Source organism: Mus musculus, chromosome X, assembly GCF_000001635.26.
Source record: "Mus musculus strain C57BL/6J chromosome X, GRCm38.p6 C57BL/6J".
In the NCBI taxonomy this organism is placed as follows: Eukaryota; Metazoa; Chordata; class Mammalia; order Rodentia; family Muridae; genus Mus; species Mus musculus.
In genome coordinates, this window is record NC_000086.7 from 26008987 (window position 1) to 26081075 (window position 72089).

At 37.7% G+C, this 72089-nt stretch overlaps 1 protein-coding gene and 1 long non-coding RNA gene across 2 annotated transcripts; one reads left to right on the top strand and one right to left on the bottom strand.

Annotated features, from left to right (window-relative positions):
• Positions 1–19211: 19211 nt before the first annotated feature.
• On the bottom strand, positions 19212–42055 carry Gm5168 (predicted gene 5168). The gene is made up of 9 exons (NM_001025607.4): positions 41997–42055; positions 40379–40498; positions 34708–34774; positions 34134–34168; positions 30931–31056; positions 30554–30617; positions 22258–22339; positions 19719–19817; positions 19212–19399 (listed from the first exon to the last, which is right to left on the bottom strand). Exons 2-9 carry the CDS (start codon positions 40470–40472, stop codon positions 19331–19333), a joined length of 636 nt encoding a protein of 211 aa, NP_001020778.1. The 5' UTR covers positions 40473–40498; positions 41997–42055; the 3' UTR covers positions 19212–19330.
• A 14757-nt stretch (positions 42056–56812) lies between these two features.
• Positions 56813–58395, top strand: Gm42170. The gene is made up of 3 exons (XR_880615.1): positions 56813–56893; positions 57077–57200; positions 58292–58395. It is a non-coding gene; the product is annotated as a predicted gene, 42170 (long non-coding RNA).
• Positions 58396–72089: the final 13694 nt, after the last annotated feature.

A 72089-nucleotide genomic window follows, 5' to 3' on the forward strand; every position in this document is an offset into this window, starting at 1 on the left:
CAGGCACGGTGATTCCAGGAGAGATTCTTTTATTGTTGAGAATAGTTTTTGTATCCTAGGTTTTGTTCTTATTCCAGATGAATTTGTAAATAGCCCTTTCTAACTCAGTTAAGAATTGTGTTGGAATTTTCATGGGGATTGCATTAAATCTGTAGATTGCTTTCGGCAAGATAGCCATTTTTACTACATTAATCCTGCCAATCCATGAGCATGGGAGATCTTTCCATCTTCTGAGATTTTCTTTGATTTTTCTTCAGAGACTTGACATTTTTATCATACAGATCCTTCTTTCACTTACTCAGTTAGAGTCACACCAACGTATTTTATATTATTTGTGACTATTGTGAAGGGTGTTGTTTCTAAGATTCATACAGATAAAAAACCCACGATAGCTAAAACAATCTTAACCAATAAAAGAACTTCCAGAGGTACCACCATACCTGTCCTTGATTTATAATACAGAGAAATAATATTAAAAGCTGCATTCTATTACTATAGGAACAAACTGGTGGATCAATTAAATTGAATGGATGATCCTGAGATGGCCCCACAAACGTATGGACATTTTATTTTTGACAAAGAAGATAAAACAATACATGGAAAAAGGAGGCATCTTCAACAAATATTGCTGGTCTAACTGGATGTTTGCATGTAGAAGAATGCAAATAGATCCACATCTATCATGCACAAAACTGAAGTCCAAATGGACCAAAGACCTCAACATAAATCAGATACACTAAATTTCATAGAAGAGATAGTAGGAAATAGGTTCAACACATTGGTACAGGAAACAAGTTCCTGAACAGAACACTAATACTTCATGCTCTAAGATCAAGAACTGATAAATGGGACCTCATGAAACTGGAAAGCTTCTGTAAACCAAAGGACATAGCCCATAGTACAAATCAGCAACCTACACATTATGAAAATTTTTCACTTAACGGACATCCCATAGAGGACTAATGTACAAAATTTACCAAAAACTCAAGAAGTTAACCTCCAAAACACCTAATAACCTAGGTGAAAAATTAGGTACAGATAATTCTCAGCAGAAGAATCTTGAATGGCCAAGAAGCACTTAAAGGAATGTTCAATGTGCTTTGTCATTAGGGAAATGCAAATCAAAACATCTCTGAAATTCTATCATACTATAGTCATATTGGCTAACATCACAAATTTAAGTGGTAATGCATGTTAGTTAGGATGTGGATCAGGGGGAACAAACCTCAATTGCTGGAGGAACTGCAAACTTCTGCATCAAATTTGGAAATCTATTTGGTGTTTCTTAGAAAACTGTAAATATTCTATTTAAGTTCTATTCAAGAACCAGCTATACCACTCCTGTGCATATACCCAAAAGATATTCCGCTGTCCCGAAAAGGACACTTGCTCAACCATGTCCATAGCTTTATTCATAATAGCCAGAAACGGGAAACAGCCTAGATGTCCCTCAACTGACAGATGGATAAAGAAAATGTGACACATGTACACAGTGGAGTACTATAGAGCTATTAAAAACAAACACATCATGGATTTTGTCGGAAAATAGATGGAATGGAGAATATCATCCTGAGCTAGTTAACCAAGACCCCAAAGGACATGTATGGCATGTAGTCACTTATAAGTTGCAATTAGTCTTAAAATACAGGATAAACTTGCTACACTCCACAGACCCAAGGAAGCTAAACAAGAAGAAAGGACAAAGTGAGGATGCTTGAATCTCACTTTAAAAAAATCATGGGCAGCAGATGGGCAAAATTAAGTGAGTGAGAGAAAGAATGGGTAATGACATGGCAGTGTTCAGAATCCAGTGTGGGTAGGGGCAGGGTAGATGTCTAGATGACCATGAGAATGAAGGAAAACTGAAATTTGCAGGGGTATAGAGTGTAGGGGTGTGGCATGTTGAGGATGAGACTGAGACCTGGGAAAGGGAAGGCACTCAAATATCAATGTTGATTATCTTAACTGTTACTTACAATATCGTGCTATGGAATCTGAATGGTCCAACTCTTGTGTCTATGTAGGAACTCCAGTGAAGCTATCGTCACACCAACACATCTTCAACCTTTGGACCTAAATTTTATTCTGTCTATGAGAAATACATTGACAAGGGATAGAAAAAACACTAATGTAATGGCAAATCAATAACTGGCCAAACTAGTGATCTATCCATGGGCAACAAACAATCCCTGACAGCATTAATGATACAGTGATAGGACTGCAGACAGAAGCATGTTGACCTCTAGGAGGCTCTACTCAGCAGCTGACTCAGACAGACACAGACAACTACAGCCAAATATTGAATGGAGCTTGGGTCTCTTATGGTAGTGTTGGGCAGAAAATTGAGAGCCCCAAGGGGGATAAGAGCTCCAAAGGAATACCAACACAATCAAACAACTTGGATCACTGAGGCTCTCAGATACTGAACTAGCAACCAAGGAGCATACACAGGCTGAAGCTGGTGCTCCTACACATTTTTTGCAGAGTGCAGGTCCAACATCAGCATAGATTTCATGATGTTTATTGCAAGAAAAATCAGTGATATTATCGTAGACTCAGAGGGAAGAAGAAATCATGCAAATAAATTTCTTCTCCAGTGGCAGGATGGATCATTGACATCAATTGCGAATGTGGTGTCAAAAAGGGTATTTAATTAATATGATCTGCATTGAGGGCTGCATACATGCATCAAGGAATTCACTATAGTTACTTGTGTCAGGTAGGATCTTAATAATACCTATGTATACCATCTTTTTTGCTGGTAAAATCAAGTATTATTAATATTAGTATAGCTTCCAATTGTAAGTAGGAACACACACATATCTGAGGTGGAAGTCAGAACACTCCACATGAAGTAGGTAGCAGTACTGTCCATGAACTTCAAGATAGATTCTTCTGGCAGTAGGGCTCACAGACATCACCAAGCTCTTGAGAGCAAAAACTGACTAGGGATATCAACATGGTTACCAAATGCAGCAGGATTAAGTGACATCAAGATATTTTCCTATGCAACTGAAATCAATGATATAATCAATAGGGTCCAAACTGACAGCAAGAATTCCTCATCTTCTTGTGGCTAATAGCAGCCATCATCTGAGATGAACCATGTTGTTTGTTGCCAGGAGGAATCATTGGCATGTACACAGTTTCAGAGGACATATAAGACCATAGACAGTAATGTCCATTCTAGTGGCAGGATAGACCTTTGACATCAAATTGGTTAGAGCTGGCAGTACACATCATATACCTAACATGGTGTCAGTTGGCAGAAGTGTGGATTGATGATATCAGTTTATATTTTGTTGGCATTTGGAGTAGCTTGTATTAATGTTCCAAGTGGCAGCAGAGAACATGGACATCCTGGATGATCCTGGATGATCCTGGTATCAAGGATTGTGGACATACAACAATGGTATCTTTTCCCACATTATATCAATGAAATCAATATAACATATCTTAGAACACTTCACAAGATGACCTCAAGCAGCAGTATTGACCTTAAAGTTCAGAATAGACTCTGGTGGCCACAGGGCTCCTTGATATAAACAATTCCATCAGAAGCAACACAGACCATACATTTCAATATAGATGCTTGTTCCATCATTGGTTATGGATATCAAAATACTTTCTGACAGCACTTTGAATTAATGATTATAATATGGTACTCATTTGCAACAGGGGTCACTGAAATCAAGGTTGCCTGTGGTAGCACAGATCTTGGGGGAAATAAGAAATGGTTACTGTTTCCAGGTGTATCTTTGACATTAGCATAGATTCAGTACCTGGGAATTGTATTGACATAAGTGTCTTCTCCATTGCCAGGATCGATCAATGATACTGTGATCAGTTCTTCTGGTTGCAGTAAAGAGCGTATAAATTATTAAAAAAACCAGGAGGGGCTATATGCATAAATCATGGACATTTCATAGATTCCTGCGCCCAATAATATCTTGAGAGGAACAATAATCACTGTCGTGATTACTGATGTCAGAAGGCAGTCAGGTCACAGGCATGAAAATTATAACTGATTGTAACACAGTACACTTAAGTAAACATGACTTAGGCAACAGTATTTACCAAGAATTTCAAGACAGAGTCTTCTAGCAGTAGGGATAATAGATTTTAGCAAGATCTTCAGAGGCAGCACTGTCTATAGATATGAACATAGTTACATGCAGCAATATGGATGGCTATCATCATAATTTTACTATAGGTAGTGGGGAATCACTGATATCATCATGGTCCAAAATGGCAGCACAAATCTCTAATATGATGTTTGCTATTGGGGGTAAGAATTGTAGATATAGTATGGTAACTGCTGACAAGTGTATCACTGATATTGAAAAGATTCAATTATGGACATAAATATTTTCTCTGGTGGCAGGAGGGATCAATTACATCAATTCTCTTCTTGCAGCAGCAAGATTATTACCCACAACAAGGTCTACAAAAGAAAATACATTCATGTATCAGATATATCAGCACAGTTTTCAGCAGCAGGTAAGCTCTCAGACATCAAGCTTGTCCCCAATGCCAGCTCAGAACATTCACCTCAATGTATAACTTTGTACATCAATATGAACCTTGGAATTCAGTCTGTTCTCATGCAGCAAAACAGATCATTGACATCAATAGGGTCTTCCAAGGAATAGAAACTATGGATACCATCATGTTTCCTGGGTTCAGCATTTAGCAGTGACAGCAACATAGGTTCAGGTTGTAAGTCACATCAGAGGCTTGAAACAAGTTTCCTATAGGAAAACACACTACTAACCTCATTGGGATCTTGGGCAGAAGTTCTGACCATGCATTTCATAATTGATGCTTTTGTCCACAGTGATCATAGACATTACCAAGATCTTCAGAGTCAGCACATGTGGTTACAAATGGTACAATGGGAGAGTAAAATCAACATATTTATCTTAGCAAATAGGACAATTGGTATTACAATCTGGTCCAAAGTGTCAGTAGGTATCATTAACATCCTGGTTGCCTCTGGCATCAAAGTTCTTGGATATAACATGGCGTCTATTGCCAGGAAGAATCAGAACATCGTGATTGTTTCAGAGAGCAGGGAGAACCATGAACAGAATTCACATCTATAGTGTCAGAATGGAGCATTGACTTCAAAATTATCACAGCTAAGAGTATATATATATCTCATAAAAGCCATTCCCACAGGTGAGAGAAGCATGTATCACTGACATCAGTATAGATTCCAATGAGAGTTGGAATCACTCATATTAATGTGGCCCTAAATGGGAGAAAGGATCAATGACAACATTGTTGCTTGTGGTGTCAAAGAGTATAGACATAGAACGATTTGTCTTCCCATGATGTATATATTAGTGAACTCATGGTCCAGAGCAGGGGCTATATGCATATATCAGGGATATCAACAGAATTTCCTGTGGCCAATAGGATCTTAGATATCAATGTGATCTCCAGTGCACCTCAGATCCTGTACCTCAATATGATATCCAGTGTCAGTATGGACCATAAAATATGGACTTACCTTAAACAGCAGCAGACATCATCCTTATGATCATGGTCTCCATCACCTTCAGTAATAGAAACAATAAAATCCATCATGATTGCTGGTCAAACCATTCATTACCCAAATCATCATAGTTTCAGGTTTCAAGTACCATTCCAGGTGTCAAAAGTATCTCCAGTAGCAGCACACAGCACTTACCTCATTATGACATTAGGCAGCAATAGTGATCATGAACTTTACAATCGACTCTTTGACTAAAGGATCATAAACAGGACAGTATTCAAAGTCAGACTCTTCAAAGTCAAGACTATCTATGAATCTCAACATGTTTACCAGATGCTTTATCGATAAGTAATGTCAATACTTTTAACTTGGCAATTGGGAAGTTGGGATCTCTGATGTCATTACCTGTTCCAAAGAGGCAGTAAGAATCCCTCAGGACCTGGTTGCCAGTGGCAGCTTAGAACTGGTATATACCACCTTGTTTGATGTCAGGAAGTAGCAAGGCCATCAAAATATTTAAGAGGGCATGAATAACTATGTACAGAATCTTCTTCTCTGATGGCAGGATGGATCTTTGATGTAAAAATTGTTGCAGCTGAAAGCATACTTCTCATAAATAACAGCAGAAAAATTTGGATAGCTGATATCAGTAGAGATTCTATAGGCAGTTGGAGACGCTCATATTTATGTTGCCCCATAAGTTAGCAGAGATTATTGTGATCACTGCTGCTTGAGGCCTGAAATGTCATGAATATAAAAATGGTATCTTTTGTCATTATGTGTCCTCAATGTAACAGAATATGAAACTGAACATGACATGGAGGAACAGTATGACCTAAATTTTCACCTTATGTTCAGATGGTCTCATAGATCCTGGACATTAACAATCTCATCAGAAGCATCATGGACTGTGGGTTTAAACAAGGCCACTGATGGCAGCATAATGGATATCATCATATTTTCTGTAGGCACTTTGAGTGAGTGTCATTAATATAGTTCTCAGTGGTAGCAGAGATCACTAATGACAAGGTGGCCAATGACAGCAAGTAACAAAGGCTATACCATGGAATCTATTGCCATTTATATGTCAATGGCATTAGCATAGATTAAAAGGGAAGAAAAATTATGATCATAAACCTCTTATCAGGTGGCACTATTTATCTTGACAGTGCAATTCCAGGGGCAGTAACAACCATGTACATTACATGGTTGATAGCAGGCAGGAACATCAACAGAATTTCTTATGGAAGATAGAATCTCAGACATCAATCTGATCTACTGTGTCACCTCAGAACACTTACCTCAATATGACCTCTACCATTAACATGAACCTTGTAAGTCAGAAGGTTCTCAAACAACAGGAGAGATCATGGCCATCACCAGGTTTTTCATCAGCAATGGAAAAATAAATGGACTCCATCATTATTGCTGGTCACAGTATGCAGCACTCACATCAAGGTATTTTCAGGTTTCAGTTAGGATTACAGGCATCAAAATAGTCTCCAGTAACTGCGAGCAGCACTTACCTCATTATGAACTTAGGCAGCAATAATTACCATGGAATTTACAACAGATTCTTATGGTTGATTTATCATAGACATCATGTAGCTATTCAATGACCACACAGACTATGGGTGTCAAAATCGTTACCTGTGACAGCATGAATCAGTAATGCCAATATATTTTCCTTGGTAGTCAGGATCACAGATATCATCAATATTGTCCAAAGTGGGAGTAGAAAACACTCCTAATCTGTTTGTCTATGGCAGCAGGGATCTCTGATATAACATAGTATCCATTGCCAGTAAGTACAAGGGACATAAAAATACTTTCAGAGGGTTTCATGTAAACAAATCTCTTTTCCAATTGCCAGGTGCATTGTTACATCAAATTGCTTATGGATGGCAAGATACTTCTGAGATTTTATACAGAAGAATAGATAACAGTCATCAGTAGTAATTCCATTTTCAGTTAATGAAAGTCATAATTTGGGCAGAAGAGTCATCAGGGATCACTGACATATTTTCTGCTAGAGGCCTGAAGTATCATGGACATACAGTGGTATCTGATGCCACTACACACACACACACACACACACACACACACACACACACACATATATATATATATATATATATATATATATATATATATATATATATATATATACCTCATCATAACATACCTCAGAACATGTAACTCCACATGACCTAAGATAGAATTATTGACTGAACTTCATTGAAGATTCTGATGGTCTCAGGGATTTTTCACATTTACAATCCCTTCAGGAGCAACACAGACAATGGATTTCAACATGGCTACTAGAGGCAGGATGCATGATTCACATCATCCACATTTCTGTGGCACCTGTGCATTAGTGAAGTCAACATGGTTCCAGTGTCAACTAGGATCACTGACAATAATTTTGCCATTGCCAACAATATTCTCAGACAATACCATGGGGTCTGTTGCCAGGTATATATTAGTGACATCAGCATTGATTCAGAGGGCATAACAAAATTAGTGTCATAAAACGCTTTTCCAGGAACAAGATAGATCACTGACATCACTACCTCTTTTGGTGGTAGTAAGAATATTGTCCATTTCATGCATGATAGCAGGTGCTCCATGAAAGTATCAGGGACATCAACAAAATTACCTGTGGCAGGTTGGATCTCAGGCGTCAATCTGATCTCCAGTGCTACATAAGAACACTTACCTCAACATGACACCAAGTGTCAGTATGAATTTTGGAATTCAGTATGTCCTCTAGAAAAAGCACAGATCATAGACATCACCAAGGTTTCCATAAGCAATAAGAATTAATTTCATCATGATTTCTGGTTGCAGAATACAACACTGACCTCAACATAGCTACAGGTTGCAAATATGTTCAGTGGAATCAAACATGTGTCCAGTAGCAGCACACAGCACTTATATCATTATGACCTTAGGCACCAGTACTGACAATGAACTTCAGAACACATTATTCTTGTTGATTTATCACAGACATCACGACATCTTCAAAGACACTGACTGAGGATCTCAACATGGTTACCAGTGGCAGCATGGATGGGTGACATCAATTTCCCAATTCCCTTGGCCAGTTTCCCTAGCATTTGGGATCACTGATATCAATTTGTTCCAAAGTGTTAGTAGTGATCACTCACTGCCTGGTTGCCTGTGTGAGTAGGAATCTGAAATATACCATTGTATCAGTTTCCAGGGATATCAAGAGAGTTTCAAATGTAGATATGAACATGTAAAGAAACTCCCCTAGTGGCACTTTGAATCATGATATCGAAATGTTTACAGGTAGCAGGATACTTGACATAAATTTGACAGAAGCATTGATAACAGACATCAACAATGATTCCATTGGCTGTAGGAGACAGTGATATTAATGTGGTCCCATAAGGCAGAAGGTATCACTGCCATGGCTGCTGGATGCTTGAAGTATATGTAACAAGCAACAGTGTCCATTGCCACACTATATGTGACCTCCACATAATATATCTCTGAACATGTAATTCAACATGATGTGACACAGCAGAATTTATCTAAAATTTCACCTAAGTCTCTGCTAGCCTCAGGGATCCTTGACATTAACAATAATCCAAGAAGCATCATGGACTTTGGGTTTAAACATGGCTACTTGAGGCAGAATGGATGATTGATATCACCATAGTTTCTACAGGAACTATGTAATAGTGATATTAACATGGTAACCAGGGACAGCAGGGATCACTGGCAACCAGGTTGCAAATGGTAGCATGGACCTAGGGCAATCCCATGGGGTGTGTAGACAGTTATATATTAATGATATCAACCTCAAATCACAGAGCAGAATAAATCATTGTCATAATTGCCTAATTTAGTTGCAGGATAAATCACTGATATCCACATTATTTCAGGTGGCAGTAAGGATCTTGCACATTACTTAGTCAACATCATGCAATGTATTCATGTATCAGTGACATCATCAGAATTTGTAGTGGCTGTTAGGATCTTAGATATCAATCTGATCTCCATTACTGAGAACACTTACCTCAATATAACCTATCATTTCACTATGGGCCTTTGAATTCATCAGGTTCTCAAGAAACAACACAGATCATAGCCATCACCAGGGTCTCAATTAGCAACAGGAATAAAAGACCCCATCATGATTGCTGGTCATAGCTGCATAACTGACTTCAAAATAGCTTCAGGTTTCCAGCATGATCACAAGTATCAATATTTATCACATGTTTGATATTGTGAACTACACATATACATGAGAAATACCAACTGATGATCCTGTTGCAGGTAGGTTTCCAGATTTTAATCTGATCTCCAGAACCAGATAAGAATACTTCCCTCAAAATAAACTTGGGCATTATTGTGGACCTTGAGGTTCATTATATTTTCAAGCAGTAGCACAGATCATAGCCACCACTAGGGTTTCCATTAGCAATAGGAATAAAATCAAACTTGGACTCCATCAAAATTGCTGATCACAGCATACATCACTGGCATCAACATAGTTTTCTTTTTTTTTTAAAGGTAGAATCATAATAATGAAAATACCATACATGTTTCACAACAGGAGCTACATGAATGCATCAGGGACATCAACAGAACTTCCTGTGGTGGGTAGGATCTCAGACATCAATTTTCTATCCAGTGTCAGATAACAACACTTACCTCAATATGGCATTGTGTATCAGCATTTACCTTGGAATTCAGCAGTTTCTCCAGAAACAACACTGCTCATAACCATTACCAGGGTCTCCATTAATAATAGGAAATTCATGTAATAGATACCATTATGCATGCTTATCACTTCAAACAGCAATGATATCAGCATAGCTTCAGCATTCAGATGTGATCACTGACATCAAAGGGAACTTCAATAACAGTACACAACTCTTTTGTCATTATAAACTTAGGCAGCAGTACTGACAATGATGTTCACAATAGATATTTATGATTGGGCATCTCAGGTGTCATGGACCCCTTCAAAGGTAACACTTGTTGAAACACCATGCCTGCTACAAACTCTGACTATAAATCTCAACATGGTTATCAGTGACATCATGGATGAATGACTATATGGTCTTTGGGACCTCTGATGTCATTAATTAGTCCAAACTAAGAGCAAGCTTCACTTTGATTTGGGGTCTCTGGTGTCATTAATTAGTCTAAAGTGGGAGTAAGATTCACCCCTAACCTGGATGCCTATGACATCAGGCATCTGGCATACAAAGTAAAGTCTGTTGCCAAGAAGAATAAGGGACATCAAGGTAATTCAAGAGGCAGGATCCATAGTGACATCAAAATTATTATAGATGGTAAGATTCTTCACACAAATTGAGCAGAAAAATGGATAACATACATCTGTCATAATTCCATTGACTGTCGGACACCATCATATCAATATTGTCCCAATTGGCATCAAGAATGCTTGAGGCCTGAAGTAACATGGACATATACCGGTGTCTGGTACCACAATTGATATGTTTTCAACATTGCACATGCCAGAATATGTAATTCAACATGAAAATAGGCAACACTATTGAACTTGAACTTCACATTATTCTGATGGTCTCAGGGACCCTTAGCATTAACAATACCTCCAGAAGCAACGTAGGTTATATGTTTCAAGAAAGCTACTGATGGCCTTGCTGGTCCACTCCAGCACCGGGGTTCCTTGCCCACAGAGTCTCCGGACACCTGCAAGGACCCCCACAGGATCCCCTATGGGATCTTAAGACCTCTGGTGAGTGGAACACACCATCTACTCCAATCCAATCACGGAGGACCTGAGACTGCCTTAATTAGGGAAGCAGATATACCAGCCTGATCAGGGTCACAATTCCCTTCCAGTCCATACCAGCACCGGAGTTCTTTGTGCGCAGAGTTTCTGGAGATCCCCAAGGTCCGCACAGGACCCTCCATGGGATCTTAAGACCTTTGGTGAGTAGAACACAACTTCTGTCAGGAGGCAGGTTCGAACACCTGATACCTGGGCACCTTCCCTGCAAGAAGAGAGCTGGCCTGCAGAGAATACTCTAACCACTGAAACTAAGGAGAGAACTAGCCTTCCATATCTGGTGATAGAGGCTAACAGAGTCACCTGAGGAACAAGCTCTAACCAGAGACAACTATCACAGCTAGCCTCAGAGGTTACCAGATGGCGAAAGGCAAACGTAAGAATCCTACTAACAGAAATCAAGACCACTCACCATCATCAGAACGCAGAACTCCCACCCCACCTAGTCCTGGGCACCCCAACCCAACAAAAAAGCTAGACCCAGATTTAAAAGCATATCTCATGAAAAAAGTATGGGAACCACGCCCTAGAAAAAACAAGAAGATAATCCCTCAACAAAACTAAAAGAAGACAGCCACAAGAACAGAATGCCAACTTTAACAACAAAAATAACAGGAAGCAACAAATACTTTTCCTTAATATCTCTTAATATCAATGGTCTCAACTCCCCAATAAAAAGACATAGACTAACAAACTGGCTACACAAACAAGACCCAACATTTTGCTGCTTACAGGAAACTCATCTCAGAGAAAAAGATAGACACTACCTCAGATTGAAAGGCTGGAAAACAATTTTCCAAGCAAATGGTATGAAGAAACAAGCTGGAGTAGCCATCCTAATATTTAATAAGATTGACTTCCAACCCAAAGTCATCAAAAAAAGACAAGGAGGGGCACTTTTGTGTTCCACTCAATGATACCTTGGTCAAGGAAGGAATAAAGAAAGAAATTAAGGACTTTTTGGAGTGTAATGAAAATGAAGCCACAACATACCCAAACTTGTGAGACACAATGAAAGCATTCCAAAGAGGAAAAATCATAGCTCTGAGTGCCTACAAAAAGAAACTAGACAGAGCACACATTAGCAGCTTGACAAAACACCTAAAAAGGTCTAGTAGAAAAGGAAGCACATTCACACAAGAGGAGTGGACGGCAGGAAATAATCAAACTCAGGGGTGAAATCACCCAAGTGGAAACAAGAAGAACTATTCAAAGAATTAACCAAACGAGGAGTTGGTTCTTTGAGAAAATCAACAAGATAGATAAACCCTTAGATATACTCGCTAGAGGGCACAGGGACAAAATCCTAATTAACAAAATCAGAAATGAAAAGGGAGACATAACAAAAGATCCTGAAGAAATCCAAAACACCATCAGATCCTTCTACAAAAGGCTATACTCAACAAAACTGGAAAACCTGGTCGAAATGGACAAATTTCTGGACAGATACCAGGTACCAAAGTTGAATCAGGATCAAGTTGACCATCTAAACAGTCCCATATCCCCTAAAGAAATAGAAGCAGTTATTAATAGTCTCCCAGCCAAAAAAAAGCCCAGGACCAGACGGGTTTAATGCAGACTTCTATCAGACCTTCAAAGAAGACCTAATTCCAGTTCTTCACAAACTATTCCACAAAATAGAAACGGAAGGTACTCTACCCAACTCATTTTAAGAAGCCACAATTACTCTGATACCTAAACCACAAAAAGACCCAACAAAGATAAAGAATTTCAGACCAATTTCCCTTATGAATATCGATGCAAAAATCCTCAATAAAGTTCTTGCTAACCGAATCCAAGAACACATCAAAACAATCATCCATCCTGACCAAGTAGGTTTCAACCCAGGGAAGCAGGGATGGTTTAATATACGGAAATCCATCAATGTAATCCAGTATATAAACAAACTCAAAGACAAGAACCATATGATCATCTCCTTAGATGCTGAGAAAGCATTTGACAAAATCCAACACCCATTCATGATAAAAGTCTTAGAAAGATCAGGAATTCAAGGACCATACCTAAACATGTTAAAAGCAATCTACAGCAAACCAATAACCAAAATCAAAGTAAATGGTGAAAAGCTGGAAGCAATCCCACTAAAATCATGGACTAGACAAGGCTGTCCACTCTCGCCCTACCTATTCAACACTGTACTTGAAGTCCTAGACAGAGCAATTAGACAACAAAAGGAGATCACAGGGATACAAAGTGGAAAGGAAGAAGTCAAAATATCACTTTTTGCAGATGATATGATAGTATATATAAGTGACCCTAAAAATTCCACCAGAGAACTCCTAAGCCTGAAAAACAGCTTCAATGAAGTAGCTGGATATAAAATTAACTCAATTATGTCAATGAACTTTCTGTACACAAAGGATAAACAGGCTGAGAAAGAAATTAGGGAAACAACACCCTTCTCAATACTCACAAATAATATAAAATACCTTGGCGTGACTCTAACTAATGAAGTGAAAATCTGTATGATAAGAACTTCAAGTCTCTAAAGAAAGAAATTAAAGAAGATCTCAGAAGATGGAAAGATCTCCCATGCTCATGGATTGGCAGGATCAACATTGTAAAAATGGCTATCTTGCCAAAAGCAATCTACAGATTCAATGCAATCCCCATCAAAATTCCAACTCAATTCTTCAACGAATTAGAAAGGGCAATCGGCAGATTCATCTGGAATAACAAAAAACCGAGGATAGCAAAAACTCTTCTCAAGGATAAAAGAACCTCTGGTGGAATCACCAGGCCTGACCTAAAACTGTACTACAGAGCAATTGTGATCAAAACTGCATGGTACTGGTATAGTGATAGACAAGTAGACCAATAAAACAGAATTGAAGACCCAAAAATGAACCCACACAGCTATGGTAACTTGATCTTTGACAAGGGAGCTAAAACCATCCAATGGAAAAAATACAACATTTTCAACAAATGGTGCTGGCACAACTGGCAGTTTTCATGTAGAAGAATGCGAATTGATCCATTTCTATCTCCTTGTACTAAGGTCAAATCTAAGTGGATTAAGGAACTCCACATAAAACTAGAGACACTGAAACTTATAGAGGAGAAAGTAGGGAAAAGCCTTGAAGATATGGGTACAGGGGAAAAATTCCTGAATAGAACAGCAATGGCTTGTGCTGTAAGATCAAGAATCGATAAATGGGACCTCATAAAATTGCAAAGCTTCTGCAAAGCAAAAGACACCATCAATAAGACAAAAAGGCCACCAACTGATTGGGAAATGATCTTTACCTATCCCAAATCTGATAGGGGACTAATATCCAATATATATAAAGAACTCAAGAAGGTGGACTCCAGAAAATCAAATAACCCCATTTAAAAATGGGGCTCAGAGTTGAACAAAGAATTCTCACCTGAGGAATACCGAATGGCAGAGAAGCACCTGAAAAAATGTTCAACAACCTTAATCATCCGGGAAATGCAAATCAAAACAACACTGAGATTCCACTTCACTCCAGTCAGAATGGCTAAGATCAAAAACTCAGGTGACAGCATATATGTCGAGGATGTGGAGAAAGGGGAACACTCCTCCATTGTTGGTGGGATTGCAAGCTTGTACAACCACTCTGGAAATCAATCTGGCGGTTCCTCAGAAAATTGGATATAGTACTACAGGAGGATCCCGCAATACCTCTCCTGGGCATATATCCAGAAGATGTCCCAACCGGTAAGAAGAACACATGCTCCACTATGTTCATAGCAGCCTTATTTATAATAGCCAGAAGCTGGAAAGAACCCAGATGCCCCTCAACAGAGGAATGGATACATAAAATGTGGTACATTTACACAATGAAATACTACTCAGCTATTTAAAAAATGAATTTATGAAATTCCTAGGCAAATGGATGGACCTGGAGGGTATCATCCTGAGTGAAGTAACCCAATCACAAAGGAACTTGCAAAATATGTACTCACTGATAAGTGGATATTAGCCCAGAAACTTAGGATACCCAAGATATAATATAAAATTTGCCAAATGCATGAAATTTAAGAAGAATGAAGACCAAAGTGTGGACACTTTACCCTTTCTTAGAAATGGGAACAAAACACCCATAGAAGGAGTTACAGAGGCAAAATTTGGAGCTGTGACGAAAGGATGGACCATCTAGTGATTACCATATGCAGGGATCCATCCCATAATCAGCTTCCAAATGCTGACACCATTGCATACACTATCAAGATTTCGCTGAAAGGACCCAGATATAGCTCTCTCTTGTGAGACTATGCCGGGGCCTAGCAAACACAGAAGTGGATGATCACAGTCAGCTATTGGATGGGTCAGATGGCCCCTAATTGAGGAGCTAAAGAAAATACCCAAGGAGCTAAAGGGAACTGCAAACCTATAGGTGGAACAACAATATGAACTAACCAGTACCCGGGAGCTCTTGTCTTTAGCTGCATATGTATCAAAAGATGGCCTAGTCGGCCATCACTGCAAAGAGAGGCCCATTGGACTTGCAAACTTTATATGCCCCTGTACAGGGGAACGCCAGGGCCAAAAAGGGGGAGTGGGTGGGTAGGGGATTGGGGTGGTGGGTATGGGGTAACTTTTGGATAGCATTGAAAATGTAAACGAGGAAAATACCTAATTTAAAAAAAAAAAAAGAATCCTACTAACAGAAATCAAGACCACTCACCATCATCAGAATGCAGCACTCCCACCCCACCTGGTCCTGGGCACCCAAACACAACCGAAAAGCTAGACCCAGATTTAAAAGCGTATCTCATGATGATGGTAGAGGAAATCAAGACGGACTTTAATAACTCACTTAAAGAAATACAGCAGAGCACTGCTAAAGAGTTACAAGTCCTTAAAGAAAAACAGGAAAACACAAACAAACAGGTAGAAGTCCTTATAGAAAAACAGGAAAACACATCCAAAAAGGTGATGGAAATGAACAAAACCATACTAGACCTAAAAAGGGAGGTAGACACAATAAAGAAAACCCAAAGTGAGGCAACGTTGGAGATAGAAACCCTAGGAAAGAAATCTGAAACCATAGATGTGAGCATCAGCAACAGAATACAAGAGATGGAAGAGAGAAACTCAGGTGCAGAAGATTCCTTAGAGAACATCGGCACAACAATCAAAGAAAATACAAAATGCAAAAGGATCCTAACTCAAAACACCCAGGAAATACAGGACAAAATGAGAAGACCAAACCTATGGATAATAGGAGTTGATGAGAACGAAGATTTTCAACTTAAAGGGCCAGCAAATATCTTCAACAAAATCATAGAAGAAAACTTCCCAAACCTATAGAAAGAGATGCCCATGATCATACAAGAAGCCTACAGAACTCCAAATAGACTGGACCAGAAAAGAAATTCCTTCCGACATATAATAATCAGAAAAACAAATGCACTAAATAAAGATAGAATATTAAAAGCAGTAAGGGAGAAAGGTCAAGTAACACATAAATTCAGGCCTATCAGAATTATTTCTTTTTTAAAATTAGGTATTTTCTTCATTTACATTTCTAATGCTATCCCTAAAACCCCCTAGACCCTCCCCCTACTCCCCTACCCACCTACTCCCACTTCTTGGCCCTAGCGTTCCCCCATACTGAAACATACAAAGTTTGCAAGATGTTGAATCTGCATGAATAAATAAAATACTAATACTAAAAAAAGAATGAATCTAAAAATCAAACTTCTATATGTTTGGTGAACATGAAAATAGAAGGCATTCTTGATTACTTATGTTTGAAGACATATGTGAAGCACTCTTAAGCATTAGGTAAGGTTAGGTGTCATTTATCTGAAGGCCAAGCACAATGAAATGATGTTTTGATGCCTTTATGAGAATACAAAAATCCATGTCTCAAACTAATATTTATAGATTTTGTCAGTTGCATTTAATGTGTTAGTGTTATGAAATATAACATGGCAAGGGAGTACCTTTGGTGGGCTCATGCAAGGTGTGCCCCTGAGAAATTATACCATGCAACAGACCTGGTATAAAATGGATTTATTGGGGGAGGGGAGAAGAGTGAGGAACTGGGGAAGTGATAGAGGCAGAGAGACAGAAGAAGCAAAGTCATTAGGTCAGAAAAAGTAGGGCAGAGAACAGATAGAGGGGAAGCTGAGAACAAAGACAGAGACAGAGAGCTCAGAAACAAGAACAATGGGAACAGAGAGAAGGGGCTGGGCCTGGAACACTGAGATGGGGCTAATCAGTTCTTTTATCCTGCCTCACAATTAGCAGTTTAGTTTGTTTCAAGAAATAAATATACTTTCTGTCAATGAATTTTGTAAGTGAACAGGAAATATTTTCATCTCTCAGAGCTGACAGTGTTAATTTTATAGTGTTTATAGGAGATTTTTTTGGGACTATTTTCTTAAGAACAGTGTAAGCCAGGTATCTTGTCACATTCCTGTATAGCACCTACATGGAATGCTGAACCAAAACATTCTAGACCTTACTAGACATACAAAAATACTAAGTGCCTATCTCAAAAATAAAATAAATGAAATAAAACCAAACCAATGTGCCTTCTATATTTGTATCTTGTACCTTCGGGAACTAATAAGATAATGAATCAAAAATAAATTTCAATTATCCTTATGAATAAAAATAATTAGAAATGTTAAGAAGGTTAAAAAAATCACTACAGGGAGGGTGGAGGGGTCCTGGGTGGGAAAGCAGACAAGGAGAAGAGGAGAGGAACATGATCAGGTATTGTGGGGGTGGGGAAAAGGAATGAAGAGCTGAGGACCAGCAAAAAGAATGGAAACAGGCATCTTTGATATGTAGGAGGTTAGAAAACCCTCTAGAATATACCACAGACCTGAGAGGTGAGAGATTCTCAGGACTCAAAGGGAGGGACCTTAGATGATATGCCCTGCAGTTGGGAGAGGGAACTTGTAGAGTCCTCCTCCAGTGGAGAGACAGGTCATCAAGTGGAAAGATGGGTTGCCATCCCACAGTCAAAAGCTCTAACCCAGAATTGTTTCTGTCTGAAAGAACTACTGGAAAAAAATGGAGAAAAGCCTAAGGAAAAGGAGATCCAGTGACAGGCGCAAATTGGGATCCAGCTCAATAAGAGGCATCAAGGCCTGACAATATTACTGATGCTATGGTGTGCTCACAAAAATGGGCCTATCATGACTGCCCTCTTAAAGACCCAACCAGCAGGTGAAAGAGTCAGATGCATAAATTTACATGCAACCAATGGACAGATGCTGGGAACCCCTGTGGTTGAATTAGGGAAAAGCTAGAAGAAGCTGAGGAAGAGGAGTTGAAGGAGGAGGACCAACAGTCTCAAATAACCTGGAACTCCCAGGATCTCTCAGACACTGAGCAACCAACCAGGCAGCATACACCAGCTGATAGAAGCCCCCAACACATATACAGCAGAGGACTGCCAGGTCTGGACTCAGTTAGAGAAGGTGCATTTAACTCTCAAGAGACTTGAGGCCACAGGGAGTAGGGAGGTCTGGTGGGGTGGTGGTAGGATGGTAGGGATATCCTCTTAGAGATGAGGAGTGGGGGTGTGGGAGCAGGAGACAAGGAGGTATGGGATGTGGAACAATCAGAGGGTGGACAAGGAGGGGGATAAAGTCTGGACTTTAAAAAAAGATAATGGAATAAATTTTAAATAATTCACTACATTAGTGTGTGGAATTTCGGTACAAAGGACTATTTGCCACTCACTTCATTTAGATTTTGTTTGGAAGTTAATATAAAGAGGCTCTTACACTTAAACAAGAAAATGATTAAAGATGTTTAAAAATAAAGGAGTTCTATTTTGACTCTGAAGGTATACCTCCTAGTTAACTTTGTAATCACTTCACAGGGGTTAACTTCCTTCTTAGAATCATCAGAATTACAAGGATTAAAGAGCTTTTCAAAATCTGTTTCATAGGAGACAAAAATGTTAGTGAATTTTTTATTTGGTTACAATGTACCAGCAAGGGAGAAATATGTATGTTTCATTAGTCTGAAGATGGGAAAGGAGAAGAGTACTTCAGAGTATGCTTCATAATGTCTCTTCACCATCTACATCAAAAAGCATATCGTAGTTGTTGGTCTCCATGTTCATCAAACCCTAAAACAGAAAAGCACTTCTTACTAAACAAACTCCCAAGGATACAAATATGAAAGATTCTGTGCAAATGATGTATAGATGTGCTATGTTTAGTTAAGCAGGATAATTATAGTGTTAATAAACTATGAGGTACATCTGAGGTCAAATTCCCAATTTATCATTTCATGTCTTGAATAATTCCTACAAAGTCCTTAGGATTTTACAGATAATATCAGTCACTTCAGTAAGAAATAATTCAAAATAGCAAGTAGTTAAACATTTTGATTCCTAAAACATATTTCGTTTCCTAAGGACATTTTATGGACCATGTGCAACATACCTCCATGGACTTCTCATGCATGTCTTCAATTGCTTCCAGGGTCTGTCTCTGACTGCATTCGGACAGTTTTAATGCTTCTTGTTCTTTTTGATAATTGTTCTAAAAATGTAATATGAAAACATTACTGTAACAATTCTGTTCATTTTTGTTGTTACTGCCATGCAGCATGAATGCTAGGCTAACAACCAACCACTTAATGTATTTCCAATACTAAAATGTTTATGTGAGCAAAAATAATTCCATATGAAAAGTAAAAGGAATAGTTTTCCAAGTGATTAACATTTTAACAACTATTATGACTAAATATACTTATATTTTTAAGTAACATGAAATACAATTATACTACCAATTGTGGGTTAATAAAACTTTTTTTTATGAGAAATTGTTTGCCATGCTGCAAAGACTGGCCTTAGCCTCTCAAGTACTTAAGTTTATAGGCATGTACCATGTAAACATGAACTTGGTAAAATCCTAGCCCTGGAAGCTTAACTCTAGCTAGTGTTAATGCTTTTACCATATGGTGGCCTCCTTTTTCTAACTAGCAGAAGTAATCCCAGGAGGTGGTTCATTACCTCATCTCTGTATCTAGCCCCCACCTAAGGTGTATGTGCCATGTCTTCTACTTTTTCTTCCTTTCTTAAGGATGCCTTATACTTATTCTTTACTAAGTCCAACATCTTCACTTTTCTCAACTATTGTCAAGAGTTTCAGCAATTGTAACTGTTATTTTAAATTCATGACTTTAGCTGGTCGTCAGTGTAATGCCTATAAAACTAACTTTTATAAAGTTTGAGTTAGAATGATCACAAGATCATGAATAGTCTTGATCACTTAAAGATACCCTGCCTCGAAATAAAGTGTAAAAAGATGTCTGGGGACAAAGTTTAGTGGTAGATTTGTTTTCTCTAGGTTCCAATCTCAAGTAACACATGGAAGAAGTAATATAAATTTCTCTTTGTATTCTTTATGTTGGCAGACAACCATGGTAATTTGCATTTAAAAAAATTAAGACAAGCCGTTTCCACCTTTTCTCATTGTGCTACTAGATTCCTATTTTGTCCTTTATTCACTGTGATCAGTTTTGTACCTCACATTTCCACTCAAATCATCCTGATTAAGTACAATGACCTGCACTTTGTGAATTTTCCCTTTAAAAAATGTACAAGCGCATACATATGGAGACAAAGGATTAATATTGGGTGTCTTCTTTGGTTGCATCCCACTGTTTGGGAGACAGGGTCTCAATGAACCTAGAGCTCATCCATTAGGCTACAACTGGTGGCTAGGAAGCTCTGGGAATATTCTTATCTCTGAACTAAATCTGAGTTTGGTGGTTCTAAAATGCTCACCACCACACCAACTTTTATTTTTGTGGTGGTTTGTTTTTAGTTTTGCTAGTTTGTTTTGTTGTTGGTGGTGTTGGTGGTAGTGGTGGTGGTGGAGGTGTGTGCGTGCATGCTTACTCAGGGAAAATAAACTCGAGTCTCCATGCCTACAGTCAGAAAGATTACCAAATAAACCATCTTCCAGCCCTGTAAATCTATTTTATTTGGCCAATTAGCAGCATATGACAAAGTTAGTGAACTTTTCTTCCTTAAATGTTTTCCTTCACTCATGGTAGTTTTATTTGTACCAATTGTTCTCTTCCCTTACTGGTTCACTCTCACCCCCCACCCCCACCTCATGCAGAATTACAAATATTGAAGTACTCTGGGAGTCTGTCTTTAGACTCCTCATATACATGGATGATTACTCCCCCTTGAAATTTCATCCAGTGTTCAAGGTTTAAAAATTGCCTTCAATTGGAGTATTCATTTACTTTTTATCTTTAGTCCCTATCTCTTTCCAGAACTGACTCATAATGGCGGCTTCCTCAATGCCTTCCCAGGCAGGAATGGATCTCCTGTTCATTTCAAATTGAATACTTCTCAAACTATTAACCAATGAAATAAAAAATAGTTAATATGGTCATCATCTCAGATCTTACTTGGAAACTATGTGACGACTACAGTCATTGGTACAGTAATGGAGAAATGATCTAAAATAGTTTGGTGATATTCTTCCACAGGAATATTCTGCCAGGGCTGTTGAGAAAGGTTGTTTCTATCCACTGTTGTTACTAAATTTGTACTAAGTTTAGGATTGTAAGAACTGATTTGCCAGTTTGAGTTGGCTTTCGAATATTAACAACAGAGTCCAGATGACACCAGTAAGTAAGCTTTCTCTCTCCTTTCAACTGTACCTGAGGCTGACATAGTGTGCTTCCTTTTGTAGAAACTGGTAATCCTCTCTTCATCTTTTAGCAAAAGTCTGCCTCTTGAAAATTTATAATCTGGTCTACCAGAAAATACCTAGTGGTTTTCATTGATATACTATGTGATCATACTTCTCTGCTTTACAATTCAGTAGGACTAGAACAGAACCAAGGATAGATAGATAATGAAACTTAACTTCGTTTCATGTGCCCAACACAAGGCTAGTTTCTCCATTTGATACTTAGTTATTCTAGGTTAATTATAAAGTTAGTTATGATACCAACCACTGATTTTTCTTGCTCTTCATTGAATTTCTGTATATCCATATCAAACTTCTGCTCACACAATTTGTTGTTGATCTTCTTTCTGTAAAGCACAGTAATAAAAGCAGTCACATTTCATACCAATATGAAAAAGAACACTCAAAACAAATTAAATTGACCATTTCATACTATAAAAAGAAAAACAGCAGTAAAAAATTATCTAATGGGAAATCATTATAGTTTTTTTCCCTGAAAGATTATCAGAGAAGTCTTATTTTATGTTTTAGCTTTTCAAAAATTAAAGAAGTTTTAATACATATATATCTTATTTTAGAAAATTAATTGTATTTCAAAGTATTTTTTCATTATTTTCTATCAAATATAATGTCTAATTTATTTTCTTATATTGATTCAGTTAAGACTTAGTGCAAAACATAAGTAAATTAAAATATACAAATTGTCTGCATATGTAATTGATTTTTTTCCATATTGTTAAACATAATAAACAACAAATTACACTTCTAAGATTTTGTGCAAGACTTCTGTGTTTCCACAATGAATGTAAATCAAATTTTAAAATCTCATTAACAGGTACTTAGAGTAGAAAATAAAAATTTTCACAGATTTCTAAGAATTAGATTTAGTTTCCTTGAAGGCATGAAGTTATAGGGTTAACTGCTTAGACAAAATCAAAGACACACACTTTTACTAAAAGCTCAGTAATGTTTTTTTTTCAACTTCAGCCACATATAATTTTTAAAATTATACAAATGTGACCCTACAAAACTAACAACTCTACCTCTCCCATTTGTTCGTTTGCCAAAGTCATTCTAATTTCTGGTTGCATTTTTTTTTGAAAGAATCTGTGATATAAGTTTCCATGTGTTTTCTCTTTATGTGACTCCAGGTCCAAGGTGTCTGAAATAATCATCTTATATGTATGGGCAACAAGCACATATGTGGTGCACATATATACCTGTAAGCAAAACACTAATACACAAATATGTCTGAAAAATAGGTATTAAGAGCATTGTTTCTTAAGCCATTTAAGACGTTTTGGGTCTATGATCCTAGTCTAGGAAGCTTAGCAGGAGATTTCCAGTGTAAAGGACAACATAGGTTACATAGGAAAATTCCAGCCAGCCTGACATACATAGTGAGACTATATATCAAAGACAAATTATTATCCTTTAAGAAAGCTCATGCAACATTCAATTACATATAATTTAAAATAGATTCTTTGGGATCTGAGTTTCATTCCCTCACTGGTTAGTAAATTTGTCTTTCACTTTCAGTTACATAATTCATTTTATAAAAATCAGTGAGGGGATTGGTGAGATGATTCATCAGTTAAGAGCACTGGTTCCCTTCCAGAGATCTGAGAATGGATTCCCAGCATCCACAAGGTTGCTCACAACCTATAACTCCAGTTCCAGGGAATTCAATGCCTTCATCTGGCCTCCTCAGGTACAAGACATACAAGCTGTGTACATACACGCAATCAAGCAAAACAAACATACCCATAAAATAAAATTTAAAAAAAATAAGTAATAAGGGTTATATTAAAGAATTCATTTTTCCATTGTGTCATATAAAGAAAAGCACAGAGGAGTTTTAGAAAAGAAACTGACTTAATATAAAATTAATACTGGGTCAAAGAAATACTGTTGCATGTACAGAATTTTGTATACATATCACTTAGCTTTGAATACATGGAATGTAGAAAAGTTTACATCATTTTTTCCTCTAAAAATCCCTTCAATGCAGTTATGAAGATGCCTCAGTAATAAATAGGGTTTACTGTGAAAGGAGGACGTTCCCAAGTTTGATTCTAGTACCCATTTAGAAAACTAACCATGGATGGTTGCTTCTACAATAGCAGCACTGTGGTAGGCAGAGTGAGAGTTGCTAGGACTTGCTGGCTGCTTATCTAGCTGCATGTTCAGTGAAAGAGCAGGTCTTACGGGAATAAGGTGGAAAGAAATAGAGCAAAACCCAACATCCTCCTCTGCCCTCCACATGTGTATATATGCAACACAGACACAAATATACGAAAAAATTAAAATTAAGTTTAATTAATGTCACACCTGTTGAAAAAGCACCATTTTCATTTCTGTACCACAGGCAAAAATAAGTCCATGATGCTAAATCAAAAATATTTGCAAGAGTCCGTGTCATGAGTAGATCTTGGGTGCTGACCTAGTCCCACAATACCCAGAGTAAGCTCAAATCCCAGGTGCTCTAACACTCCCAGGATCACAGGAATGGCCCCAACATCAGGAGTAACTGAGTCCCTAAGGATCCAGGGACACAGGAACTGCTGCCTTTCCAGTGGCATGGATTCCTTCTGGTCTGAAACTGCACCTGGATCAGACCTGGGGTACTGGCTCTGCACCCACTCTTAAAACACCCAGAGGGAGCACGATTCCCAGGTATTCTGAAATGCTCAAGATCACAGCATCACAGAGGAAGCTTGACTCCAAGGAGATCAGACACACCCAGGAACACTGGAGTTCTGACAGAAGAGCACAGCTGAGGGCACAATATCTTTCCCAACAAACTGTGTATCTGGGACCCCCACAAGAACCAGGGAAACAAAATCATCCTCCTGACCAGAGGCACAGGTTCCTTGCAGTATGCAACTGTGTCTAGAGAAAACCTAGGGCTCTGGCACCCCACCAAATCTTGCAACACCAAGAAAAAGCTTAACCCCCAGGAGCTCTGACACAGCAGGATCTCAGGAGATTGGTCACACCAGGATTTCAAGATCCAAGAGGCAGCATGACTTCCAGGAGCTCAGACACACCCAAAATATCAGGATCCCAGGATCCCAAGATCTCAGAGATAGCTGGACTCCTATGAGTTCTGACACAACTAGGATTACAGGAGAGACAGGCTCCAGACAGTGACAGCAAGGGAAGGTAGCACCAAAGAAAATGAGATGGCACGAGGTAAGTGCAAGAATATAAGCAATAGCTACCAAGACTAGTCGGCGTCATCAGAAACCAGTTTGGCCACCAGAGCAAGTCTTGAATACCCCAACACATTGGAAAAGAAAGATTCAGATTCAAAATCACATCTCATGATGATGATAGAGGTCTTTAAGAACAAAAATAGTTCCATTAAAGAAATACAGGAAAACAGCTAGAAGCCCTTAAAGAGGAAACACAAAAATCCCTTAAAGAGTTAAAGAAAACACAATCAAACAGGTGAAGGAATTGAACAAATACCATCTAGATCTAAAAATGGAAATACAGAATAAAAACTCACAAAGAGAGATGAACCTGGAGAAAGAAAACCAAGGAGACATAGATGCAAGCATCTCCAACAGAATACAAGAGATAGAATAGAGAATCTCAGGTACAGAAGATACCATAGAAAACATTGACACAACAGTGAAAGAAAATGCAAAATGCAAAAATCTCCTAACCCTAAACATCCAGGAAATCCAGGACACAATGAGAAGACAAAACCTAAGGAAAATAGGTATAGAAGAGAGAGAAGATTCCCAAGTCAAAGGGCCAGCAAATATCTTCAACAAAATTATAGAAGAAAACTTCCCAAACCTAAAGAAAGATGCACATGAACATACAAGAAGCCTACAGAACTCCAAATAAACTGGACCAGAAAAGAAATTCCTGCCGACACATAATAATCAGAACAACAAATGCACTAAAGATAAAATATTAAAAGCAGTAAGGGAAAAAAGTCAAATAACATAAAAAGGCAGACCTGTTAGAAATACACCAGACTTCTCACCAGAGACTATAAAAGCCAGAAGATTCTGGACAGATGTTATATAGACCCTGAAAGAACACAAAAGCCAGCCCAGGCTACTATACCCAGCAAAACTATCAATTACCGTAGATGGAGAAACCAAAGTATTCCATGATAAAATCAAATTCACACAATATCTTTCCACGAATCCAAACCTTCAAAAAAATAGATGGAAAACTACAACACAAGGAGGGAAACACTACACCATAGAAAAATCAAGAAAGAAATCTTCTTTCAACAAACCCCAAAGAAGATAGCAATATAAACATAATTCCACCTCAAACAACAAAAGTAACAGGAAACAACCAACAGTCACTGGTCTTTAATATTTCTTCATAGCAATGGACTCAATTCCCCAATAAAAGACATAGAGTAATAGACTGAATACATAAACAGAACCCAGGTTTTGCTGCATACAGGAAACCCTCCTTAGTGACAAAGACAGACACCACCTCAGAGGAAAAGTCTGGAAAACTTTGCAAGCAAATATTTCCAGGAAACAAGATGGAATAGCCATTATACTATGGAATAAAATCAACTTAAAAACCAAAAGGTTTTTGTTATTGTTTTTTTGTTATTATTTTTTTGTTTTTGTTTTTGTTTTTTAAAGATAAGGACTGTCACTATACTTGTCAAATTGTGAATCAACAAAGATGAACTCACAATTCTGAACATCCATGCTCCAAATGCAAGGGCAACCAAATTCATAAATGAAACTTTACTAAAGCTCAAAGTATATATTGTACCCTACATAATAATAGTGGGAAACTTCAACACCCCACTCTCAGCAACGGACAGATCCTGGAAACAGTAACAAAACAGAGACACTGTGAAACTAACAGAAGTTATGAAACAAATGGTTTTAACAGATATCTATATCTATAGATATCATAGAACATTTTATCATAAAACAAAAGAATGTGCCTTCTTCTCAACACCTCATGATGCCTTCTCCAATACTGACCATATAATGGGTCACAAAACAGGCTTCAACAGATATAAAATATTTAAATAATCCCATGCATCCTATCAAGTCACCACGGACTAAGGCTTATCTTCAATAATAATATAAATAAGCCAGGCATGGGGGCACATGCCTTTAATCCCAGCACTCGGGACACAGGGGCAGGTGGATTTCTGAGTTCAAGGCCAGCCTGGTCTACAAAGTGAGTTCCAGGACAGCCAGGGATACACAGAAAAACCCTGTCTTAACCCCGCAAATAATAATAATAATAATAATAATAACAACAACAACAACAACAATAATGATATAAATAATACAAAACCCATATATATATACACGTGGTAGTTGAACAACAGTCTAATCAATGATAACTCGGTCATGGAAGAAATTAAAGACTTTTAGAGTTTAATGAAAATGAAGCTACAACATATCCAAACTTATGGGACACAATGAAAGCATTCCTAAGAAAAAAACTAATAGCTCTGAGTGCCTCCAAAAAAGAAACTGGAGAGAACATACACTAGCAGCCTGGCAGCACAGTTAAAAGCTCTAGAACAAAAGGAAGCAAATTCACCCAAGAGGAGTAGAAGGCAGGAAATAATCAAACTCAGGGTTGAAATCAAACAAGTGGAAACAAAAAGAACTATACAAAGAATCAACCAAACCAGGAGCTGGTTCTTTGAGAAAATCAACAAAATAGATAAACCCTTAGGCAGACTAAAGAGAGGGCACAGAGTCAGTATCCAAATTAACAAAACCAGAAATGAAAAGAGAGACATAACAACAGAAACTTACGAAAACTGCCCCCCTAAAAAAATTATCAGATCCTACTATAAGAGCCTATACTTAACAAAACTGGAAAATTTGGATGAAATGGACAACTGTCTAGACAGATATCAGGTACCAATTTAAATCAGGATCAAATAGACCCTGTAAACACTCCTATAACCCCTAAAGAAATAGAAGCAGTCATTAATAGGCTCCCAACCCCCTCACAAAAAATAAAAGCCCAGGATCAGATGGGTTTAGTACAGAATTCTATCAGACCTTCAAGGAAGACCTAATACCAATATTCTTCAAACTTTTATGCAAAATCAAAAGAGAAGGAACACTATTCAATTTTCTATGAAGCCACAATTACACTTATACCCAAAACATACAAAGACCCAAATGAAGAAAGGAAACTTGAGACCAGTTTCACTTATGAATATTGATGCAAAAATACTCAATAAAATTCTGGTAAACCCAATCAAAGAACACGTTAAAATGATCATCCTTCATGATCAAATGTTCTTCATCCCAGGGATACAGGGATGGTTCAATATATGGAAATCCATCAGCGTATTCCACTATGTAAAAAATCTTGAGGAAAAAAAAACAGTATTATCTCATTAGATGCTGAGAAATCATTTGCAAAAATTCAATAACTCTTCATGATAAAATTCTTGGAAAGATCAAGAAGTCAAGGCCCATACCTAAACATAGTAAAAGCAATATAGAGCAAATCAGTATCCAACATCAAAATAAATGGAGAGAAACTTGATGCAATCCCACTAATATCAGACAAGACAAGACCAATCTCTTCCTACCTATTCACAGTAGTATATAATATAGTAGTATTTTATAGTACTAGAAGTTCTATCCATAGCAACTATATAACAAAAAGAGGTCAAAGGGATAAAAATTGGAAAGGAAGAATTCAAAATATCACTATTTGCAGATGATATGATAGTATATGTAAGTGACCCCCAAAATTCCAACAGAGAACTCCTAAACCTGATAAACAAATTCAGCAAAGTGGTTGGATATAAAATTAACTCAAGCAAATCAGTAGCTTTCCTCTACTCAAAGGATAAACAGGATGAAAAAGAAATTATGGATACAACACCCTTCACAATAGTCACAAATTATAATACCTTGGTGTGACTCGAACCAAGCAAGCGAAAGATCTGTATGATAAGAACTTCAAGTCTCTGAAGAAAGAAATTGAAAATCTCAAAAGATGGAAAGATCTCCCATGCTCATAGATTGGCACAATTAATTTAGTAAAAATGGCCATCTTGCCAAAAGCAATCAACAGATTCAATGCAATCTCCATCAAAATTTAAACTCAATTCTTCATAGAGATAGAAAGAGCAATTTGAAAAATCATTTGGAATAATAGAAATCCAGTATATCAAAAAACTATTCTCAACAATAAAAGAACTTCAGGGGGAATCATTCCCGAACTCAAGCTGTATTATAGAGAAACAATGATAAAAATGTATGGTAATGGTACAGATACAATTACTTCATGAAATTCACAGGCAAATGGATGGATCTAAAATATATAATCCTGTGTGAGGTAACCCAATCCCAAAAGTACAAACATGGTATGCACTCACTGATAAGTGGATATTAGTCTAAAAGCTCAGAATACCCAAAATGTAATTCACAGACCACATGAAGCTCAAGAAGAAGGAAGACAAAAGTGTGGGTGTTTCAGTCCTTCTTATGGGGAACAAAATATTCCTGGGAGGAAACATGGAGATAAAGTACAGAGCGGAGACTGAAGGAATGACCATCTAGAGTCTGCCCAAACTGTGTATCCATCCCATATGCAGACACCAAACCCAGTCACGATTGTGGATGCCAACAAGTGCTTGCTGACAGGAGCCTAATATGACTTTCTCCTGAGAGGCTCTGACAGAGCTTGGCAAGAACAGAGGCTGATGCTCACAGCCAACCATCAGACTGATCATAGGGTTACCAGTGGAGGAGTTAGAGGAAGGACTGAAGGATTTGAAGGGGTTTGCAACCTTATAGGAAGAACAACAATATGAACGAACCAGACCTCCCAGAGCACCCAGGGACTAAGCCATCAACAAAAGAGGGGGTCCCATGACTCCAGTGCATATATAGCAGAGGATGGCCTTGTCACACATCAGTGGGAGGAGAGGTCCTTAGCCTTGTGAAGTTTCAATGCCCCAGTGTAGGCAAATGCCAGGGTGGGGAAGTGGAATTGGGTGGGTGGGGGAACAACCTCATGGAAGCACAGGGAGGGATAATGGAATAGGGAGTTTCTGGGGTGAAACCAGGAAAGGGCTATTATTTGAAATGTAAATAAAGATAATATCGAATAATAAATAAATTGAATTAAAATAAATATATTCACAAAATACTACATATAAATAAGTCATTAAGATGTCATATAGTATATTAATCAATATTATCTAATATATAAATTATGTTAATACTATATAGTTTTAAACAAATTACATATCCAAAAATGTACCTTCAAAATTTCCCAGTATATTTTATACTGGAGATCTGTGAATTAAAGCTTTACAAAGTAAGGATGCTGGGGATACTGTTTGATTGCTCAGCTTTTGTCCTACAAGCAGGACGATGAGAGTTTGACCCACAACATTACACCCTCCAAGAAAACCATTAAAATTAAGGATTAATCTTATAGAAATATTGTTTATAGTATATATCATATTTCAATTATTAATATACATTACTTGCTATACAATCAATTAAACTTTTCTGGAAGTACTTACAATAAGAAGGAAATAGTAAGTTTGAACATATTACCGTGTATCTCCAACTACTTCTTCAGGATTTGCATTCCCATCATCATGAGTTACTGGATTCTGTACTGGGTTCGTAATAAAACAAGATATTAAAACAATTATGTTATTTTGAAAATTTTAATGAAATACTTTGTGATCATTCAGGCATAGTGCCAACATTAGGTTTTAAAGCAGATCTATTATTTGCTTAGAAGTTAAACAAAATCAAGTAATGTCTAATTGTCATCTAAAAATATGTTTTAAGCTATTTATTTATATGTTGTGATTAAAGACAAGAGATACAATATGAGATTTTTGATCTCCTTTACAAGCCTAAGAAGAACAACTGAGAAAAAAAAGGAAGTGTAACATCAATGCCCATCATTAAATATCTGGTACCTTCCATAAGGTCCAATTCTGAAGCATTCCTAACTTGCTGTTCACCACTTAACAAATTCCAGTTTTCCATTGGTGTCTCTACAAAACGTGCAAAACGCTGCCATTCCTCTGAGAAACTTACGTTTTCTGATTTAAAATAAAAAAAGAAATTTTCTCAAGCCATTTGAATAAAAAATCACATAAGCTAATAAAATTGAAATATAAAATAACATTAAGGAATGATTTTTACAAAAACAGCACTTCATAATTGCATGAAGGGTTTAAAGATAAAACCATATTTCTATTACCCTCTGATTTAATACTAAAGACTTTAGTATTTGAACATGGAACACAATAGTTGGCTTGAAAGATAGCCATTAATAACCTTAACTTTAATATGTACACATTTTTAAAAAGAATTATTTAAGTTGAATAAAGTATCTTGGTCTTCCTTACTATAAAAGAATAGAGGTGTGTTATTTTTTAGTTTAAAACTCTCTCTCTCTCTCTCTCTCTCTCTCTCTTTCTCTCTTACACACACACACACACACACACAGACACACACACTATGATGGCTTTAACTGTGACTTCAAGTGGGTTTATATCTAAACATAGGAGGATCTGCATGTTGGTCCCATTCCTGCAAGGTTTTTGATAAGTTAGAGCAAATGTGTCTGCATCTCAATCTCCAAATAAAATCATAGTTGCTATTATCACAACCAAGCTCCTCAATCTTTTTCATCGAAATACAAATCTAAATTATAAAGTTCTGTCTGGCTGGACATATATTTCACTGCTACAGCAAGAAGCTCTGGGTTCAATCTTCAACTATGAAAAACCCCACAAATTTTAAAAGTAAAAAATAAAACAAGCATGTTTCCTCAGGGCCCAGTACATTTGTAAGGCTGAGGACTTCAGTTTCAAGGCCAGTTCAAGCTGCACATGACGTTTCAGACACTCCTGAGATACAGAGTTAGAGCTTACTTCCCTAAACCAAAACAACACATAAATAAACACAGCCTGGCCTGAAGTATGTCTGAAGTTCCAGCACTTCAGAGGCTGAGAGGAGCCTCGGGATTTTGAGGCCGTTTGGATCCTATATATACAAATTTCGGCAATCTGGCCTTTCAACACCAGGTAGAAGAAAATGAAGACTCGTCTTCAGTTTGTTTTTAATGAATTTCTGTCGGGTAGCAGCAGCACAGAAAAGGTTCTAGTCTGTTTCTGCCACTAACTGACCTCCAGTTTACTCACACTTCACATCCCCAGGCCCAAGGAAGACTTTCGGGGTCTCCAATTCCCTGGCCTTCCTGCTTTCTGCTAGATGGTAGGCTTTTCAAACTCCTGCCCTTAGTGAAGTTCTCCGTTTTTCACCGCAGAGGTCTAAGTGGGTAAAGTCGATTGTGAACCCAGCAGCAGTGCTATCCGGAGTCCAGGGAGGGTCACCTCCTCTCCTTACTCTGAAAGTAACACCTCCGCCCCGCCACCTTCACCCCACCCGGACCTCCACCTGAACCATTATTAACCATCTTTTAACAGGTCACTGACTACCTCCACAGAGACTTCCCCCTACCATGCTTCCTCAAGAAACTTCACTTCCTCAAGAACTCAGCTTCATGGCCACCACAAAGCATACTGGGTAACAGGGTTTGGGCAGCTGTAAAACAATCTCAGCCAAGCCCCTTGCTGACTGGCCGTGTTTGCACATGCTTACAAAAGTGAGAGAGGCTCTATCAGTCATCTGTCATCCAAGCAGCAAAAAAGAGGTAGTATTTTAGCTGCCACTACTACCCAGAAGCTTTCCATTTTCCAAGTTTGCAATACCAGCTTGAAAGTTAAAATAAAATGAACCCCAAAGAAGACTCTCCTACTTTGTTTCAGTTGAAGGGGCTGTTATGTGTATTTCGGATTTGTTTTATTTATTTAACTAACGTGCTTTTGCATGTTTGTATTTGTTCAACATGCATGTCTGGTGCTCATAGAAAATAGAATAGGATGCCAATTCCCCTGGATCTAGAATTACAAATGGTTGTGAGCCATTATATGGGTCCTAGGAACTAAACCTTGGTTTTCGAGCAACAAGTGGTCTTAATTTGAAAGCTATTTTTCGATCCCTGTCCTGTGTGTGTTTTAAGGTATGCTGGATCATTTCTCTCGATAGATGTTTATTTTTAATATACAGTGGAGATTATAGAAATATGACACTTTCCTAATATTGTCTATTTCCAGAAAAAGATAAAAAACATAATTTTAAAGGATTCTGTAAATCATAAAAAGAGATTCAGCAAAAATGATGTGTATACATTTCAGTATATGTGTGCAGAAGAAGGCTGTATTCTCAATCATATTCCAACTTACATTTTTTGTTTGTTTGTTTTTCCAGACAGGGTTTCTCTGTATAGCCCTGGTTGTCCTGGAACTCAACCTGTAGACCAGGGTTGCCTCAAACATAGAAATCCCCCTGCTTCTGCCTCCCAAATGGTGGGATTAAAGGCATGCGCCACCACTGCCTGATCCAACTTAAATCTTCAGAGACAGGGTCTCTCTGAATCTGCAGCTCACCAACGTCACTAGCCTGGCTAGCCAGCTACCTATCTCTACTTACTCAGCACTGGACTGCAGCCTGCATTTTTAAAGTGGATTCTAGGCCCCCTCCTTAAGTCCATATATTTTCAAGGAAAGCACTTTACCAAGTGAGCCATAATTCTAGCCACTCTGCAAGGTTTGTTATGTTGCTGTAGCCACTGTCTTTTTTTTGGGGGGGGGGTGTATTTCTCTAATCATGCCTAAATTTAGGTTCCTAAAATGCTTAATGCTGGTTTTGTTTGTTTCCTTATAATAGCCAATTGCATTTCTTGCTCACTTTACAGTTAATTGGGCAAACTGGGAAAACTAACATTTCATTTGCGAGGCTTATTGCTGTGTTTTATTTGTTTGGTAGGTGTTTTGTTAATTTCATGTGTTGGTTGGGTTTTGTTTTGTTTTGTTTTTTCACCACTGAAGATGAAACTCATAGCTTTTTCATGGTGCTGTACCACTGAGGTACACCTTCAGCTAATCTTTGTTTCTGAATGTTGGGTGAGTAGTCATCTGTATGTGTTTTAAAGAAAACTACAATTACTGTGAAACCTAAAATTATCCTCTTATGCTGTAGGGTTTATAGAGATCTGATGCCATCTTATGTCCTCTTCAAACAACAGGCAAGTATCTCCAAAAACACCTACCTCCAGATTTATCCAACATACTGTCTTGTTCATCTCTGTTGAGAAAGGACAATAAAATTTTAAAGCTAGAAATATAGTGGACTGGTAGAGCATTTGCCTAGCACACACAAAACTTTACACAGGAACTTCTTTTAATTATTTAGAATAAATATATTATGTTTGGTTTGGAACAAATGTCATATGCATATAAAATACATGGCAGACAACCAAAGTGAACCTGAATTATTTACTTTTAACAATTCATACATTTACAACCCACAGTAGTTTATTCATAACTCTCCCACACTTGCTGAGACCCTTCTTCTTCCCAGATGGTCCCCCTCTTATTTTTATTATGTTTCTCCTTTTGTTTGTGTGTATATCTGGGAAGATCCCATGCAGGTGGGTATATTGTCCTAGTTGCTATGTGTTTCTGATGACAAGGACTTAAGGACCCCAAGCTGGGCTTGAACTCAATATATAGCTGCATCTGACCATGAATTGTTGATTTTCCTGAATCTACTCCTCCAGTGAAGGGATCACAAACACTACTTTTGAAGTACTCTATTGAACTGGGAAAAATTGAAAATATTACCTTATATCTTCATCTTCTTCTACGTGAGGCGGCATATTCTCATGTTTGCCAAATGCTGGCCTCTTTACTATATTGACAATAGAAAATGAAAACATTTGAAAGTATGTTAAATACGTAATAGTTAATAAAGTATTTTCAATTTGCATTTCTCTGGAAAAACTGCCCACGTGAGTTTTTCAAACAGCTTTTATAAATGAAATAATTACATCAAGGATATTGAGGATACAAGGAGAAAACAAAACTTAAGGATAATAGGTATAGATGAGAAGTAAGATTTCAGACTTAAAGGGCCAGTGAATATCTTCAACAAAATTATAGAAGAAAACTTCCCTAACCTAAAGAAAGAGATGCCCATGAACATAAAAGAAGCCTACAGATCCCCAAATACTTTAGACCAGAAAAGACATTCCTGCCATCACATAATAATCAAAACACCAGATGCACACAAAAAAGAGAATATTAAAAGCAGTAAGGGAAAAATGTTCAAGTAACATATAAAGGCAGACTATCAGAATTTCACCTAACTTCTCCCCAGAGACTATGAAAGCCAGACGATCCAGGACAGTTGACATACAGACCCTAAGAGAGCACAAATGCCAGCCAAGGCTACTATACACAGTAAAACTCTTTTACCATAGATGGCGAAACCAAGGTATTCTATGACAAAACCAAAATTACACAATATCTTCCAACAAATCATGCCCTTCAAAGGATAATGAAGGGAAAACACCAAAACAAGGAGGGAAATTACATTCTAGAAAAAGCAAGAAAGTAATCTTGCAGCAAACCTAAAAGAAGATGGCCACATGAACAAAATTCCATTTCTAAAAACAAATATAACAGGAACCAACAACGACTTTTTCTTAATATCTTTTAATATCAGTGGACTCAATTCCACAATAAAAAGACATAGACTAAAAGACTTAATGTGTAAGCATGACCCAGCATTTTGTTTCATAAAAGAAACAAACCTCACAGAAAAGACAGATATTACCTCAGAGTAAAAGGCTAGAAAACAATTTTCCAAGCAGATGGTCACAAGAAACAGGCTGGAGTAGGCATTCTAATATCAAATAAAATTGACTTTCAACCCAAAGTTATCAAAAAAGACAAGGAGGAACACTTCATATTCATTAAAATTAAATTTACCAAGAGGAACTCCCAATTCTGAACATCTATGCTCCAAATGCAAGGGCAGCCACATTCATAAAAGAAACTTTAGTAAACCTCAAAATACACATTGCACTGCACATTATAATAGTGGAAGACTTCAACACCCCTCTCTCATCAATGGACACATCCTGGAAACAAAAAATAAACAGACACAGTGAAACCAACAGGAGTTATGAAACAAATGGATTTAGTTGATATCTATAGAACACTGTATCCTAAATCGAAAGGATATCCCTTATTCTCAGTACCTCATGAGGCCTTCTCCAAAACTGACCATATAATCAGTCACAAAACATGCCTCAACAGATATAAAAATATTGAAATAATCCCATGCATCCTATCAGATCACCACAGACTAATGCTGATCTTCAATAATAATATAAATAATAGAAAATCCACATATATGTGGAAGGTGAACAACAACCTACTCAATGATAACTTGGTCAAGGAAGGAATAAAGAAGGAAATTAAAGACTTTTTAGAGTTTAATGAAAATGAAGCTACAACATAACCAGACATATGGTACACAATGAAAACAGTAATAAGAGAAAAATTCACAGCTCTGAATGCCTCTAAAAAGAAACAGGATAGAGGATGCAGGAGCAGCTTGACAGCACAACTAAAAGCTCTAGAACAAAAGGAAGCAAATTCTCACAAGAGGAATAGAAGGCAGGAAACAATCAAACTCAGGACTGAAATAAACCAAGTGGAAACAAAGGAACTATACAAAGAATCAACCAAACCAGGAGCTGGTTGTTTGAGAAAATCAACATGATAGGTAAACCCTTAGCCAGACTCACTAAAGGGCACAGGGACATCATCCTAATTAACAAAACCAGAAATGAAAAGGGAGACATAACAACAGAAACTTAGGAAATCCAAAAAATCATCAGATCCTACTACAAAAACCTATACTCAACAAAACTGGAAAATCTGGATGAAATGGACACTTTTCTAGACAGATATCAGGTACCAAATATAATTCAGGATCAGATAAACCCTAGAAATACTCCCATAACCCCTAAAGAAATAGAAGCAGTCATTAATAGTCTCCCAAACAAAAAAGCCCAGGATCTGATGGGTTTAGTACAGAATTCTATCAGATCTTCATGAAGACCTAATACCAATACTCTTCAAACCATTATGAAAAATCTAAAGAGAAGGAACATTATTCAATTTGTTCTATGAAGCCAGAATTACAATTATACTCAAACCTTACAAAGACCCAATGAAGAAAGGAAACTTCAGACCAATTTCCCTTATGAAAACTGATGCAAAAATATTCAATAATAGCCTTGCAAACTGAATTCAAGACTACATAAAAATGATCATCCATCATGATCAAGTACACTTGATCCCTGTGATGAGGGATGGTTTAATATACAGAAATCCATCATCTTAATACACTATAGAAACAAACTCAAAGACAAAAATCACATGATCATTTCATTAGATGCTGAGAAAACATTTGACAAAATTCAGCACCCATTCATAGTAAAAGTCCAGGATAGATTAAGAATTCAAAGCCCATACCTAAACAAAATTAAAACAATAGACAGCAAACCAGTAGCCAACTTCAAACTAAATGGTGAGAAACTGGAGGCAATCCCACTAAAATCAGGGACTAAACAAGGCTGCCCTCTTTCTCCCTACCTATTCAACATAGTACTTGAAGTCCTAGTCAGAGCAATTAGACAACAAAAAGAGAACAAATGAATACAAACTGGAAAGGAAGAAGGCAAAATATCACTATTTCCAGAAGATATGATAGTATATATAAGTGACCCCAAAAATTACACCAGAGAAATCCTAAATCTGATACACAGCTTCAGTGCAGTAGCTGAATACAAAATTAACTCAAACATATCAGTGGCCTTTCTCTACAAAAAGAATAAACAGGATGGAAAAGAACTTAGGGAAACAACACCCTTCACAATAGTCACAAATAATATAAAATACGTTGGTGTGACTCTAACTGAGTAAGTGAAAGAAGGATCTGTATGATAAAAATGTCAAGTCTCTGAAGAAAAATCAAAGAAAATCTCAGAAGATGGAAAGATCTCCCATGCTCATGGATTGGCAGGATTAATGTAGTAAAAATGGCTATCTTGCCGAAAGCAATCTACAGATTTAATGCAATCCCCATGAAAATTCCAACACAATTCTTAACTAAGTTAGAAAGGGCTATTTGCAAATTCATCTGGAATAAGAACAAAACCTAGGATACAAAAACTATTCTCAACAATAAAAGAATCTCTCCTGGAATCACCGTGCCTGACCTCAAGCTGTACTATACAGCAATTCTGATAAAAACTAGATGGTACAGGTATACTGATAGACAGGTAGATAAATGGAATAGAACTGAAGACACAGAAATGAACCCACACACCTATTGTCACTTGATCATTGACAAAGGAGCAAAAACCATCCAGTGGAAAAAAAGACAATATTTTCAACAAATGGTGCTGGCTCAATTGGCAGTTAGCATGTAGAAGAATGCAAATTGATCTATTTTCATCCCCTTGTACAATGCTCAAGTCTAGGTAGATCAAGGAACTCCACATAAAACCAGAGACACTGAAACTTATAGAGGAGGAAGTGGGGAAGAGCTTTGAAGACATGGGCACCGGGGAAAAATTCCTGAACAGAACAGCAATGGCTTGTGCTGTAAGATTAAGAATAGACAAATGTGACCTTATAAAATTGCAAAGCTTCTATAAGTCAAAGGACACTGTCAATAGGACAAAACAGCAACCAATAGATGGGAAAAAAATCTTTACCAATCCTAAATCAGATGGGGACTAATATCCAATATATATAAAGAGCTCAAGAATCTGGACTCCAGAAAATCAAATAACCCCATTAAAAAATGGGGACAGAGATAAACAAAGAATTCTCAACTAAGGAAAACCGAATGGCTGAAAAGCACCAAAAAATGTTCATCATCCTTAATTATCAGGGAAGTGCATGTCAAAATAAACCTGAGATTCCACCTCATACCAGCCAGAATGGCTCAGATCTAAAACTCAGATGACAGAAGATGCTGGCAAGAATGTGGTGAAATAGGAACACTCCTCCATTGCTGGTGAGATTGCAAGCTGGTAAAAGCACTTTGGAAATCAGTCTGGTGTTTCCTCAGAAAATTGGACATAGTTCTACTGGAAGATCCAGCAATACTCCTCCTGGGCATATTCTCAGAAGATATTCCAACTTGTAATAATGACATGCTTCACTATGTTCATAGCATCCTTATTTATAATAGCAAGAAGCTGAAAAGAACCCAGATGTCCCTCTTCAGTGGAATGGATACAGAAAATGTTGTACATTTGCATAATAAAATACTACACAGCTATTAAAAACAATGAATTCATGAAATTCTTAGACAAATGGATGGATCTCGATGAAATCTTCCTAAAGGAGATAACCCAATCACAAAAGAACACACATGATATGCATTCACTGATAAGTGGATATTATCCCAGAACCTCAGAATAACCAAGATACAATCTGCAAAACCCATGAAACTCAAGAAGAAGGAAGACCAAAGTGTGGATACATCATTCCTTCTTAGAATGGGAAACAAAATGCCCATGGAAGGAGTTATAGAGACAAAGTTTGTAGCTGAGACTGAATGAATCCAGAGACTGCTTCACTCAGGGATCAATCCAATAAATAACCAACAAACCCAGACTTTATGGCAGATGCCAACAAGAGCTTGGGGACAGGAGACTGATATAGCTGTCTCCTGAGAGGATCTGTCAGTGCCTGACAAATACAGAAGTGAATGCTCACAGACATCCATTGTACTGAGCACAGGGTCCCCAATGATGGAGCTAGGGAAAGTACCCAAGGATCATAAGGGGTTTGCAGCCCCATAGGAGGATGAACAATATGAACTAACCAGTACCCCCAGAGTTTCCTGGGACTAAAGCACCAATCAAATAAAACAGTTGGTGGGACTTATGGCTCCACCTGCATATGTAGGAGAGGATGGCCTAGTATGTCATCAACGGGAGGAGAGACCCTTGGTACTGTAAAGGTCCTATGCCCCAGTATTAAGGAATGCCTGGGCCAGGAATTGGGGGTGGGTGTTTTGGGGGCAGGGGGAGAGGTGAGAGGAGAGGGGATTTGCAGAGGGGAAATAGAAAAGGGGATAATATTTGAAATGTAAATAAAGAAAATATATAATAGAAAAAAGGAATGAAATAATTTATTTGCAGGTTTTATGAAATAAATTCATGTTTTGCTAACATATAGGAACACCATTCAGGCCTTTTTCTGGGGTAAAATCATAGCAAGTTATTGTTTCCCAACATATTGTGTCTACAGTGCCAAGAGTAGGTATATGCACTGCTAAAACTCAGGTATAGGAATATATAGATATAGGTAAAATTAGAAATGAAGTATATGAAAACTTAGAAAAGACTTCTTCCATTGCAGGCGAGTTGGGAAAAGTCTAATGAACTGCAGGACACAATCAATACTGAAGACTGGATACCTTCAGAATGAGCCTGCTCTTCTTCATCTGAATCAAAGTCAAGAAGTAATAAGTAACCTTCCTTTGGTATCACCCACAGTTTCTTAATAGACATTTTTCTCTTAAGCGTTCAGTTGTCTTCTTAATTAAAAAATAAAAAGAAAAAGAAAAAAAGAAAAAAAAAAGTAGTTATCTAAATCCAAAGGTATCATGTAAATAGTTAAAAATGTCAAAAAGTCAAATAATTATCTTAGCTCATTGAAAGATTATTTCTTTTGTTTTTTTTAACACTTATATTTTTAATAATTTGTCTTTATCAGATATTTTTGCATACATATTCAATATGGTCACACATGCATATGTGTGTGTATGTATGTGTATGTGTATATGTATGTGTATGTGTATATGTATATGCATATATACACATACACACACACACACACATATATATATATGCTTCCCCTTACAATTTCCTTCATGTATCCCATTTATCATGTCCCTCTCCCTCCCAACTTTGTTTTAAAATCTTCTTTAACTTACTTATTTTAAATCCTTCTTTAGAACCCAAGTTAACAATCTGCCATTTCTCAGTTTAAAAAAAGCAAAAACAGGCCAGCCTTTAATACGTGAGTCCTCCCTTTCTCACCAAAAATGATGAGCAAAATGTGTTTGCATTTAAACTTTGAGGCATCTGAATTTTGGTACTATCTCCCAACGATTCTTTTTAAACAAAACATCAGCAATTCTGATTTTCAGTATATCTGTTTTAAAGTAAATTCATAGTACTATCCAGAAAGATGATGAACATGGTAACTATATATTCATGTCAAGAAGACCCAATGCTCAGTCTACAACAAACACTCACCACCACTACCCACACAGAAAATCCTTATATTGGAGAAATTTGGGATTGGGGGAAGCCGAGGATTTCAAACATCTGAAGATTGTAAGTTAAAGGCCAGCCCAAGCCAGACCAGCCTGAGCTACAAAGGAAGATCCCATCCTACAGAACTAAAACTGAGAGGAAAAAGCTGAACTTGGTGGTCCAAGTCTTTAATCCCAATACATGGGCGATTAGACAGGAGGATCCCTGTTCAGACTCCTTCCCAGATTACTTATTAATCTCTTGTAAAGTCTCCTCTTCTTCTTTTCATTCATTCTTCCTACGCCACTCCCCTCTCTGCAGTGTCCATACAGTCTATACCAAAGGAACACACCGTAGAGAAGACAATGAAGAGGGAGGAATCCTCAGTGTGTTTCTAATGGATCCCGGACAGCACACAGGACAAGCACCAAGTTGGACCCTAAGGCTCCTTACAGCACACAGGACAAGCGCCAAGGCTCCTCACTCACAGCCCCATGCTCCCCCGACCCTCAATCCTGCAGCCAGCTCTCTGATCCTATCCCAAGGCCCGATGATAGTGTCCTCCAAGGGTTCATAATCTTCTAAGGCCCTGACCTGTTCAATCCTCTGTCATGAATATGGTCCTCCACCATATCAGTTAACAATCAGAAGCCATAGGAAATGGCGATCATGAGGCATTTCCTCACCTAGTGGCCACCTGGGCCTGAAATGGCCCACCCTGTCACACCTCGATTAACTGTCCAACAACCCTGAGCAGAGCCGATTATCACTTACAGGTTATCTCAGAGGTGAACACCTTCACAACTGCACCCTTCCGTGCTCAGCTCCTCAATGGTAAAAAACCGTTGTCAGCAGAGATGCCTGGACTGAGGATTCTGAAGACCCTTTGTGATGCAAGCTGGAGAAATCAGGTCTGTGTTGGTTGGCTGAATATATCCTGCTCATGCTTACATGGAGTACCAGGCACCATTGCTTCAAAGGGAGTTTTCAGGAGGTAGGAATGAGCAACTACTGACTTTAAGAAAATTTCTAGGTTTATAAGCCCTTACATACTTGAAAAACTTGAACAAGAGATTAGAAGGGAGCATCCAGATCCCCTATATCCCCTGGTACCCTCCTGTCTCCACCTTCCTAGTACTGACCTTGATTATAAGAACGTGCTAGACCATTCTGGCCCTCTCTCTCACTTATGCCTCTGTTGCCTACAGAGGCTGGAAGTGTGCACTGATTCTCTGAAACTTTAGTTGTGCATAAATTGTGAGCCACGATGTGGGTGTTTTGTGCCCGGTCATCTGCATAGAACAGGTGATTTTAACAGATGAGTCATTTTTCCAACCACTGTTTTGTGCTCTTATTTGCACTCCTATGGCCTCTTCAGGTACCAGGCATGCATCTGGTGTGTTTAAATTTATGTTGACCTAACACACACACACACACACACACACACACACACACACACACACAAAAAAAAAAAATCCACTGATATTTTTTAATTTGCATATTTCTCTATAACTCCTTTTGTCCTATTTCATGCCTTGTACAACTCCCTTGTGAGGTGTATTCCTTTTCTTTGTTTTTTCTTTTCAATTTTTTTACTAGATTTTTTTTTCATTTACATTTCAAATGCTATCCTGAAAGTCCCCTATACCTTCCCCCTCCCCGTCCTGTTCCCTTAACCATGCACTCATAATTCTTGGCTCTGGCACTCCCCTGTACTGCAGCATATAAAGTTGGCAAGACCAACGGGCCTCTCTTCCCAGTGATGGCTGACTAGGCCATCTTCTGCTACATATGAAGCTAGAGAAACAAGCTCTGGGGATACTGGTTAGTTCATATTGTTGTTCCACCTATAGGGTTGCAGATCCCTTCTGCTCATTGAATACTTTCTCTAGCTCCTCCAGTAGGACCCTGTGTTCCATCCAATAGATGACAGTGAGCATCCACTTCTGTATTTGCCAGGCACTGGCATATCCTCACACAAGACAGCTATATCAGAGTCTGTTCAGCAACATCTTGCTGGCATGTGCAATAGTGTCTGCATTTGGTGGCTAATTATAGAATGGATGCCCGGGTGGGGTAGTCTCTGGATGGTCCATCCTTTCGACTTAGCTCCAAACTTTGTCTCTGTAACTCCTTCCATGGGTATTTTGTTCCCTATTCTAAGGAGGTATGAAATGTCCATACGTTGATTTTCCTTCCTGATTTTCTTGTGTTTTGCAAATTGTATATTGCGTATTGTAAGTTTCTGGGCTAATATCCACTTATTAGTGAGTGCATTTCAAGTGACTTCTTTGTGATTGGGTTACCTCTCTCAGGATGATATCTTCCAGATACATCTATCTGCCTAGGAATTTCATAAATCCATTGTTTTAATAGCTGAGTAGTACTCCATTGTGTAAATGTACCACATTTTCTGTATCCATTCCCCTGTTGAGGGACATCTGGATTCTTTCCAGCTTCTGGCCATTATAAAAAAGGCTGCCATGAACATACTACTGCATATGTCCTTATTACCAGTCGGACCATCTTCTGGGTATATGCCCAGGAAAGGAATTATTGAATCTTCAGGTAGTACTATGTCCAATATTTTGAGAAACTGCCAGACTGTTTTCCAGAGTGGTTGAACAAGCTTGCAATCCCATGAGCAAAGGAGGAGTGCTCCTCTTTCTCCACATCCTTGCCAGCATCTGCTGTCACCCAAATTTTTGATCTTAGCCATTCTGACTGGTGTGAGGTAAAATCTTAGGGTTGTTTTTATTTACATTTCCCTGATGGTTAAAGATGCTGAACATTTTTTCAAGTGCTTCTCAACCCCTCGGTATTCCTCAGTTGAGAATTCTTTTTTAGCTCTGTACCCCACTTTTTTGGGTTATTTGAATTTCTGGAGTCCAGCTTCTTGAAATCTTTGTATATATTGTATATTAATCCCCTATCAGATTTAGGATTGGTAAAAATCCTTTCCCAATCTGTTGGTGGCCTTTTTGTCCTATTGACAGTGTCTTTTACCTTACAGAATCTTTGCAATTTTATCTGGTCCCATTTGTTGATACTTGATCTTACAGCACAAGCCATTGCTGTTCTGTTCAGGAATTTTTCCACTATGCCCATATCTTCGAGGCTTTTCCCCACTTTCTCCTATATAAAATTCAGTGTCTCTGATTTTATGTGGAGGTCTTTGATCCACTTGACTTAAGCTTTGTACAAGGAGATAAGAATGGATCAGTTCTCATTCTTCTACATGATAACCACCTGTTGTGCCAACACCATTTGTTGAAAATGCTGTCTTTTTTCCACTGGATGGTTTTAGCTCCCTTGTCAAAGATCAAGTGACCATAGGTGTGTGAGTTCATTTCTTTTTTTTTTATTTTATTTTATTAGGTATTTATTTCATTTACATTTCCAATGCTATCCCAACAGTCCCCCACACGCTCCCCGACCCAATCCCCCCCCACTCGCCTCTCCCACTCCCACTTCTTGGCCCTGATGTTACCCTGTACTGGGGCATGTAAATTTTGCACGACCAATGGGCTCTCTTTCCACTGATGGCCGAATAGGCCATCTTCTGATACATATGTAGCTAGAGACATGAACTCCAGGGGTTACTGGTTAGTTCATATTGTTGTTCTACTTATAGGGTTGCATATACGCCCAGCTCCTTGGGTACTTTCTCTAGCTCCTCCATTGGTGGCCCTGTGATCCATCCAATAGTTGACTGTGAGCATCCACTCATGTGTTTGCTAGGACCCGGAATAGTCTCACAAGAGACAGCTATATCAGGGTCCTTTCAGCAAAATCTTGCTGTTGTAGGCAATGGTGTCAGTGTTTGGAGGCTGATTATGGGATGGATCCCCGGGTATGTCAGTCTCTAGATGGTCCATCCTTTCATCTCAGCTCCACACTTTGTGTCTGTAACTCCTTCCATGGGTGTTTTGTTCCCAATTCTAAGAAGGGGCAAAGTGTCCACACTTTGGTCTTCGTTCTTCTTGAGTTTCATGTGTTTCGCAAATTGTATCTTATATTTTAGGTATTCTAAGTTTCTGGGCTAATATCCACTTATCAGTGAGTACATATTGTGTGAGTTCTTTTGTGATTGGGTTACCTCACTCATGATGATGCCCTCCAGGTCTATCCATTTGCCTAGGATTTTCTTAAATTCATTCTTTTTAATAGCTGATTAGTTCTCCATTTTGTAAATGTGCCACATTTTCTGTATCCATTCCTCTGTTGAGGGTCATCTGGGTTCTTTCCAGTTTCTGACTATTATAAATAAGGCTTCTGTGAACATAGTGGAGCATGTGTCCTTCTTATTGGTTGGGACACCTTCTGGATATATGCCCAGGAGAGGAATTGCATGATCCTCTGGTAGTACTATGTCGAATTTTCTGAGGAACCACCAGACTGATTTCCAGAGTTGTTGTACAAGCTTGCAAACTCAACAATGGAGGAGTGTTCCTCTTTCTCCACATCCTCTCCAGCATCTGCTGTTACCTGAATTTTTGATCTTAGCCATTCTGACTGGTGTGAGGTAGAATTTCAGGGTGGATTCATTTCTGTGTCTTCAATTCTATTCCATTGATCTACCTGTCTGTTTCTGTACCAGTACTATGCAGTTTTTATCACAATTATTCTGGGGTATAGCTTGAGGTCAGCCATGGTGATTCCTCCAGAGGTTCTTTTATAATTGAAAATAGTTTTTGCTATCCTAGTTTTTTTGATTTTGTTCTTTTTTTGTTTGATTTTTGTTTTTGTTTTTGTTATTCCAGATGAATTTTCAAATTGACTTTTCTAACTTAGTGAAGAATTGAGTTAGAATTTTGATGGGAATTACATTGAATATGTAGATTTTGTTCGGCAAATAGACATTTTTACTATATTAACCCAGACAATCCATGAGTATGGGAGATCATTTTATCTTCTGAGTTCTTCAATTTCTTTCTTCAGAGACTTGAAGTTCTTGTCATACAGACTTTTCACTTCCTTAGTTACAGTCACACCACCGTATTTTATATTTTTTGACTATTGTGAAGTGTTTTGTATCCCTAATTTCTTTCTCATCCTATTTATTCTTTGTGTAGGGAAAGGCCACTGACATGTTTGAGTTAATTTTATATTCAGCTACCGCACTGAAGTTGTGTATCAAGTTTAGGATTTCTCTGGTGTAATTTTTGGGGTCACTGATACATGCTATCATATCTTCTGGAAATAGTGATATTTTGCCATCTTCCCAATTTGTATTCATTTGTTCTCCTTTTGTTGTTGAATTGTTATGGCTAGGACTTCAAGTACTATGTTGAATAGGTAGGGAGAAAGTGGGCAACCTTGTCTAGTCCCTGATTTTAGTAGGATTGCTTCAAGTTTTTCACCATTTAGTTTGATGTTGGCTACTGGTTTGCTGTCTCTTGCTTTTATTATGTTTAGGTATGGGCCTTGAATTCCAGATCTTTCCTCAACTTTTACTATAAATGGTGTAGTATTTTGTCAAATGCTTTCTCAGCATCTAATGAGATAATCATGTGGTTTTTGTCTTTGAGTTTGTTTCTCTAGTAGATTAAGTTGGTGGATTTCTGTATACTTAACTATCCCCGCATCGCAGGGATGAAGACTACTACTTGATCATGATGTATTCTTGGATTCAGTTTGCAAGAATTTTATTGAGTATTTTTGCATTGATATTCATAAGGGAAATTGGTCTGAAGTTTCATTTCTTCATTGGGTCTTTGTATGGTTAGAGTATAATTGTAATTCTGGCTTCATAGAACAAATTGAATAATGTTCCTTCTCTTTTGATTTTGCATAATATTTTGAATAGTATTGGTATTAGGTCTTTTTGAAGAGCTCATAGAATTTTATACTAAACCCATCAGATACTGGGCTTTTTTTTGTTGCTGTTTGGGAGACTATTAATGACTGCTTCTATCTCTTTAGGGGTTATGGGAGTATTTCCATGGTTTATCTGATCCTGGTTTTAATTAGGTACCTGATATCTGTCTAGATAATTGTACAATTCATCCAGATTTTCCAGTTTTGTTGAGTATAGGATTTTGTAGTAGGATCTGATGATTTTTTTTCGATTTCCTAAGTTTCTTTTGGTATGTCTCCCTTTTCATTTCTGGTTTTCATAATTTGGATACTGTCCCTGTGCCCTGTAGTTAGTCTATCTAAGGATTTGTCTATCATGTTGATTTTCTCAAATCAACCAGCTCCTGGTTTGGTTGATTCTTTGTATAGTTCCTTTGTTTCCACTTGGTTGATTTCAGTCCTGAGTTTGATTGTTTCCTGCCTTCTATTCCTCTTGGGAGAATTTGCTTCCTTTTGTTCTAGAGCTTTTAGTTGTGCTGTCAAGCTGCTCCTGTATCCTCTCTCCAGTTTCTTGTTAGAGGCATTCAAAGCTATAAGTTCTCCTCTTAGGACTGCTTTCATTGTTTCCCATAAGTTTGGGTATGTTGTAGCTTCATTTTCATTAAACTCTAAAATGTCTTTAATTTCTTTCTTTATTTCTTACTTGACAGAGTTATCATAGAGTAGGTTGTTGCTCACCTTCCAGGTGTATGTGGGTTTTCTATTATTTATATTTTTGTTGAAGATCAGCCTTAGTCTGTGGTGATCTGATAGGATGCATGGGATTATTTCAATATTTTTATATTTGTTGATGCATGTTTTGTGACTGATTATATGGTCAATTTTGGAGAAGGCATCATGAGGTGCTGAGAAGAAGGGATATCCTTTTGCTTTAGGATACAATGTTCTATAGATATCAACTAAATCCATTTGTTTCATAATTTCTGATACTTTTATTGTGTGTCTTTTTAGGTTTTGTTTCCAGAATCTGCCCATTGATGAGAGAGGGTTGTTGAAGTCTTCCACTATTAAAGTGTGCAGTGCAATGTGTGTTTTGAGCTTTACTAAAATTTCTTTTATGAATGTGGATGCCTTTGCATTTGGAGCATAGAAGTTTAAAATTGAGATTTCATCTTGGTAGATTTTACCTTTTATGAGTATGATTCCCACCACCTTGTCTTTTTTGATAACTTTGGGTTGGAAGTCAATATTATTCCATATTAGAATGGATACTCCATCTTGTTTCTTGGGACCATTTGCTTAGAAAATTATTTTCCAACCTTTTACACTGAATTACTGTCTGTCTTTGTCCCTGAGGTGGGTTTACTGCAAGCAGCAAAATGTTGGGTCCTGTTTTTGTAGCCAGTCTATTAGTCTATGTCCTTTATTGGGGAAGTGAGTCCATTGATGCTAAGAGAAATTAAAGAGTAATTGTTGCTTCCTGTTATTATTGTTGTTAAAGTTGCGATTTTGTTCTTGCGGCTGTATTCTTTTAGGTTTGTTGAAGGATTACTTTCTTGCTTTTTCTAGGATGTAGTTTCCATCTTTGTGTTGGTGTTTTCCCATTATTATCCTTTGAAGGACTAGATTCGTGGAAAGATATTGTGTGAAATTGTTTTTGTCATGGAATACTTGGGTTAATCCATCTATGGTAATTGATTGTTTTGCTGGGTACAGTAGCCTAGGCTAAAATTTGTGTTCTCTTTGTGTCTGTATAACATCTATCCATGATCTTCTGGCTCTCACAGTCTCTGGTGAGAAGTCTGGAGTAATTCTAATAGTTCTGCCTTTATATGTTACTTGAGCTTTTCCCCTTACTGCTTTTGATATTCTTTCTTTATTTAGTGCATTTGATGTTCTGATTATTATGTGTCAGCAGGAATTTCTATTCTGGTCTAGTCTATTTGGTGTTTTGTATGCTTCTTGTATGGTCGTGGCCATCTCTTTCTTAAGGTATGGGAAGTTTTCTTATATATTTTTTGATGATATTTCCTGGACCTTTAAGTTGAAATTCTTCATTCTCATCTACACCTATGTGGTCTGTGCATTTTTTCATGGGCATTCCGAACTTCTGGGCTAATATCTACTCTTCAGTTAGTGTATATCATGTGTTTTGTTATTGGGTTACCTCCCTCAATATGTTATCCTCCAGATACATCCATTTGCCTAAGAATTTAATAAATTAATTTTTAATAGTTGAGTAGTACTCTATTGTATAAATATACCACATTTTCTTTTTCCACTCCTGTGTTGAAGGACATCTGGGTTCTTTCCAGTTTCTGGCTATTATAAATAAGACAGCTATGAACATAGTGGAGCATGTGACCTTATTACAACTTGGAATATGTTCTGGGTTCATGCCTAGGAGTGGTATAGCTGGGTCCTTAGGTAGTACTGTGTCCAATTTTCTGAGGAACCACCAAAATGATTCCCAGAGTGGTTGTACCAGCTTGCAGCCCCACCAGCAATGGAGGAGTATTCCTCTTTCTCCACATCCTTGCCAGCATCTGCTGTCACCTGAGTTTTTGATCTTAGCCATTCTGAATGGTGTGAGGTGGAATATCAGGGTTGTTTTGATTTCCATTTCCTTGATGACTATGGATGTTGAACATTTCTTTAGGTGCTTCTCAGCCACTAGATATTCCCTAGGTGAGAATTCTTTGTTTAGCTCTGTACCCCATTTTTAATAGGGTCATTTTTTCTCTGGCATCTAACTTCTTGAGTTCTTTGTATATATTGGATTTTAGGTTTCTAGTTGATGTAGGATTGTTAAAAATTTTTCCCATTCTGTTGGTTTCCATTTTGTCCTATTGACAGTGTCCTTTGCCTTACAGAAGCTTTGCAATTTTATGAGGTCCCATTTGTTAACTCTTGTTTTTCAGGAAATTGTCCCCTGTGCCCATGTGCCCAAGACTCTTCCCCACTTACTTTTCTATTAGTTTCAATATATCTGGTTTTATGAGGAGGTCCTTGATCGATTTGGAATTGAGCTTTGTACGAGGAGGCAAGAATGGATCAATTTGCACTTTTCTACAAGCTAACTTCTACTTGAAACAGCACCATCTGTTGAAAATGCTGACTTTTTTATACTGGATTATTTTTAGCTCCCTTGTCAAAGATCAAGTGACCATATGTGTGTTGATTCATTTCTGGTTCTCAATCCCATTCCACTGATCTACATGCATGTCTCTGTACCAATACCACGCAGTTTTTTGTTTGTTTGTTTGTTTTTTTAAATACAATTGCTCTGTAATACAACTTGAGGTCAGGGAATGTGGTTCCACCAGAAGTTCTTTTATTGTTGAGAATAGTTTTCGCTATCCTAGGTTTTTTGTTACTCTCAATGAATTTTCAAATTGTTGTTTCTTTTGAGATATCCCCCACTCTAGTTCTTCAGGACCCGCATGAAGAACAAGCTGTACATCTACTACCCTTAAGCTGAGAGGCCTAGATCCAGCCTGTGTATTTTGTTAGTTACTTAGAAGCAGAATAGTTAATATAGTTTGTTGTTCAGGAGCTTTGGCTTTATTCTTGCATTATTTGGTTTTCTCTATCATGGAACTATACACTTAGCATGTGCACACTACACATTCAACTCCCAAAGTGAATTCCATCAAATCTCCAAACTCACATGTTATCAATGAGTAGTCCACTGATTCCTATGTCTTTCTGTGTTGCTTTTTAACAATTGAAGAAGATTGACAATCCATGTGTGACCTCTATCAATCATGGCCTAATCTCTCAGTAAGCAAAATGCATGAGTGGTATTTGGATACTCCGTCTTTATCCCCTACTATCTTTTTATCTTCTATTTTTATTTTATACCAACCCCAATTCCCCTTCTAGCTTTTGCACCAGTCACAATGTATTATGATGCAATCCTCCTAAGGCCAATGATACTCAGGCTTTTATTTCTCCAGGAACACACTATTTTAACTGTTTGGTCTTTTGTTACCTTATCTGCCTAAAAATTAATAATCATTATTTCATATCAACTGGTTCTATTTATACACACACTGTGCATATATGTTATGTGATTACTATTATTAAAAAAGGCATAATTTTTATATTTTCAAAGGACTCTGTTGGATAAAGTTGAAGATTAGATTCCCCCAGAAATGATCAAGTATGACACAGTAGAAATATACTGAGACTTCAATGTCCCCAGCTGTGCCAACCAAGTTCTCTTTCACACATAGTCTGTCTTTCTATGTTTCCATAATATTTTCTTATTCTTTTTTAATTGGTCCTTTTTTTCCTTTGTTCTGAGATCCAGTGAAGTCAGAAAAATGTTATTTTTCATCTTTATTTAAAGAGCATATTATTATTAATACCATTATCATTGTTTTATTTACATCTCAAATATTGTCCTGCTCCTGCACCCCCTTGCGCAGTTCTTCACCTTATTCCCTCTCACTTTGCCTCCGAGATGGGTATCACCATGGGCATCCCCCTCCCCTGAGTCAGCAACTCTTTACAGGATTAAGCAGAACCTCTCCCACTAACGCCAGTCAAGGCAATCCACTGCTACATACATATTGGTGGCCTCAGACCAGACTTATTTGCTCTTTGATTGGTGACCTAGTCTTTGGGAACTCCCAGTGGTACACATTAGTTGACACTGTTGGTCTTCCATGTTGCCAACCCCTTCAGTCCCTTCATTCCTCCCCCTAACTCTTCCATATATGTCTCTGACCTCAGTCTAGTAGTTGGATATATGCATCTACATCTGTCTCATTCAGTTGTTGGTATAGCATCTCAGAGGACATCCTTGCTAGGCTTCTCTCTGAAAGTACAACAGAGCATCAGTAATACTGTCAGGGTTTGGTACCTGCCCGTGGGATAGATCCCAAGTTGGGCTGGTCACTGGTCTGCCATTCCTTTAGTTATTACTCCATTTCCCCCTGCATTACTTTTATATAGGAACAATTTTAGGTATAAAATGTATAGACTCAATACAATTTCCATCACTATTCCAATATAATTCCTCACAGACATGGAAAGAACAATTTTCAACTTCATATGAGAAAACAAAAAACCCAGAATAGCCAAAACAATTCTGAACAATAAAAGAATATCTAGAAGTATCACTTAAGCAAAAGTAATAATAATAATAATAATAATAACCCACATGGAGTTGGTACAGAGACAGACAGGTTGATCAATGAGATAAAAAATGAAAACCCAGGAATAAACATATACACCTATGGACACTTGATCTTTGACAAAAAAAGCTAACCATACAGTGGAAAAAAATAAGGCACAACAAGTGGTGCTTGTCTAACTGGCAGTCTGCCTGTAGAAGAATGCAAACTGATTCATATTTATCACCATGCACAAAGCTTACATTCAAGTGGATCAAGGACCTCAACATGAAACCAGATACACTGAATTTAATAGAAGAGAAAGTGGAAAATAAACTCGAATGCATTGGCATAGTGAGAAATTTCCTGAATATAACACACCAATAGCTGAGGCTCTAAGACCAACAATCCATAAATGGGACCTCATGGAACTGCAAAATTTCTTTAAAGCAAAGGACACTGTCAACAAGACAAAAGGCAAGGTACAGAAAATGTTTGTGTGTGTGTAGTCTTACTTCAACTAGATAAAACAAGTCTGTTTATTAGGAAATATGTAATCATATCATGACCATTCTATCAAGGCCTGTAGCATTTTCAGAGGACTATTACTATAAACTCACTTGTTATTACCTTGCATCTGGTAGCTTATTTGTACCATTTAAAGCAGTTGTCCTAAATCTTCCTATTGCTGGCAATCCTTTAATACTGTTCCTTATGTTGTGGTCAACCCAAACAAAAGTTCTTTTCGTGGTTTAAATGTACATGTTGAATATAATAATATATGTTATGTTGGTTTGGGTTTACCAATATAAGCTTTATTATATATTCGTGGAACCTGCTACCTTAAGATACATATCTTTATTAAAAATTAAATTTAGATAAATATTACTTCAATTGTTTTCCCATCAGTGCTTATTAGTGTAAGAGTAGTATTAATTATCCTTTGGTTTTCAAAGTACCTTAATGACATTTCATTTTTCATTACTGTCAAATGATTTCAATGGTGTTCATTTTCCTTGTATTTTTATCAGTTTCTCTCCTAGTACTCTGTTCCTCCATCTTTCTCATGCACTCACTCATTCCTCCTGTTTTCATCCGCACCTGACTCAAATCTACCTACAAAATTTGTTTCCCTTCCTAAGCAGATCCATAAGTTCCCCCTCCTAGAGCTCTTCATGTTTTGTTTAGGCTCGCTGTATCTGAGGATTGTAGTATTATTTTCCTTTAAAGAAAAACGTATGTTCAAATATAAATGAGTACATTCCATGTGTGTTTCCCTGTGTCTGGGTTACCTCATTCAGTATAATTTTTTTCTAGTTCCATCCATTTGTCTTCAAATTTAAGGATGGTATCTTTTTTTTTCCTCACAGAATAGTATTCCATTGTGTATATTCACCACTTTTTCTTTAGTTACTATTCAGTTGAGGGACATCTAGGTTGTTTACAATTTCTGGCCACTATGAGTATAGCTGCAATGAAGATGATTAAGGAAGTGTCCTTGTGGTAATATGGAGAGTATTCTGGGTGTATGCTCAAGATAGGTATATCTGGATCTTGAGACAAAACAATTTCCAATAGTCTGAGGAACCATTATGTTGATTTTCATAGTGGCTGTACTAGTTTGCTCTTCCATCAGCAATAGAGACATATTCCCCTTGTTCCAACTGATTGCCACCATCTGCTATTCCTTGTGGTTTGAACTTAGGCATTCTGATAGGTGTAAGATGGAATCACAAAGTAGTTCTAAATTGCATGTTCCTGACGGCTATAGACATTGAGAATTTTTACGTGTTTCTTAGACACTTAATATCCTCTTGAGAATTCTCATTTTAGATAAGGTAACCCATTTTTAATTGTATTATTAGGTTTCTTAACATCTGGTTCCTTGAGTTTCTTATACATTAGCTCTCAGTAAGATTTGGGCTTGATGAATATATTTTCCCATTCTGTGGGTTACTATTTTGCCACTCGGTGTTTTTCTCTGCCTTACAGAATCTTTTCTGCTTCACAGGGAACCATGACAGTTTCAGTATTTTATATGATGGATTACGTTTCTGATTGTTGTATGTTGAACCACCTCTGCATCTTTGGGAGGAGATGTACCTTATCGTGGTGTGTGATATAATGTCTTTTTGTTTTGTGAGTATTTTATTATGAGTATATTTGCATTAATGTTCATGAGGGAAATTGTTCTGTGATATACTTTCTTTGTTAAATATTTGTGTGGTTTAGGTGTCAGGATAAATGTTGCCTCACAAAATGAACTTGGAAATATTCTGTCTGTTTATATTTTGTGAATGGATTCCAGTAGTATTGGCATTATCAGTCCTTTAGCAGTCTGATAAGAATTTGTATAATTTAAGCTTTAATGCTGTTCATTTTGTTTACAAATGCCAGTACCCTTGAATTTATGGCATAGATGCTAAAAATTAAAAGATTACATTGGTGAAAATTTTTTTTGATGAATATGAAGTGACTTTTTGTGTTTGCATCAATTAATTTTGGTTTGAAATCTCTCTCTCTCTCTCTCTCTCTCTCTCTCTCTGATACTAGAATGGATAAACCAAGTAGCTTCTTATGTCCATTTGCTTATACATGTTAGATCAGGATAGTGAGAGCTCACATCATGAACTGAAAGCAGAAAGCAGAGAGAATTCATTCGTGGTACTGAGATGTTAATTGCCCTGATATTCAGCCTGCAATAATGTACTACTTCCTAACCCCTATTCTACACCTGCACACAACACTAACCATTTGGGACCAATTGTATAAATTCTAAAGATTATGGGAAACATTTCTTACTTAAATCAAAACACTATCTTCTTCTCTCAAGGTTCAGAGGTCACCATGGAGAAGATAGTTGAAAGATTGCAAGAACCAAAGGTAGTGAATGACTACAAAGAAAGTCTGTTTTTTCTAGAAACAATAAGTCATTTGTACACGTGTAGTGACTAAAATTATATGTAGAAGACAAATTCAACATCAAGCCAGACAAAGTCCAGCATCTAGGGGTGAGATCTTTAGAACATCCCACTGCTGGCTAAGGAATTTTAACCACTTTTTTAATTTTTTGGTCACTATTGGGAGATAGAATTTAGCTTTTTTTTGGGGGGGGATATGAAGCATGCACCTAATGACAGCAGAACCTCAATATGGTGGGTTAAATGAGAAATGTCTCCTATAGGCTTAGGCATTTGAATACTTCATCCTACTTTGGTGCTGGTATGTGCGAAGGTGCAGTTATTTATGGTGATGCCTGAAGAAGTGTGTAACTGGAAGCAGGCATTGAGAATACTTAACACTGCTGGATTTCCAATTTAGTCCCCTTCTTTGTGCTTGTTAAAGAAGAGGGCTCAGTGTTTCCTCCTCATTCTATTCCTGACACTTGCTGACATACAATCCTACCATCATGAAGTCTTTTCTATCTGAAAGTTTATGGTCAAAATCTATTCCTTCTGTAAGGTGCCTTGGTCATGTTATTTTATCATAGCAGCTGGAAAGTAACTAATACTTGGGTTTAACAGAAAGAACACATAAAATATGAAGGAGACATTTACTCCTGCAGGGATATGGAAGGAATAGAAAGGATAAAACAGGGAGTGGAACCTAAACACCCTTGACCTAAGAATAAGAAAATTAAGTAACTTTAGTCAATAGATATTAGGCTTCTTATTAGATTCAAGGCTCACTACACAGGAGAGGAACCATGCTCATTAATGCAAAATTGATCAAAAAGCAATAGCTCAGGGTGTGATAGTACATAGGGGAGAACCTACTGTTATTATTTTTACCTATATGTATACAGTATCAATAAATCCCCACATCAAAATGCATCATGCATATTTGGGTAATATTTAGCAGTAATATGAACCTAATTTTATTATTTGAAGCAAAACATATATAAATAGAAAATGTTATATAATTTGAAATAAAAGATACATAAACAATTGCATACATTGGTTTAATAAGTCAATTGAAACTGTAAAGTTCTAATTAAACTGTACATGCTCATTTACTTATAGCTTATTTGAGGTATAGGTTTTTATGAAGTTAGTAGTGAGATTTCTTATGACTTTTGCAGATATCCTTAGTTTAGATTACCTTCTTCCCTATTCCTTCTATATTAATCTTTCTCATTAGAACCCGACTCTCCAAAGTGTCTCCAGAAATTATGACAATCACAATTATTCATGGTGCCATCAGTAGCCATATTGAAACCCACATTTCATGTTGCTTCTGAAGATATTGTTAATGTCAAGGATCCCAGAAACCATCAGAATTTACAGTGAACTTCACAGTCAGTACTGTTCCCTCAGGTCATGTTGAGTTAAATGTTCTGAGATATGTTTTGTCGAGGTCACATATATACTGGCAACAGACAATGTATGGCCAAGATACTTTAGGCCTTTAGCAGCAATCATGTCAGTGATCCCTGCTGCATTATGGGACCAAATTAATATGACAGTCTTGTACTGCATTAGAATAATTACTGATGTCAATTATGTATAATTCTGCCACATTCATGATAAGTGTTCTGCCATTTATAAACATTTTTATGTCCATTTTCATTCTTTCACTAGACAAGAGGTTTCAGTCATGGTCATACCAGCGGGATGCTGTCACCAGTAACAAGATAGAGTCTATTTTTAATATTTCTGATGGAGATCATGGTGATGACTATGATCTGTACTGCTTCTGGAGAAACTGCTGAATTCCATGGTCCATACTGATACCCAAGATCATTATGAGGTAAGTATTCTGAGCTAGCACTGGATAACAGATCAGTGGCTGAGATTCTACATATCATAAGGAATCCTGTTGATGTTCTTGATTTATCAATTTCACCCTCAATTTCAAGCAAACAATATATTTTGATGTTTGTGGCCTGTGAGAAGCAGCTATACTGATGTCAGTGATGTATTTTGTGAACAGAAATTGGGCAGGAATCCATTATATCTATTGCTGATGGAGATGCTGATGATGGCTATGATCTGTGTTGCTGCTTGAGAATCTGATAAATTCCAAAGTCCTTACTGATGCTTGAATTCATATTGAGGTAAATTTTCCTAGATGGCACTGAAGATCAGACTGATGTCTGAGATAATACCTGATACAGGAAATTCTCTTTATGTTTACTGATAAATGGATATAGCCCCAGATGTTTAAAATGAAATGTACTGTGATGTCTATGTTACTACCTGAAACCTGAAGCTATATTAATGTAAGAGTGGCATGATAGGAATGGCAATCATGAGGGAATGTATTCCTATTGATGATGGAGACCTAATTTATGGTGGTGATCTGTGTTGGTGCGATCTGGTGAATTTGACAGTCCATCCTGATTCTCAAGGTGATATTGAGGCAAGTATTCTGAGCTAGCACTTGCAATCCATTTGATGTTTGAGATCAAACATTCTACAGGAAATTCTGTTGAAGACTCTAATACATTCATGTTGGCCCATAGTTAACCATGTAATTTATAAGATCTATACTACTACCAAAAGAGCCAGAGATGTCAAAAAAGAAAGAAAACAAAACAAAAACAAAAACAAAAACAAAAACAAAAAACAAAAACGAAAACAAAACAAAACAAAACACAAAAAACAAAAAACAAAAAAAAAAAAACTTTCCTGCCACTGGATGTGCATGGCCATAATATCTTCTGCACTCTTAATCGATATTAAACATAGTGTTGTAAACCTGGCAACAGATATCATGGAACGATTTCATTGGCAACCACTTTGTCAGTGATCACTGTGCTACTGAGAGCCATGTTAATAACAGTAATCCAAAGTGCCTACAGAAACTATGTTGATGTCAATCATCATCCAGAAGCCCTATTTAAACCCATAGTACATGATGATTCTGGGGAGATTGTTAATGTCAAGGATCCCTGAGACCAGCAACTTCCACAGAGAATTTAACAATACAGTTTTCTCAGAATATTTTTATTTTTGGGGTCTGAGATGTTATTTTGAGTAACATATATAGTGGCAACTATCACCATTGTATATCCATTAGACTTCAGGTCAAGCAGGTATGATGTCAGTTATCCCTGCTCCCATGAGGGACCATAATAATATGAGTGTCTCTGAATATCAATGGAAATTTACTTACATCAATTATCCATGTCCCTGTCTATTTTAGATGAAGTGTACTCCCAGCCTAACCATTTTGATGTCATGATGCATCCTACCACTAGAGAAGAGGTTTCTCTACAAGGTCCTACTAGGTATCTGAAAATGTCTGAATGTGCATGATATTTCCTGGCAAAGACAAGATGGTATACCCAGATAAATGCTGCCATAGGCACCAAAGTCATGAGTGACCCTTGCTTTGGACCTTACTGCCACTTTGGACCTGATCCCAACTGCCAAGGGAAATATATTGGTGTCACTCATCAGTGACAATGGTCGATTTTGGAGAAGTTCCCGTGAGGTGCTGAGAAGAAGTTATATCCTTTTGTTTTAGAATAAAATGTTGCATAGATATCTGTCAAGTCCATTAGTTTCATAACTTCTGTTACTTTCTCTGTGTCCCTTTTTAGTTTCTGTTTCTATGATCTGTCCATTGATGAAAGTGGTGTGTTGAAGTCTCCCATTATTACAGTGTGAGGTGCAATGTGTGCTTTGAGCTTTACTAAAGTGTCTTTAATGAATGTGGCTGCCCTTGCATTTGGAGCATAGATATTCAAAATTGAGAGTTCCTCTTGGAGGATTTTACCTTTGATGAGTATGAAGTGCCCCTCCTTGTCTTTTTTGATAACTTTGGGTTGGAAGTTGATTTTATTCGATACCGAAATGGCTACTCCAGTTTGTTTCTTCAGGCCATTTGCTTGGGAAATTGTTTTCCAGCCTTTCACTCTGAGGTAGTGTCTGTCTTTTTCCCTGAGATGGGTTTCCTGCAAGCAGCAGAATGTTGGGTCCTCTTTGGTAGCCAGTCTGTTAGTCTATGTCTTTTTATTGGGGAATTGAGTCCATTGATATTAAGAGATATTAAGGAAAAGTACTTGTTGCTTCCTTTTATTTTTGTTGTTAGAGTTGACATTCTGTTCTTGTGGCAGTCTTCTTTTTGGTTTGTTGAGGGATTAATTTCTTGCTTTTTCTAGGGTGTGATTTCTGTCCATGTAATTTGTTGTTGTTGTTGTTGTGGTTTTCTGTTATTATTCTTAGAAGGGCTGGATTCATGGAAAGATAATGTGTGAATTTGGTTTTGTCGTGGAATAGTTTGGTTTCTCCATCTATGGTAATTGAGAGTTTGGCCGGGTATAGTAGCCTGGGCTCGCATTTGTGTTCTCTTAGTGTCTGTATAACATCTGACCAGGCTCTTCTGGCTTTCATAGACTCTGGTGAAAAGTCTGGTGTAATTCTGATAGGCCTGACTTTATATGTTACTTGACCTTTCTCCCTTACTGCTTTTAATATTCTATCTTTATTTAGTGCATTTGTTGTTCTGATTATTATGTGTCGTGAGGAATTTCTTTTCTGGTCCCGTCTATTTGGAGTTCTGTAGGCTTCTTGTATGATCATGGGTATCTCTTTCTTTATGTTTGGGAAGTTTTCTTCTACTATTTTGTTGAAGATATTTGCTGGCCCTTTTAGTTGAAATTCTTCATTCTCATCAAATCCTATTATTCATAGGTTTGGTCTTCTCATTTTGTCCTGTATTTCCTGGATGTTTTGAGTTAGGATCCTTTTGCATTTTTTATTTTCTTTGATTGTTGTGCCGATGTTCTGTATGGAATCTTCTGCACCTGAGATTCTCTCTTCCATCTCTTGTATTCTGTTGCTGATTCTCACATCTGTGGTTTCAGATTTCTTTCCTAGGATTTCTATCTCCAATGCTGCCTCACTTTGGGTTTTCTTTATTGTTTCTACCTTTCTTTTCAGGTCTAGTATGGTTTTGTTCATTTCTCTCACCTTTTTGGATGTGTTTTCCTGTTTTTCTATAAGGACTTCTTCCTGTTTGTTTGTGTTTTCCTGTTTTTCCTTAAAGACTTGTAACTCTTTAGCAATGCTCTCCTGTATTTCTTTAAGTTAGTTATTAAAGTCCTTCTTGATGTCCTCTACCATCATCATGAGATACTCTTTTAAATCAGGGTCTAGCTTTTCCGTTGTGTTGGGGTGCCCAGGACTAGGTGGGGTGGGATTGCTGCTTTCTGATGATGGTGAGTGGTCTTGATTTCTGTTAATAGGATTCTTATTTTGCCTTTCGCCATCTGGTAACCTCTGAGGCTAGCTGTTTTAGTTGTCTCTGGTTAGAGTTTGTTCCTCAGGTGACTCTGTTAGTCTCTATTAGCAGACCTGGAAGGCTAGCTCTCTCCTTAGTTTCAGTGGTTAGAGTATTCTCTGCAGGCAAGCTCTCTTCTTGCAGCGAAGGTGACCAGGTATGTGGTGTTCGAACCTGCCTCCTGACAGATGTTGTGTACTACTCACCAAAGGTCTTAAGATCCCATGGAGGGTCCTGTGTGGACCTTGGGGGTCTCCAGATACACTGCACACAAGGAACCCCAGTGCTGGTGTGGACCAGAAGGGGCTTGGGACCCTGATTTGCCGGCTTTTCTGATTCCCTAATTAAGGCAGTCTCTGATCCCGCACGATTAAATTGGAGCAGACGCTGTGTTCCACTCACCAGAGGTCTTAAGATCCCGTGGGGGATCCTGTGGGGGTTCTTGCAGGTGTCCGGAGACTCTGTGAGCAAGGTATCCCGGTGCTGGTATGGACTGGAAGGGAATTGTGACCCTGATCAGGCTGGTTTTTCTGCTTCCCTAATTAAGGCAGTCTCAGGTCCGCGTGATTGGATTGGAGTAGATGGTGTGTTCCACTCACCAGAGGTCTTAAGATCCCATGTGGGATCCTGTGGGGGTCCTTGCAGGTGTCCGGAGACTCTGTGGGCAAGGAACCCCGGTGCTGGAGTGGACCAGCAAGGCCACCAGTAGCTTTCTTGAAACATATAACCTACATTGCTTCTGGAGGTATTGTTAATGCTAAGGGTCCCTGAGACCATCAGAATAATGTGAAGTTCAAGTTCAATAGTGTTGCCTATTTTCATGTTGAATTAAATATTCTGGCATATGTTATGTTGAAAACATATCAATTGTGGTACCAGACACCGGTATATGGTCATGTTACTTCAGGCCTCCAGCATTCATGCCATTAATACCTGATGCCATTTGGGACAATATTGATATGAGGGTGTCCAACAGTCAATGGAATTATTACAGATGTATGTTATACATTTTTCTGCTAAATTTGTGCGAAGATTCTTACCATTGATAATAATTTTGATTTAACTATGCATCCTGCCTCTTGAATTACCTTGATGTCCGTGATTCTTCTTGGCAACAGACTTCACTTTGTATGCCAGATGCCTGTTGTCATAGGCATCCAGGTCAGGGGTGAATCTTACCTCCACTTTAGACTAATTTATGACATCAGAGACCTCAAAGCAAAGTGAATCTGGCTCCCACTTTAGACTAATTAATGACACCAGAGACCCCAAAGGCCATACAGTCATTAATCCATGTTGTCACTGGTAACCATCTTGAGCTTTATAGTCAGAGTTTGTAGCAGGAATGGTGTAGCAACAAGTGTTACCTTTGAAGAGGTCCATGACATCTGAGATGCCCCAATCATAAATGTCTATTGTGAACATCATTGTCAGTACTGCTGCCTAAGTTTATAATGACAAAAGAGCTGTGTACTGTTATTGAAGTTCCCTTTGATGTCAGTGATCACATCTGAATGCTGAAGATATGCTGATATCATTGCTGTTTCCTGTGATAAGCAAGCATAATGGAATCTATTACATGAAGATCCTATTACTAGTGGAGACCCTGGTAATGGTTATGAGCAGTGTTGCTTCTGGAGAAACTGCTGAATGCCAAGGTAAATGCTGATACACAATGCCATATTCAGGTAAGTGTTGTTATCTGACACTAAATAGAAATTTGATGTCTGAGATCCTACTCACTACAGGAAGTTCTGTTGATGTCCCTGATGCAGTCATGTAGCTCCTGATGTGAAACATGTATGGTATTTTCATTATTATGATTCTACCTGTAACAAAAAAAAAAAAAAAAAAACTGTGTTGATGCCAGTGATGTATGCTGTGACCAGCAATTTTGATGGAGTCCAAGTTTGATTTTATTCCTATTGCTAATGGAAACCCTAGTGGTGGCTATGATCTGTGCTACTGCTTGAAAATATAATGAACCTCAAGGTCCACAATAAAGCCCAAGTTTATTTTGAGGGAAGTATTCTTATCTGGTTCTGGAGATCAGATTAAAATCTGGAAACCTACCTGCAACAGGATCATCAGTTGGTATTTCTCATATATGTGTGTAGCTCACAATATCTAACATGTGATAAATATTGATACTTGTGATCCTGCTGGAAACATGAAGCTATTTTGAAATCAGTGATGCCGCTATGTCCAGCAACCATGATGGGGTATTTTATTACTGTTGCTAATTGAGACCCTGGTGATGGCTATGATCTGTGTTGTTTCTTGAAAACCTGATGAATTCAAAGGCCCATAGTGAAATGATAGGTTATATTGAGGTACGTGTTCTCAATAATGGAGATCAGATTGATATCTAAGATCCTAACAGCCACAACAAATTCTGATGATGTCACTGATACATGAATACATTGCATGATGTTGACTATGTAATGTGCAAGATCCTTACTGCCACCTGAAATAATGTGGATATCAGTGATTTATGCTGCAACTAAATAAGGCAATTATGACAATGATTTATTCTGCCCTGTGAATTGAGGTTGATGTCATTGATATATAACTGTCTACACACCCCATGGGATTGCCCTAGGTCCAAGCTACCATTTGCAACCTGGTTGCCAGTGATCCCTGCTGTCCCTGGTTACAATGTTAATATCACTATTACATAGTTCCTGTAGAAAATATGGTGATATCAATCATCCATTCTGCCTCAAGTAGCCATGTTTAAACACACAGTCCATGATGCTTCTTGGATTATTGTTAAGGTCAATGATCCCTGAGGCTAGCAGAGTCTTAGGTGAAGTTTTAGATAAATTCTGCTGCGTCACATCATGTTGAATTACATGTTCTGAGATATATTATGTGGAGGTCACATATAGTGTGGCAATGGACACTGTTGCTTATTACAAATACTTCAGGCATCTAGAAGCCATGGCAGTGATACCTTCTGTCTTATGGGACCACATTAATATCATTGTCTCCTACTGCCAATGGAATCATTGTTGATGTCTGTTATCAATGCGTCTGTCAAATTTATGTCAAGTATCCTTCTACCTGTAAACATTTTGATATCATGATTCAAAGTGCCACTAGGGGAGTTTCTTTACATGGTCATATCTACCTTTGAAATTCTCTTGATATCCCTGGCAACTGATACCATGGTATATTTCAGATTCCTACTCACACAGGCAACCAGGCAGTGAGTGATCACTAATAACACTTTGGAACAAATTGGTATCAGTGATCCCAAATGCTAAGGAAACTGGCCAAGGGAATTGGGAAATTGATGTCACTCATCCATGCTGCCAGTTTTAACCATGTTGAGATCCTCAGTCAGTGTCTTTGAAGATGTCGTGATGTCTGTGATAACTCAACAAGAATAATGTGTTTTAAAGTTCATTGTCAGTACTGGTGCCTAAGGTCATAATGATATAAGCGCTGTGTGCTGCTACTGGAAACATGTTTAATCATACTGAACATATTTGCAACCTGAAGCTATGTTGAGGTCAGTGTTGTATTCTGCAACCAGAAATCATGATGAACTCAATTCTTATTGCTTATGGTAACCTTGGTGATGTCTACGATCTGTGTTTTTTCTAGAGAACACACTGAATTCCAAAATTCATACTGACACTTGATGTCATGTTGAGGTAAGTGTTCTTATGTAGTACTGGAGATCAGATTGATGCCTGAGATCCAACCTGCCACAGGTAATTTTGTTGATGTCCCTGATACTTTCATGTAGCACCTGCTATCATCCATGAAATGTACAATATTCTTACTACCACCAAAAGATTTTAGTGATGTCAGTGATCTATCTTGTTCCTGGAAAAGCGTTTTATGACCCTAATTTTTTTATGCCCACTGAATCAATGCTGATGTCACTAATATATACGTGGCAACAGACCCCATGGTATTGTCTGAGAATATTGTTGGCAATGGCAAAATTATTGTCAGTGATCCTAGTTGACACTGGAACCATGTTGACTTCACTAATGCACAGGTGCCACAGAAATGTGGATGATGTTAATCATGCATCTTGCCTCTAGTAGCCAAGTTGAAATCCATTGTCTGTGTTGCTCCTGAAGGGACTGTAATGTGAAGAATCCCTGAGACCGTCAGAATCTTCATTGAAGTTCACTCAATAATGCTATCTTAGGTCATGTTGAGTTACATGTTCTGAGTTATGTTATGATGCGGTATATATATATATATATATATATATATATATATATATATATATATATATATAGTGGGATCAGATACCACTGTATGTCCATGATACTTCAGGCCTCTAGCAGTAAATATGTCAGTGATCCCTGATGACTCTTCTGCCCAAATTCTGACTTTCATTAACTGCCAATGGAATTACTACTGATGACTGTTTTCTATTCTTCTGTATAAAATCTCAGAAGTGACTTGCCATTCATAAGCAATTTGATGTAACGATGCACCTGGCAACTGGAAAAGAGATTTGTATACATGAAACCCTCTGAAAGTATTTTTATGTCCCTTGTACTTACTGGCAATGGACACTATGTTATATCAGGGATCCCTGTTGCCATAGACAAACAGATTAGGCGTGTTTTCTACTCCCACTTTGGACAATATTGATGACATCTGTGATCCTGACTACCAAGAAAAATATATTGACGATACTAATTCATGCTGTCACTGGTAACTATTTTGACACCCATAGTCTGTGTGGTCATTGAAAAGCTACATGATGTCTATGATAAATCAACCATAAGAATCTGTTGTAAATTCCATTGTAAGTATTGCTGCCTAAGTTCATAATGAGGTAAGTGCTGTTCGCTGTTACTGGAGACTAGTTTGATGCCTGTAATCCTAACTGAAACCTGAAAATACATTGATGTGAGTGCTGCATGCTGTGACAAGCAATAATGATGGAATCCACTTTTTTCTATTGCTGATGAAATACCCGTTGATGGCCATAATCTCTCCTATTGTTTGAGAACCTGCTGACTTACAATGTTCATGTTGATGGTAGAGGTCATGTTGAGGTAAATGTTCTGAGGTGACACAGTAGATCAGATTGATGTCTGAGATTCTATCTTCCATAAGAAATTCTCTTGATCTTCCTGCCTGCTATCAACCATGTAATATACATGGTTGTTACTGCCCATGGAATTGCGCTTTCAAGATAAATAGTGCCACCTGATAAGAGGTGTATGATCATAATTTTTCTTCCCTTTTAATCTATGCTAATGCCATTGACATATAAATGGCAATAGATTCCATGGTATGGCCTTCGTTACATGCTGTCATTGGCCACCTTGTCATTAGTGATCCATGATACCACTGAGAACTATATTAATGTCACTCATTCAAAGTGCCTACAGAAAATATGATGATATCCATTATGCTGCCTTCAGTGGCCTTGTTTAAACCCACAGTCCATGGTCCTTCTGATGAGACTGTTAATGTCCAGGATCTCTGAGACCATCTGAACATAAGGTGAAAATTTAGGTCTTACTGTTTCTCCATGTCATGTTCAGTTTCATATTCTGTTACACTGAGGACACATAGTGACAAAAGGTACCATTTTTATATTCATGACATTTCAGGCCTCACGCAGCTGTGATCACATTAATCTCTGCTAACTTATGGGGCAACATAAATATGAGCGTCTCCAACTGCCTATAGAATCTCTACTGATACCAGCTATCCAAATTTTTCTGCTGTTATTTATGAGAAGTATGCTTTCACCTGCAACAATTTTTATGTCAAAGATCCTCCTGTCATCAGAGAAGAGGATTATGTACATAGTCATTCATGTCCTCTTAAATATTTTGATGGCCTTGATACTTCCTGACAACAAATGAGGTGCTATATACCAGTTCTAAGCTGCCACTGGCAACCAGGTCCTGAGGGATTGTTACTGCCTCTTTGGAACAGGTAATGACATCAGAGATCCCAACTTCCCAAATGCCAAGTTAAAAGTATTGACATTACTTATCGATAAAGCATCTGGTAAACATGTTGAGATTCATAGATAGTCTTGACTTTGAAGAGTCTGACTTTGAATTCTGTCCTGTCTATGATCCTTTAGTCAAAGAGTCTATTGTAAAGTTCATGATCAATATTGCTGCCTAATGTCATAATGAGTTAAGTGCTGTGTGCTGCTACTGGAGATACTTTTGACACCTGGGATGGTACTTGAACCTGAAACTATGTTGATGTGGGTAATGAATGTTTTGACCAGCAATCATGATGGATTCCATTGTTTCTATTAATGAAATTGATGGAAACCCTGATCATAAGGATGACCTCTGCTGCTGTTTAAGGTAATTCCATATTTTATGGTCCATACTGACACTGGTTATATTATTGAGGTACAGGATCTGAGGTGCACTGGAGATCACATTGATATCCGAGATCCTATTAGCCACAGAAAATTCTGTTGATATCCCTGATGTATGCATGTAGCCCCTGCTCTGGACCATGCGTTCACTAATATATACATCTTTGGAAGACAAATCGATCTGTCTATACTCTTTGATACCACAAGCAACAATGTTGTCATTGATCCTTTCTCCCATTTAGGGCCACATTAATATGAATGATTCCAACTGTCATTGGAATCTATACTGATGTCAGTGAGGCATGCTTCTCTCACCTGTGGGAATGTCCTTTATGATATATATATACTCTTAGCTGTGATAATTTTGAAGTCAATGCTCCATTCTGACACTATAGATGTGATTTCTGTTCATGGTTCTCCCTGCTCTCTGAAACAATCACGATGTTCTGATTCTTCCTGGCAATAGACGCCATGGTATATCCAAGAACTTTGATGCCAGAGGCAACCAGGATGTTAATGATACCTACTGACACTTTGGACCAGATTGTGATACCAATTGTCCTATTTGCTAAGATAAATATGTTGATTTTACTCTCCCATTGTACCATTTGTAACCACATGTGCTGACCCTGAAGATCTTGGTAATGTCTATGATCACTGTGGACAAAAGCATCAATTATGAAATGCATGGTCAGAACTTCTGCCCAAGATCCCAATGAGGTTAGTAGTGTGTTTTCCTATTGGAAACTTGTTTCAAGCCTCTGATGTGACTTATAACCTGAGCCTATGTTGCTGTCACTGCTATATGCTGAACACAGGAAACATGATGGTATCCATAGTTTCTATTCCTTGGAAGACCCTATTGATGTCAATGATCTGTTTTGCTGCAGGAGAACAGACTGAATTCCAAGGTTCATATTGATGTACAAAGTTATACGTTGAGGTAAATGTTCTGAGCTGGCATTGGGGATAAGCTTGATGTCTGAGAGCTTACCTGCTGCTGAAAACTGTGCTGATATATCTGATACATGAATGTATTTTCTTTTTGTAGACCTTGTTTTGGGTAATATCCTTGCTGTTGCAAGAAGAGATTTGATGTAATTGATCTCTCCTGCCACCAGAGAAAATATTTATGTCCATAATTGAATCTTTTCAATATCAGTGATACACTTGTCAGCAGACACCATACTATATCTATAATTCTTACCCCTAATAGCAAACATCATAGTAGAGATTTGTGCTGCCATTTTGGACCATGATGATATCAGTGATTCCCAACTACCTATAGTAAAATTATGATGATAGCCATCCATAGTGCTACATGTAACTCTGTTCATATCTATAGACTGTGCTGCCTATGAAGATCTTGCTAAAATCTATTATCCCTACTGCTAGAAGACTCTGTCTTGAAATTCTTGGTAACTACTGTTGCCTAAGTCATGTTTACTTAAGTGTACTGTGTTACAATCAGTTATGGTTTTCATGCCTGGTACCTGACTGCCTTCTGACATCAGTAATCACGACAGTGATTATTGTACCTCTCAAGATATTATGGGGCACAGGAATCTATGAAATGTCCATGATTTATGCATATAGCCCCTCCTGGTTTTTTTTAATAATTTATATGCTCTTTACTGAAACCAGAAGAACTGATCACAGTATCATTCATCCATCCTGGCAATGGAGAAGACGCTTATGTTAATACTATTCCCAGGTTCTGAATCTATGCTGATGTCAAAGATACACCTGGAAACAGTAACCATGTTTTTTCCCCCCAAGATATGTGCTACCACAGGCAACCTTGATTTCAGTGACCCCTTTTGCAAATCAGTACCATATTAATATCAATAATTCAAAGTGCTGTTAGAAAGTATTTTGATGTCCATAAACAATGATTGCACTAGCATCCATATTGAAATGTATCGTCTGTGATGCTTCTGATGGAATTGTTCATATCAAGGAGCCCTGTGGGAACCAGAGTCTATTCTGAACTTTAAGGTCAATACTGCTGCTTGAGGTCATGTTGTGAAGTGTTCTAAGATATGTTATATTGATTTCATTGTTATAATGTGGGAAAAGATACCATTGTTGTATGTCCAAAATCCTTGATACCAGGATCATCCAGGATCATCCAGGATGTCCATGTTCTCTGCTGCCACTTGGAACATTAATACAAGCTACTACAAATGCCAACAAAATATATACTGATATCATCAATCCACACTTCTGCCATCTGACACCATGTTAGGTATGATGTGTACTGCCAGCTCTAACAAATTTGATGTCAAAGGTCTATCCTGCCACTAGAGTGGACATTACTGTCTATGGTCTTATATGTCCTCTGAAACTGTGTACATGCCAATGGTACCTCCTGGCAACAAACAACATGGTTCATCTCAGATGATGCCTGCCATTAGCCACAAGAAGATTAGGGATACTTGCTGTCAGTTTGGACCCTATTGATTATATCATTGATCTCAGTTGCATAGGAAAATATCTTGATGTCACTTAATCCTGCTGCCTGTGGTAACCATGTTGATATCCCTAGTCAGTTTTTGCTCTCAAGAGCTTGGTGATGTCTGTGAGCCCTACTGCCAGAAGAATCTATCTTGATGTTCATGGACAGTACTGCTACCTACTTCATGTGGAGTGTTCTGAGTTCCACTTCAGAGATATGTGTGATCCTACTTACAACTGGAAGCTATAATGATATCAATAATACCTGCTTTTACCAGCAAAAAAGATGGTGTACATTGGTATTATTGAGATCCTACCTGCCACAAGTAACTATAGTGAATTCCTTGATGCATGTATGCAGCCCTCAATGAAGATCATATTAATTAAATACCCTTTTTAACACTAGAATCGCTATTGATGTTAATGATCCATCCTGCCATTGGAGAAGAAATTTATTGGCATGATCTCTTCTTCCCTCTGAGTCTACGATAATATCACTGATTTTTCTTACAATAAACACCATGGAATCTATACTGATGTTGGACCTTCACTCTGCAACATATATGTGTGAGCCCCAGGTTCAGCCTGTGTATGCTCCTTAGTTGCTACTTCAGCATTTGAGAGCCTCAGTGATCCAAGTTTTTTGATTGTGTTGGTATTCCTCTGGAGTTCTTATCCCCCTTGGGGCCCTCAATTTTCTGCCCAACTCTACCATAAGAGACCCAAGCTCCATTCAATATTTGGCTGTGGGTGTCTGTGTCTGTCTGAGTCAGCTGCTGAGTTGAGCCTCCTAGAGGTCTACATGCTTCTGTCTGCAGTCCTATAACTGTATCATTAATGCTGTCAGGGATTGGTTGTTGCACATGGGATGGGTCTCTAGTTTGGGCAGTTATTGCTTTGCCATTGCATTAGTGTTTTTTCTATCCCTTGTCAATGTATTTCTCATAGACAGAATAAATTTTAGGTCCAAAGTTTGAAAATATGTTGGTGTGACGATAGCTTCACTGGAGTTCCTACATAGACACAAGAGGTGGACAATTCAGATTCCATAGCACAATATTGTAAGTTACAGTTAAGATCATCCACTTTGATATTTGAGTACCTTCCCTTTCCCAGGTCTCAGTCTCATCCTCAACATGCCACACCCCTACACTCTATATCCCTGCAAGTTTCAGTTTTCCCTTCATTCTCATGGTCATCTAGAAATCTACCCTGCCCCTACTCACACTGGATTCTGAACACTCCCATGTCATTACCCATTCTTTCTCTCACTCACTTAATTTTGCCCATCTGCTGCCCATGATTTTTTTAAGTGAGATTCAAGCATCCTCACTTTGTCCTTTCTTCTTGTTTAGCTTCCTTGGGTCTGTGGAGTACAGCAATTTTATCCTGTCTTTTAAGACTAATTTCAACTTATAAGTGACTACATGCCATACATGTCCTTTGGGGTCTGGGTTAACTAGCTCAGTATGATATTCTCCATTCCATCTATTTTCCTACAAAATCCATGATGTCTTTGTTTTTAATAGCTCTATAGTATTCCACTGTGTAGATGTGTCACATTTTCTTTATCCATTTGTCAGTTGAGGGACATCTAGGCTGTTTCCAGTTTCTGGCTATTATGAATAAAGCTATAAGCATGGTTGAGCAAGTGTCCTTTTGGGAACAGTGGAGTATCTTTTGGGAATATGCACAGGAGTGGTATAGCTGGCTCTTGAATAGAACTTGAAAAGAATATATACAGTTTTCTAAGAAACACCAAATTGATTTCCAATGTTTATGCAGAAGTTTGCAGTTCCACCAGCAATTGAGGTATGTTCCCCGTGATCCACATCCTCACTAACATGTATTACCAATTGAATTTGTGATGATAGTCAATATGACTATAGTATGATAGAATCTCAGAGATGGTTTGATTTGCATTTTCCTAATGACAAAGCACATTGAACATTTCTTTAAGTGCTTCTTGGCCATTTAAGATTCTTCTGCTGTGAATTATCAGTACCTAATTTTTCACCTAGGTTATTTGGTTTTTTGGAGGTTAACTTCTTGAGTTTTGGGTAAATTTTGGACATTAGTCCTCTATGGGATGTCCGTTAAGTGAAAAATTTTCATAATGTGTAGGTTGCTGATTTGTACTATGGGCTATGTCCTTTGGTTTACAGAAGCTTTCCAGTTTCATGAGGTCCCATTTATCAGTTCTTGATCTTAGAGCCTGAAGTATTGGTGTTCTGTTCAGGAACTTGTTTCCTGTACCAATGTGTTGAACCTATTTCCTACTATCTCTTCTATGAGATTTAGTGTATCTGATTAATGTTGAGGTCTTTGGTCCATTTTTACTTCAGTTTTGTGCATGATATATGTGGATCTATTTGCATTATTCTACATGCAGACATTCAGTTAGACCAGCAGTATTTGTTGAAGATGCCTCCTTTTTCCATGAATTCTTTTATATTCTTTGTCAAAAATCAAATGTCCATAGGTTTGTGGGGCCATCTCAGGATCGTCCATTCAATTTAATTGATCCACCAGTTTGTTCCTATAGTAATAGAATGCAGCTTTTAATATTATTTCTCTGTATTATAAATCAAGGACAGGTATGGTGGTACCTCTGGAAGTTCTTTTATTGGTTAAGATTGTTTTAGCTATCGTGGGTTTTTTTTCTGTATGAATCTTAGAATTGTTCTTTCAATGTCTGGAAAGAATTGTGTTAGAATTTTGATAGGGATTGCATTAAATCTATAAATTGCTTTTGGTCAGATGATCATTTTCAATATGTTAGTCCTACTGCCCCATGAGCATTGAAGATCTTTCCATTTCTGATATGTTCATCAGTTTCTTTCTACAGAGAATTGAAGTTCTTCCCATTTAAGTTCTTATACATGCTTGATTAGAGTTACAGAAAGATATTTTATATTGTTC

What these genes read in the sequence shown, in the direction of transcription:
- Gm5168 (NM_001025607.4), bottom strand. Translation starts at nt 40,472, where the DNA reads ATGTCTATTAAGAAACTGTGGGTGATACCAAAGGAAGGTTACTTATTA. An exon ending in TATGTTGGATAAATCTGGAG is followed by an intron (nt 31,057 to 34,133) that starts GTAGGTGTTTTT and finishes ATTTTAAATCAG; the next exon opens with AAAACGTAAGTTTCTCAGAG. An exon ending in AAGAGCAAGAAAAATCAGTG is followed by an intron (nt 19,818 to 22,257) that starts GTTGGTATCATA and finishes TTACATTTTTAG; the next exon opens with AACAATTATCAAAAAGAACA.